The 60,948-nt window shown below is 52.0% G+C and overlaps 2 protein-coding genes across 6 annotated transcripts; one reads left to right on the top strand and one right to left on the bottom strand.

Annotated features, from left to right (window-relative positions):
- Positions 1-728: 728 nt before the first annotated feature.
- On the bottom strand, positions 729-13,246 carry MED1 (mediator complex subunit 1). Its single transcript, XM_069877350.1, has 17 exons — positions 13,149-13,246; positions 11,113-11,219; positions 10,700-10,778; positions 10,445-10,499; positions 10,184-10,316; positions 9,704-9,732; positions 9,254-9,325; positions 8,886-8,960; positions 8,204-8,277; positions 7,778-7,867; positions 7,139-7,250; positions 6,727-6,851; positions 6,391-6,509; positions 5,560-5,761; positions 5,287-5,382; positions 5,075-5,180; positions 729-4,434 (listed from the first exon to the last, which is right to left on the bottom strand). Exons 1-17 carry the CDS (start codon positions 13,174-13,176, stop codon positions 1,185-1,187), a joined length of 4,752 nt encoding a protein of 1,583 aa, XP_069733451.1. The 5' UTR covers positions 13,177-13,246; the 3' UTR covers positions 729-1,184.
- Positions 13,247-13,887: 641 nt separating this feature from the next.
- On the top strand, positions 13,888-44,647 carry CDK12 (cyclin dependent kinase 12). 5 transcript variants are annotated; one of them, XM_069877226.1, is made up of 14 exons: positions 13,888-15,618; positions 21,910-22,788; positions 26,495-26,671; positions 28,457-28,596; positions 29,169-29,339; positions 30,159-30,348; positions 31,242-31,298; positions 31,817-31,918; positions 33,572-33,649; positions 34,133-34,249; positions 35,169-35,300; positions 36,095-36,309; positions 38,363-38,818; positions 40,984-44,647. In XM_069877226.1, exons 1-14 carry the CDS (start codon positions 14,567-14,569, stop codon positions 41,649-41,651), a joined length of 4,434 nt encoding a protein of 1,477 aa, XP_069733327.1. In that variant the 5' UTR covers positions 13,888-14,566; the 3' UTR covers positions 41,652-44,647. The 5 variants fall into 5 exon arrangements, with proteins under 5 accessions (XP_069733327.1, XP_069733324.1, XP_069733326.1 ...); XM_069877223.1 differs by having other exon boundaries at positions 40,957-44,647; XM_069877225.1 differs by having other exon boundaries at positions 38,360-38,818.
- Positions 44,648-60,948: the final 16,301 nt, after the last annotated feature.

Raw genomic sequence — 60,948 nt, 5'->3', positions numbered from 1 at the left:
GCCCAGAACTGACCCCAGGATTCGAGGAGCGGTCTCCACAGTGCCGAGTCCAGAGGGAGAAGAACCTCCCTGGACCTGCTGGTCACACCGTTTCTGATCCAAGCCAAGACGCCATTGGCCTTCTTGGCCACCTGGGCCACTGCTGGCTCACGGTCAGTCACTGTCAACCAACACCCCCAGGTCTTGACTGGAAGCGTCCGCAGCAGGTGAGTTAAACACAGCTTTGAAGCATTCACAGGACCGGGATGCGTGCAGCTCACAGTCCATCACTTCACAACCACCAGCGGATCCTGGGGCTGCCTGGTTTGCCAGGCTTATAAGGAAGTGACGCTCAGGTGACAACCACAGAGCTCCTTTCCTGGTTAGATTCACGCCACCACCTGCCAGAATTTCTCAGACGGCACCAAGGCTACGTGGCTGTACGTGCGCAGAGCTGCCTAAATCCCCAGGCTCAGCCCAAATCCCCAGCTCCCTCTGAGCTCTGCATCACACAATTAAAACAGAGATTGTGTGAAAACAAGGAGCACGAGGCATTCAGACAAATAAGTAGCTAAAAGGAAAGGGACGTTAAACCCAAGACAGAATCCTTCATCGCTGCGACCTGGAACGTGATGCCGCCATCCAGTAGAACCCGGTGCCTGATCCCGCAGAGCAGCTTGGATCGGAGGAAGATGAAGTTGCTCAGCCCTGCACTGAATCAGGCGGCGAATGAAGAAATGCCACAAAAATAAGTTAAAACACTTCTTTTTCTTTCTTCCGACTTTAAAAAGAATAAAACCCAACCCTCAAATACACCTTAAAATTTAGTTTAAAACTTCCAAAAACCGAAAGCAACTTATTCTGGATGGGAAGGGGGGCAGAGGAGCTTGGATTCTCCCAGGACAGCCTGCGCCACACATCCCCAGCTTTATACCCATTAACTCTAATGGGGCATTAATACTTGTTAATTAAGACTGAGTGGGAGTGTCCGCAGGACAAAGGCTCGAGCAGGACCTGGCTTGCTGTAGGAGCTGCTGGCCTCACACTTCCCGTTCAGACTTTGGAGATCCATGGAAATACTTTTTTTTTCCTCTTCAAACACACCCAGTAAAATCAACGTGGCAGGTTTGCGAGCAACGGTTCCTTTCCATCCCCTGAACCCACAGGTCCAACAGGGAGCTCACCTTTTAAAGCCACTCAGAAAATTAATTGCCAATTAAAGCAACATCCATGAGATCATCATCTTCTTCCCCGATCAAAAACTCGGGGCTGGCCCGGGACGGCCGCTCAGCTGAGAGGATGGCGCTGCTCGTCATGGAGAGAGACTGGTCTGCTGAAATGGGGGACTTGGACCAACTCTCTGGCTTCATGCTGTGAGATTTCTTCTTGTCTCTGTCTTTATCTCGATCCCGATCTCTGTCCCGGTCTTTGTCCTTCACTTTTTTCTTCTCTTTTTTGTGCTTTTTGTGTTTTTCCGCGCTGTACTCAGGCAAAGGCCTAATGCCGTCGTCGGAGCTGGGGCTGTTCTGATAGGACTTCTCCGCTATGGAGGAGCCCGACTCGCTCTCGCTGTCTATGTTTTGGGGAGTGTACGCTGGGGACTTGCTGTGGCTGGGGGAGCAGCGTTCATGTTTGGGAGTGGATCCACTGATTAGAGGGGATCCGTAGCTTTTGGAGGAAGCCATCTGGGGCCTTAGGCTCTCTCCACCTCCTTCTCCAGGCTTCTGCAAGGTTACTTTGGCTTTAATGCTAGGGGAACCACCGTCGTGCTTGCTGATGATAATTTTGGCCACTCCAGTGCTTCCAACATTTTTGGAATCTGAGTTCTTCTTGGAAGAGTCAACAGATCCTCCAGAAACAGAGACTTTAGATTTCTCTTTGTCACTCTTATCACGTTTGCCCTGGAACTCACTTCCGGACATGTTGTGTTTGGAGGACATAGTATGGCTTGAGGAATTGGAACTTGGCCCCATCTGTCCATCCATCGGGTCATCTCCACCAGGCCCGCTAGTGACAACCCCATGTTTAAGTTTGTCTATGACTGCAGTCAGGGATGGCTTCTTGTTTCTGCTTGGAGACTTGCCTTTGGAACTTCCATGCTGATTTTGAGATGAAGACATGGAAGACCCACTAGACGAAAAGGAAGATGAAGACGCCGTCGAAGAATTTGATGAAGGAGGTGGTTTCTGTGACATAGACCCAGAGGATCCCATTCCTGAAGATGATTTCATACTCGAGCTTGATCCAGTCCCAGACATATGGGAGCCTCCGGAACCTGAACTGATAGGTGACTTTGCTTTAGATGATGGAGGAGTACCTGGGACAGGCTTCATGGGAGAAGCAAGCTTGTCGGAACCTCCTGAGGGTCTCGAATGAGATGGAGAGATGTTTGGTTTACTCATGGAAGGGTTCATAAGTGATGATGGCTTTCCTTGAGGTTTCATCTTGGTACTTCCAGAACCGCTGCTGAGGCCGTGTTTGGTGATGGGGGAGGATCCAGGCTTTCCCACCGACTGAGTTGAGCTTTTGGACTGACCTGAACTCGAGCTGCCTTGGCTCGAGTAGAGGCTGCTGCTCATCTTCGAGCCAGATGACCCTTCCGATTTGCTGCTTTTAATTTTGCCTGAGGTTGAAGAGGAGGAAGAGGAGGAGGAGGAGGAAGAATGGCTATGATGGCTTTTGCTGCTGGAGGAGGTGACAGAGCCGCTACTGGTATACTGGCCATGCGAAGACGGTTTGCCAACGGTCACTGTTCCTTTGGGGATCTGAATGGTTATTTTTGGGATAGGAGGAGTGGCTACACCCGGAGGAGTCTGAGATCTGCCTGAACTCCCAGGAGATTTGGACCCACCTGTGCTTGCCGGTGGCGTGAAAGGTCTGTTTGATGAACTGTGAGATGGAGATTTCCCATCTGTCTCCTGCTTCTTCCGCTTTGGAAGTTTCTCTTTACTTTTCCCATCGCTGGATGGCGTTCGGCTACGCTTTCCTGGCTTCCCGTCTATTCCGGGACCTGCCATGTTACTTCCAGAACCATTGCCTTCCTTGACCCGTTTCTGCGACTTCTCTTTTCCCAAATCCCCTGTGTTCAGCAGAGGGCTCTGACCCCCGCTGTGATGCTCCATGATGTCAGAGGACCCCAGTGCTTTGCTGGCAGCTGCAATAATACTAAAATCGACCGTGTCAGACTGAGCGCTCCCCTTAAATTTATTTTCCCCCCCATCCGCCCCCAAGACTTGCACTCCCAAAGTGGTTAGAGCCTGGGATGCATAGCCCTTGAAATCATCAGTGTCTCCGCTCTGACTGCTCTCATCAAAGTACTCCTCCCCAAAGCCGCTCTGACTCTGACTGTTGAGCAAGTCAGGATTGAAATCTACTCCGTCTGGAAAGAAATGGTTAGAGGAATCGCTGTTGGGGCTCACAGCGGCATCTGCGATCAGGTCCGCGGGGTCTGTGTATGGGTTCTCACTGCTGTTTGTCTGGAAAACATCTGGGTCAAAGAGGGCGCTCTGGGAATGTCCTGAACTGGAAGAGTCTCTGACTGGAGTACCGATGGGTGGACAGTCCTCGTTAGTGGTGGGCAGCTTGGAAGCCTCCTCCGCTATATCCGACAGGATATCAGTGACGTCCGCTCCAATGCTGTCCGAACTGGAAAGGCGAACCATCCTCTGAATGCTGGGCTGCGAGTGAGGGATAGGCTGTGGGTACGTCGTGGGAGGAGTGCTGCACTGGCTGGGTGCTGGAGTAATGTGAGGGGTGTCCAGGGTATCCGCGGTCATGTTCACATCAAAAATGGGATTCTGGGAGTCCACATCCATTGAAAAGAGCTCCCTCTGGAAATCATCCTCAGTCTGATGCTTGGGTTTGTCGGCTGGCACGCGGGATTTTTTTTTCTTCTGCTTATTCCCTCCAGGGCCCATTTCCATTCTAGGGGAGCCAGAGGAAGAGTTCTGCCTTTCCAGGGGGCTGCTTCCATACAGAGTGGAGAAATCCTGAGGCGGATTCTCCTTGAGAAGGTTCATGAGCATGGGGTGGTTCTTGGTGTTGCTTGCTGGTGAGGACACGGGTGGCGGCGTGTGGTGCGGAGGGGTTGGACTCGAGCCGATGGCAGACCCCACGTTCCCTGTGATCTGCAATAAACTGGTGAGGATCGGGTTCTGAGAGACCTTGCTGAAGTCCTCGCCGTGGCCCACCGAGTCGTGCCTCTCCTTCATGCTTAAGCTCATGTTAAACAGAGTGGTGATGGGGCCCCCAGGAAACGTGTTTGTCGGGGTGGTGGTGCCGCTCATGGGGTTGCTGCCTGTGGTCATCCCGTACCCAGGGCTGCTGGCGGGAGGAAGGTTTTTCTTCACCATGTCTTCTACTGTCTCTGCAATGAGGGACAAGGCTGGTGTGTCTGCTTGGATCGTTTCTGCTTTCCTACGGATCGCTCTCATGGTGACAGGAATGGACATACACCTGCAAGACACAAGACAAGGAGTTCAGCACGCATTTTGCTGCCCTGGAGTGGCGTTCACTGATGACACTTAACAACTGCGTCAGACATAAAGCAAGCAGTGAGCCTCTTGGGCCTTTTCCAACCTAAACAATCCTATGATTCTGAGAGCAACAGGTCCAGGCTCTGCAAAAGCCCTGCTGTCCTGCTTGTATTTACGCTTATCACACCTCACTTATCCAGCCACAAGACAACTGTGCCTTTACGCATTACGTGGTAATCACAAAGGGAGAATTACTCCACTGATTAACTCTAACAACTGATAGACCATAATCTTGTAGTTACAGCACAGGATACAATCTGGGTTGTTACTTCGACTCTGACAGAAAATACCATTGTCCAAGCCTGCAAACCTAATTTCCTGCTGTCCTGTAAAAGTGAATAATGCCACATTCTACTCAAGGACAAAAAGACCACAAAAGCCCCTTCCCAGCTTTCCTGGAGCCCCTTTCACTACTGGAAAGGAAACTTACCTACAAACAGAACTCAAAGTTCACCCACAGACAGAAAAGCTCCCAAACTAGGAGGCAAATATGAGACAGGCACCGAGTTCATCTACACAACCTGTGAGTGTAAAATGGCACAGAAAAAAATCCAGCTTACCTTTGAACAACTTTGGCAATGAAATCATCTGTACAGATAAGAGCATCAGACAGCCCTTTGTACAGCTTACAGTTCACATGAGTAGAGTCTTGCACATCCATTACGACTGGAAGAGAGGAGGCATTTGGAAGAGGTCAACATCCTGATCACAGTGGAGGAAACTCTGTCATCCTTCCAGTGAACACGCTCGTGCTTTTATTGAGCGCACTTACCACACACCAGGGAGTCGTTCACAGGATGCTGGAAGGACACGCTGAAACAGGTGTCGGAGAGAGGACAAACTTCAAACTGCAGGATCCCAGGAGAATCTGAAACACACAGGAACTAGTAAATTAGGGAACACAGGAGATAAACCTGAGGCACCAGCTCAATATCCCCGTAGAGAAGTGGTAGGGAAGGAAAGCAGCATTGGCTTCGTTTCTTATTCCTACACCTGGAAAAATCACCCAGGGTTTCTTATCGTCCACACTTGACGTGGTACTCACCTTCTTTTAAAACTGTTCGCTTGACGCAGCTGCCGATCAGAGTGTTGTACGCCACTTGATGTCTGATCAAATTGAGTATGAGAGGAACCCGCCCAGGGTGCTGGAAGGCGATTTTACTGATCAGAGTTCCTTGAAGGCTTCTTCCATCTGGGAGAGGAGCATCTTTGTTCAGAAAGTAACAGTGCTGCTGTCCTGGAAGGGCCTGACAAATAGTTTCTATTTTAATCCAATTACAGCTGGGTACATGGCAATAACAGATATCTGGGAAGGAAAGAGCAGAGCCAGATCCACGTAACACCGAGCCACTTCTCTGGCTGAAGATGACAAGCAATAAAGGCTTTTTCCCTCCCATCTGGACAAGCAAAACATGAATTTGGCTCCTCAGAAGCAGCACTGCCAAACAGAGTTCACTGTCCCCACTTAAAGTTTCATATGGTGTGGCATCCCTTCTGAGAGAAAAGGGAAACCCTCGGACATTAAACAGACCTGTTATTAACAAATTTAAGAACCAGGTTTTCTCCCAAAGCGATAGAATTCCCTCAGTCACACTTTACAGAGGAAGGGACGGAATCTAGGAAGGCTCAGTCCCACCCCTCTGCTGTCATTCCTGCAGCTCCACTTCAATAGCAATGGATCTTTCGTTACCTAATTTCCCCAATCGCTGTGGTCATGTCAGTATCTGAATTCTAATGCCCGGAGAGCACAGATTTTGCCTATAAATAAATGCTCTATCACTTGTCCTCGACCCACTTGAAAGATCCCCGAAACAGATTAAAAATCCCAAACTGTTCAACTACCAATGCAACGGCTTGGTTGTAACAACATACTTACTGCATAGAAATGCATATTGTGGTTTAAAGGCAGCAGATCAGCCTCCTTGGATAATTCAAACTGGGTGATCAGCTCGTACAAGGGCACAAAGGTTGGAGGTGTGTCGAACAACGGGATACCTGAGGGAAGAGGATGGCATGGAATGATAGCACCTGGGCGCCAGGAAGAGACGGTGGGGCCAGAACTAGGTGTCACCATCCAGTTAAAGGAATCTATCTAGGTTTTACTAGAAACAGCACAAAACCTTGAGCAACTTTCCTGGCACACATTAGAAATGAGCTGTAATTTATTAATAAAAAGCTAGGCGTTGTCTGGTCTGATGGATCTGGAACCCACCTGTGCAGCTCTGAAGTTTCTGAATGAAAGCTCGAGACAGCGGAACGGGACGTGGGAATTTCAGGAAGAAACAAGCAGGGAGGTCCACACTGTTGGCACTGGTGATTGATGAGAAAGACGGAGTTCTGAAATACGGAGTAACACGAGATCTTATTAGGTGCAGGATACGACTCTGCCTGCGAGCACCACAAATCCATCTCAGTGCTCCAACAAAAGCAAGTTGTTATATCGTGATAAAAATTGGGACACCCCTCAGAAGCACATCATACGTCTGAAATGTATATTTCTTGGCTTAAAGACAGCACATAAGCACTTTATAATAATGCTATGACATCACGCAGTCATCTTCCCACTCTGATGTTAACAGAGGACCAAACAGAAGTTGCACCTCATCGAGGTGCCTTGTTCTTACCCTTTGCTGTCAACTGGATGAGAGCCCATAATCAGCGGTGCAATCGGAAGTTTGTACATAGTCATGGTTCCCTCAACTGTTACCGACACGTTCATACCCAAGGACCGAGGAACTGCAAGAAAAAAAACCCAAAAGCATCAGCTGATAAAAAAACCAAAGCAAGCTTTATGAATTAAGTATCGCTCTGGTGGAAATATCTTACTTCCCCCATAAGGCAGAGTTTTCAGCATTCACCTTTATCTCTAAACGGACCACAGCCAAATTAGTTACGCTACCTAATGCTGTTTCTCTCTTGCAACGTAGACCAATTGCATAATTCCGAAAATATATTCCAAATGCACTTGCAAGTTTGTAGCATGCTCTTTACAAAGCAAAGCAAATAATGATTTTGGACAATTTCCCCTTCTTTCCCAAGCCCAGACTCAATTTTAATCAGTGCCTGGTTTTATTTTAGCGAGAACAGACGTCCATGTACACACATAAATAATGCTCTTAACTCATTCTATTAAACTCATGGCCTCTGCAAGCCAACTCAGGATTTTCCTGTAGGGTGTCAGCAGAGGGGAGCCAGAACGCTGGAATTCTGCCTCCTTCCCTCCTCCAAGCAGCAGTCCAGGCCAGGTTCCACAGCTGACCTACCGTTGTTCTCATGTAAAACAACAGGGGCTCCAGTGCCGTCTTCAAAAAGATCATAAGGTGAGACGTAATACTTGAGATTCATCAGAAGACCTGTAAGAGAGAAGCTTTTGAACATCCTGACGATATGAGTTAACCCGATCATTATTGACCCCAGTAACCACATAACGTTTGCACTGTAACAGAGCATACACTGTGCAGAGCTGCTGGTGCCCCTTAGAAGAATTTTCTCTCCTGTCAAAGACACAGATGTGGCTGTCTACGAAATGCCAGCCTTCTGGATCACGTAGGACTTACAAACACTCAATCATCTTGAAGTTTAATTAGCATTTTGCATTGCTGCATCAGTTCTGTGAAACTGATGTCCATAAAGGGGATCTAGAACAGTAACTTGTATTCTTTGCTTCTTTAACAGGTAATCAAAGTTACCTCCGCTCCTGGGGGTGAGATAGCCGACACTGCCGTGAAGAATCTTGTCAAGGGGATTGGCATTGGTGGCTTGCCTGCAAGACAGGCAATCGCAGTCTGTAACAAGCCAGAGTCATACCCAAAGCCAAAATTCATCTGCTGACGGCAGACTAAGAGTCTAGCTCCATGTAACAACTTCTCAGTCACACAGCAATCTTAAACCACACTGTCCTAGGCAAAACAAAAACTACTTTACCCTCTTGGGCAGGGAGAGTTTCTGCTGTGAAACAGTCTATTTCTTACTGCAAAACATGTTAGCACTAACCTACCCAGTTACAAACTTTTTACCTTCCAGACTTTCTTTCAACTGCATTCTGCAGTTAAAAAGGAATTGCTCAGCCAGCTCCAAGCAATTTTTGTATGTATCTATCTATCTATCTATCTATCTATCTATCTATCTATCTATCTATCTATCCATCCATCCATCCATCCATTCACCCACCCATCTCTCACTTCCCTGTTAGTCCACGCCTTCCACAGCCTCAGCATTGCACATCTTAGCAATAACACCAGATCATCCAGGCACCGATGCAACTTCTCCTGCATATACAACACTTGGCATGCCCAGAACCAGTCCACATGATGCAGCGTTAAGTAAAAGCAAACCAATAACAGGAAAAAACAAACCGTGATGTGTCCTTACCAATACATCCCTGCCATTTTTGAGAGATCCAGCTCCAAGGACTGCAGAGCCAAGTACATCTTAGTTTTAAATTTGCTAGGGAAAACAAATAACAAAGCAATATGAGATAAATTGAAAGGAACTGTGCAATGGCACCCAGATCACAAGTTGCAGTACTTGCCATCAGACCAAGTATTTAGAAACCACAACTCTTTGCTCTTCATCCCTCACTTAACACTAAATCCCCCTTACCCACTGTGTGCACACACAAGCTGTGGAGACGAAGTCAGGAGGATCACACACAACGAAGATTTAAGCACAGAACAAAAACCTTGTAGATTTGTTTGATTTTATATATGTGGATGTAACTAAATACGCTCCAGACTTACTTGTCTCCTGGCAACTTATACAGGTTCACAAGCCCCCTCAGATGCTTTGAAAACTCATCAAAATTCTTCTCTCTGAAAAGAAGAGGGAAAAAAGGTTAATGTGTTCAGATCTGTAACAGATAATGTTTTGCTTTAAAGTGTTATATTAATACAGACAGTAAGTCACATAAGAAAAGAGTTTTGCTACATGAAAGCTACAAAATGTTCTTTAAACCATGCAGCTTTAATGATTTCAATGAATGTTGTTCTGTGGCTTAGAAGATACCATGCACAGCAGCCAGAATCAGAAGTGTCTGAACGGAAGCCAGAAAATCCCCTCGAGAAGCAGAGAGACTTCATGGGGAAGGAACAGTTATGAAACAGGCTGCGTTTCCAGCCGTAAAATAGCATCGGATCACTACTGCAAGAGAAGCCTGTCAGAAAATGCAACAAACAGCCCTTATTGCTCACCTCAGATGTTGCACCAATTCTGGACAACTCTGAAAAGCAAAGAACACACAATGCTATCAATGTTGAAGGCAGCAATTTCAGTCCCTGTGCAGAACAGTAACTGTAAAATATCAGGACAGTAAAATTTCTGAGCATCAGCTCTTCACAAGAAGCAACCCAATGCTCACAACTGTGCACCACTATGGTTCTAGTTCTGCCCAGCAACCCCTCTGGGACAAATTCAAGCAGACAAGACTTCTCCGGGCACATTGTTCCAGTGCATCCCCACCCTCGTAGTTAAGAATTTCTTCCTAATCTCTAATCTAAATCCTCCCCCTTCCAATTTAAAGCCATTCCCCCTCATCCTATCACTACAGGCCCTTGTAAGAAGTCCCTCCCCAGCTTTCTTGCAGGCCACTTCCTCTGCTCAGATGAAAGGGAGCCAAACAGGCAGTCCCAAACCACAAAGGTGTTCCCCTCATCCTCGTCAGCGATACGTACCACAGGATTCTCTCCGTGGTGAGCCACCTTGACATCACACAGCAGCCCTGTAGGATCTAACTGGACTTCCACATAGAACATGTCTGAAGTGATGTAACATTCAGTGCCATTGGCACTAAGGTGAGATCCAAGGCTTACATACAAAACAAAACAAAAATTGCTATGAGGTGCACACAAAAACCAATCAAACCAGCAGGGAGGTTATGACGTGTACAGATAAACAGGAAAAACCTTTGCCATACAACAAAGGAGCAGACCTACCCATTTTGCCTCGCTATAGACTCCAAGCGATCTGTCATGGCAGGCAGAGAAGATACTGGATGGAGAGAGTGAAAAACAAGGCTCAGTGAAACAATCCGACATTTTCCCAGGAATAAGATATCAGCATTAACCCCATCGCAGCCAGCCACTCCCACCCATGTCTGCTCGCAGCTTCACGTGTGCTCCAACCTGCAGCGTTTCCGTAGTGGATCACAGCTAAACAGTTTGTAAAGCGCACGTACAGAGCGTACCAACCTTTTAATGCCTTCTGCAGAGTCTCCAAGCAGCTCACCAGATGTTGATGCCCCCCAGAGTTCATCACAACTCGCTTTTCCTTAAGCAGAAAGAAGAAAAATGTCCTTATTGCATTGTCCATATTATTGCATCTCTTGTTCAGTCAAGTGAGGCTTATTTAGGTAATTAAAAGCAGATTACATTTCATCTCAAAAACAGTTGTAGCAACTTTTGAATAGGCTTAAGCTAAGAGCTATACAAGAGACAACAGACAAACAGTGAGACAGACAAACATTTAACACCACAATGCAGGCAGAAGCCTTTGATATAGCTCTCTCCTGCCTCCTGCTTTTCCCTCTCCTCATCTACAGACCAAGATTTCTTTACTAAAGAAACTTCAGAAACCCTCCTGTTCCAATCCTGATGACTCTCACCATGACTTGACGGACCAGCTTCATGGTTTCTGTCCAAGGCCTGTTTTGGTTGTACTTTGCATGAAGTCTCTCTAAGAGGGAGCTCATCTTATTCAGCTTCTCTGTTTCTGTAAGACGGGCATATTCAGAAAAGGGAACAAGACAACATTTGAAGTTTTACAAATCAGCTTGGCAGTTGCAAGGAAAATACTTCCCATCTTTAAGCTAAACGCGATTTCAAAAAACTTATTCACTGCTGATTTATCCCTGTGACCCAGACCTTAAGGTTAAGCAAACGTTAAGGATGGATCACAAGCTACGGAAACCTGAAGGATCATAAAATGCCTGTGGGCCTGTTGGGAAAAGCCCAACTCCTGTTCTGCATAGACTTGGAATGATGTGGCCCCAGCAGGATAAGTTCTGGCACATGGGAATATACTGGGGCACTGGTTGAAGATACAATGGTAAGGTCTGAAAACGAAGCTTCCCTGGGACAGGGAACAGAGAACACAGTGTTAAAGAAGCAAGGTTAAGCTTCATGCCCTGCATCCCCCTTCCCTGTTCTCTTCTCCAGCTCTCTCACTTCTTGTACAGCAAAGATCTTCACAAGACCTTTCTGCCACCAAAAAGCTCAACGAATGATGGGTGCCAGATGGCACAAACACTCCAGTCAGACGCACTCTTACAAATGCTCTGACCAGACGCGCTCTGACCTCAGGCAAGCTTGAAACCTGAGGGCTGGGGTCCCCTCAGAGCCATTCCAGAGTGATCACATGGCTCCATACACCACAAGACAATGCAACACTGGGCGACTGCGGAGGTGGCGTGAACGTTAGAGTTGTCCTATGCAGGGACAGGAGTTGAACTCAATGATCCTTATGGGTCTCTTCCAACTCAGGACATTCCATGATTCTATGATCTCTGCCAATCTGGAACCTACTCGGCCTTTATAAAACACCCCTCACATCCCAGAATCCCATCTACCCTACTCTCTTGCTGGACACAAACAGAAACCAACCATGTCTCAAGAACGCTATGACTCTGTCTTTTTTTGCTAACAGACAACATTTTCTGTGCTTGCATTTGTGAGAAAATCCTGGGAGATATCACTGCCAAAACAAACCCTGCCGTGGGCAGCAGCAGGTCTGGGACAAATACCACATCTACAACATTTTAATGGCCACAGCACACAACCCTGTGAGTCCTCACCTGTAAAATCCCAAGGGTTTGCTTTCATTACTGACGCACGTACAGTTCCCAGAGCTAACGCTAAGCCTGTCAAATGATGTGACCTGGGCCCTCCACGCTCTTCCCTCAAGTATCACCAAATTCTACAACACCCTGAGTTGGAAAGGTCTCATAGGGATCATCAAATCCCAACTCCTGTCCCTGCACAGGACAACCACAACATTCACACCGCGGGACTGAGGTCACTGGGCAAATGCTTCTGGAATATTATCAGGCTCAGCACCGTGACTGCTTCCTTGGGGAGCGGTTCCAGTGCTCCACCGCCCTGTGGGTGAAAAGCCTTCTCCTAACACCCAATCTGAACTTCCTTTAGTATATCAGATCCTACCAAGCGCAAGGCCAGCTTGATCAGTCTGACAAAGCCAGACACTCATGGGTATAACCACCTTTATTCTCCTCACAAGCAGGACCACCCTGCAGCCGGCCCCACCACCCAAAGGCCCAGCGGGGGCAGCGAGACCCCTGCCCTCCCGCTGCTGCTGTCTCTAAGGGCGTACGCCTCGGGGATACCGGGGTCTTCCGTGCTTCAGAACCACCGAGTTCTCCGTTCCTCAGGGCTCCCCGTGCCCCGCCGGTGCCTCAGGGTCCCCCAGTGCCTCAAAGGTGCCGGTGCCTCAGGGTCCCCCAGTGCCTCAAAGGTGCCGGTGCCTCGGGATCCCCCGGTGGCTCAAAGGTGCCGATGCCTCGGAATCGCCGGTGCCTCGGGGCTCCCCACGCCTCGGTGCCAGCGGGTCCCCCGTTCCTCAGGGCTGCCGGTGCCTCGGAGACACCGGTGCCTTCCCTAGGCCGCCACCTCCAGTCATACTCACCCTCGGCGCCCCCCAGCACCGACTTCATGACGCAGGCGGCCCGGGGCGGCCCGTGGGGCCGGGAGCGGGGGGAGAGGAGCGGGGTGCGAGCCGCGGCCGGGCCGCTCCCGCCGGCCTCACACGGCGGTGGCCGCCGCCATCGCTCCCGGCCGCGGCGGCGCCCGCGCTCCCGCGAGAGCGGCCAAATCTCGCGAGAGCGGCCAAATCTCGCGAGAGCGGCCAAATCTCGCGAGGACGCGCAAGTCTCGCGAGAGCGGCGCCCAAACCTCGCGAGAGGACGGGAACGAGAACGCGCGGAGGGAGCGGGCGGGGCCTCTGGCGCCAGGCTCCGCCCCCCCCGGCCTTATTCCCCACGCCGTGGTGGAGCAGCTGAGCCTTCACCTCCCGGTTTACCGGCCGCAGCCTAGCCCCGGCGCGGAGGAGAGCGGCGGGAGGCCGGGTCCGGCGCTGAGAGGCGGAGTTTGGGAGGGGACGGTCATAAAGTTTGACTCGGGAGCCGGCGAGGGCCCTCAGCGGGGCCAAATCTCGCGGCGCAGATCTCGCGAGAAGGCGCGCGCGCCCCGCCGTCTTCGTGAGGTCTCGCGAGAGCGGCGGGCGGGGAGGAGGAAGTATCGCGAGATCTGCGCGGGTCTCGCGAGAGTTGGCGGGTGTCCCCCCCCACCCCCTCCCCCTTGGACGCGGAGCCGTTTCGCTTTGGGAAGTGAGCGGGGGGCGGCCGGGCCGGGGCGGCGGCGGCGGCACCGGGGGCTCCTCCGCCTGAAGGACCCGCGCGAACGGTGCTTTACGGGGTGGGGAGGGAGCGCGGGCCCAGGCCCCGCCTTCCCGGGGCGCCCCCGCGGCGGCGCTGCCCTCCGGGCCTGGGCCCCTCGCAGGAGGTGGTAAGGCCGGGCCCCCCTTCCCGGTTCCCCTTCCTTCTCCCTTCTTATTCAGCCTCCTCTGGGGCCTTGAGACCTCTTCCCCTCCCGGTTCCTGCCCCCTTCCTCCTTGTTCCATCCCCTCCGGGCCCTCGAAGCCCCTTCCCCTCCGGGTTCCTGCTCTCCTCTCTCCGTTCCGCCTTATTTGAGGCCTCGAAGCCCCTTCCCATCCTGGTTCCTGTCTCCTCCCTCCCTGTTCTGCCTTTTCCGGGGCCTTGAGACCCCTTCCCGTCCCAGTTCCTGCTCCCCCTCCCCTCTCCCCATTCCACCTTCTCCAGGGCCTCAGAGCCCCTTTCCCTCCCGGTTCCTTACCCCTCTCCTCATTCCGCCTCCTCCGGGGCCTCGAGGCACAGTGCTCCCTGCCCCACTCCCCGTATAGGAGGGGGTGTTGGTGGCAGGGAGGGCTGGGGTGAATGGTGCCAGGAGCGGGCGCTGAGGAAGCTTAAAGTTTGGGGGTTTTGGAGGAATCCCCCCCACCTCTCTGTCGAGCACAGTGGAGGAGGAATGCCAAATCCGGAGAGACATGGGGGCAAGAAGGATGGGGGTGGCGGGGGGTCCTCGCAGCATACGCCTGGCAGCGGGAGTTCGAACAGCAAGGAGAGGCACCGAGTGGCCTCCAGGCACAAGAGGCATAAGTCCAGGCACTCCAAGGAGTCACCGCTGGCAGCCCAGGAGGCAGCGGCGACCTTGGGCGCGATGATCAAGCCGCTGGTGGAGTACGATGACATCAGTTCGGATTCAGATACCTTCTTGGATGATGTGGCCCTCAAGCTGGACAGGAGGGAGAATGAGGAAAGGAAAGCAGACAGGAGTGAGAGGATCCAGAAGCATCGTCACCACCAGCACAAGCGCATCCGTGAGCTGATGAAGAGCAAACAGGCAGAGAAAGAAAGGAAGTTAGAAAAGAGCCTGGAGGCATCTAGCAGATCTGGGTCCACCAAGGAGAGGGTATCTGGATCCTCCAAGAGACTCCTTGAGAGCGAGGAGCATCCAAAATCCCTGTCCTCAAAGAGTAGCAACAAGGAGTCTCGCTCAGCCAAAGCGCACAAGGAGAAATCTAGGAAGGATCGGGAGCTCAAGTCCAGCCACAAAGAGCGCAGTAAAAGCCATCGGAAAAGGGATGCTCCAAAAAGTTACAAAACTATTGACAGTCCGAAGCGGAAATCCCGAAGTCCACACAGAAAATGGTCTGATAGCCCTAAACTGGACGACAGCCCCTCAGGAGCCTCCTACATCCAGGAGTACGACCTCAGCCCTCCCCGCTCTCACACATCCAGTAACTACGATCCCTACAGGAAGAGTCCTGGTGGCTCCTCGCGCCGGCAATCCATCAGCCCACCCTACAAGGAGCCCGTGGCCTACCAGTCGAACACGCGCTCTCCCAGCCCCTACAGCCGGCGGCAGAGATCCATAAGCCCCTACAACCGGAGACGTTCCTCCAGCTACGAGAGAGGCAGCGGGTCGTACAGCGGGAGGTCACCGAGTCCCTACAGCCGACGGCGCTCCAGTAGCCCTTTCACCACAAAGCGGTCCGTGAGCCGAAGCCCCATTGCCAGGTGGGTGCCCTTGGGAATGAGGATGAGGGCAATGTGGCTCTGGGCAGTGGAGGGGTAACCCCCATCCTCATTTCTTTGAGATCCAGGTCACTGCCTGGCTAATTTGGTCCGTGTGGAGTTGTTTTGGGATGGGGTCTGTGGCAATTCACTTTAAAATGATGTGCATGCTTTGGGAAAGCCCTCCCTGGCTGGCAGTCTGCAGCGTCCATGTTAGCTCTCGGCAGAGAAGCCTGCGGCTGAATGAGCTCCTGGGATTAAGTTACACCTACCTCTGGAGGTGGCCTGGGCATCTGGGCAGGGAGATGGAGCCCTGTAGCTCCTGCTGTGGGATCTGGTGAGAAGTTCAACTGGGGAGAATGTTTTCACCTATTTCTAGAAGCCTTTATCAGTTTCCTATGTGTGGAAACATTATCACACTCTTCAGGAGAGTGCTTTGAGTATGTTTTGCTCTTTCTGAACTGATTTGTCTCTTTTCTCCTCTTAGTCTTGAGATGACCATGTGTAAACTGTCTTTCTACCCTAAACTATCTTTTCTCACTACCGGCTTTTCTTCCTTCCATTCTGAAATCGGGACATTCTGGAAGGAACCAGCTCTATTTTGACCTAACTATCCTTTTCTCTCTTTTTCCCTTCAGTTAGTAACCTTGCTACAGAGGGAAGCGATTATTTGAAGGTAGTTCTGTGTGTGTTATTTCAGATGTTTGTTAACCATCCCGTTACATGCACAAATATGTAGTCTAATGCTGATTCCTAGCCACAGCTTATGCTCAGTGAGTTCCCAGTTGTCACCACGGCTGCTGGGGAGCTTTGGTTGTAGCTCCATGGCAATTAAGATGTGACCTGGAATGCAATAGCTATAGAAATGCTCTGTGCTGCCTTAGCCATGCTGCATCCTCTGGCTCAAATGGGAACTGCGAGTGAGGAAGCTGCCTCAGAGCCGGTTTGTGATCAGCAGTTCCCAAAGAACTCGAGGTTTTTGGAATGCGGCCTTTGTTACTAGAGCTCTGCTCTTAACTTCAGGAATCCTGTCTTCTCTAGTAGTGCTTCTGTCCTTGCTGTGAAAGGTGTTCGGGTTTTAGCATCCTGAAAGCCTCTGCGTAAAATGCTGCGGAGATTTCATATAGTGAAGATTTTTTTCAGGCTGTTTCTCCTCTGTCCTGTTTTCTGTGTCCACCTGAGAGGTCGCAGGGAAGAGTCCTTGATATCATTCTTTCTCCCCTCAATCCTTTTTACACTGGTGGCACGGTTCTAATGTGATTTGCTAATCCTTTTGGAAGAGTAGTTGAAAACATGCATACACTTCATGATATAACTGTGTGTTGTGGCACCTGTTAAGTGTCCATGTTCCATCCTAACCTGGGAGAACCATGTGGAAACTGGACTGGTATGGGAGAAGGCATATTTTCCCCCAGGTCACTCTGCTTCCCGGGCAAGCCTGGAGATTTTTAGATGTCTGGTTACTTCTAACTTGAGAAATCAAGCCTTATCTTTTCCTGATCTTAATTACAGAAGCTGCTTTGAAACACTTTGTGCTGCTTCCCTGAACTTACGAACTCACATAAGGAACTTTTTAAGGGCATCTCTGAGTCACTGACAAAATGCTGGACCCCAAACCAAAAGAGAATCCAAAGGTTATTTGCTGTTTACGCTCAGCTTGGACTGAATTCTTTGAATCTCTGACTTCCATTGATTACTTTCTTCTCTGAGCAGATAACTGTGCCATACAGCACCAAAACCACGGACTATGCCTTCAGAAAGCACCCTCCTGAAGTGGTTCTAGTAAAGGGATAGAGGGAATTCCATGTGTTTTCCATGTGTTAGACCAATTGCAAGTTGTAATTCACTGTTTGCGGTCAAATATCTGCCCTGTGGCTGGCCTGGTTGCAGATCAATCGCTGGTGGCATCGGGGAAACCTGGCAGGAAGTACCAAACTTCCCTACCAGGTATCCCGATGCCACCAGCGATTGATCTGCAAATTAGTTTGGAATTGGAGGCAGCCGCCTTTGCACCTGAGCAGCTGGGGAGCCACTGCCTGTTCTCTTCTGGTGCCTCCTGCAGAGGGGCCAGAGCAATCTGGGAGAGAAAACATCTTTAATTGGCACAGTCACTTAGGTACTGAACATCCTAAACTCCGAGGAGGAGGTAACATGAGCTTTTCTGGGACACTGAACTATTTCCACTGACTGACAGCATGGGTAGGTTGGAGCTTCAGTGAATTCTGTGTTTTCTCTAATGTGTACATCTCAAATAGAGCATTAGGAATCCGAATCCACGTGCAGCGCTGATTGGATACAATACAGAATGTTTGCATTTCAAACGGCTGCGCAAAACCGCTCGCTTTCAATTTGGGAGGAAATGAGGTTGATTTCATCAGTAGGGAAAATACCAGATGTGGCTTTGCCATTCCATGTAGCAACTGTTTTTGCTGCAGCTAAAACTGGAACGAGAAATTCCAGAGCCCTTCAGCTTGCTGCAGGTGGGCTGTGCTCCGGACTAAGTATAGCAGCTGAGTGCGAGTGTCTGCATGTGCTGTAGTAGTAGTCACTTGCACGCAGCAAAAGGTCATTGAGCATTTGGAAATAGAAATTCTGGCCTTCGCTTTGAGTCCGTTTCCTGCGCACTTGGAGCATGGGCCTCACCGTCACGCTTCCCAGATATGCATTTCTACTTCATGCTGTTGTGGCTTGGAGCAGGTAAAGCGTTTTTAAGGTCTGTAAGTGTTCTGTGTAGTGGATAATGTGGAAGTTTGTAGACGTGGGGTTTTGTTCCGCCAACTGATTTGGGGTCACCATTGCCAATGACTGTTAGCAGTGGGCGTTTTCAATATGAGGAGGTCGGGAGTGTTCTAGCATTCCCTCCTCCAAAGACCATTCTCGCCTCCTGATTGTATCAGTTAAATTAATGCAATAATGCTTTTTTTATTTGAACCATTATCTCTGACTTTTTTGTGTTAATTCGCAGTCCGTCATGTTTAGTATCTCCTATTTCTGCTTCCCAGTGCTAGAGAGACCATGAGGTGTGTTTTAATACTGGAAAGGAGCTGTGTGTGAGGCTGAGTCGCCCCTCCCAATGTCCATAATCTCGATGAAGCGAGGTGGATGTCATGTGTTGCCTTCACACCCTTTCAGGGAGAAAGAGGTAGAAGCACTAACCGACTGGCTGCAGGCAGAGCCACGCAAAGGTTGTTATGAAGGACACAAAGAGTATCTTTAAACAGTAAAATCTGCCTGCGCATCTGCTGTCTTACTGTACCTTTTGGGGTGTCTAGCAGTGATAAAAGCAAGCGTTGCTGTGGGAGATGGCTCCTCAGCGAGTGCTCTAGTTGTGGTGAGGCCGCTGGTGGTCTGCTGCCACAGGATAAGGTTTGATCTAGAGCGGGCTGGCACTGGTTGCGTTGGTGTAGCTGGGAAACCGGACAAGCTTGTGGATGCAGAGCCTTTTTCAGGTCTCACAAAGAAACCATAAAGCTGGAAAATGGGCTTAGAAACAACAACTCTTTGTATAATAGCTATAGGTAATTATCATTAGAGGACTGAAGAAAAAGGTGACTGCTGGGAGGGAGTAAGCAGATTTAGTCCTCGAGGAGCAGAGAAGCGTGTGTGTTTGGTGGAAGGTCAGGGAGCTATCCCAGCCCTGGTCAAGTTGGAGGAGCTAGTTCTGTGGTGCAGCTCCTTCTGCAGCAACCCTTGCATGAGGGGGTCCTACCTGGAGCTGCAAACTCTGCGTGCCCTGCATTACCTTTCCTTTGCTTGTGTCTGTGCATGTGTCTTTGGCAGCTGCGTTTCTAACATAGCCCTACTAAAAATAAAGTGAAAATGCGCTTTTGGAGAAGTTTATATCATATCAGGTCTTGTTGAGTATGTTGCTCTGCAGCCAGTTTGGAATGAGCACTGGGGAGGAATCATGGGGGAGGATGGTAGACAGGGAGCAGGAAACTGAGTTTCACAGCGTCTTAAGCAATCTGTCCTGAAAGAATTGCAATAGGGAATGCTAACCCCAGAACTGTTTGTGGTAGCAGTAAACTACATCCTACCTGATTCCTTAGGAATGTTTTCCTTACCCTGCACATGTCTTGGAGTGTAGTGAGAGGTTCTTCTCCCTCTGTACTCGGCACCGGTGAGACCACTCCTCGAATACTGTGTTCAGTTCTGGGCCCCTCACCACAAGAAGGATGTTGAGGCTCTGGAGTGAGTCCAGAGAAGAGCAACCAAGCTGGTGAAGGGTCTGGAGAACAGGCCTTATGAGGAACGGCTGAGAGAGCTGGGTGTGTTTAGCCTGGAGAAGAGGAGGCTGAGGGGAGACCTCATTGCTCTCTCCAACTCCCTGAAAGGAGGTTGTGGAGAGGAGGGAGCTGGGCTTGTCTCCCAAGTGACAGGACAGGACGAGAGGGAGTGGCCTCAAGCTCCACCAGGGGAGGTTTAGGCTGGACATTAGGAAAAAAATTTTCACAGGAAGGGTGATTGGTCCCTGGCAGAGGCTGCCCAGGGAGGGGGTTGAGTCCCCTTCCCTGGAGGGGTTTAAGGGACGGGTGGACGAGGTGCTGAGGGGCATGGTTTAGTGTTTGGTAGGAATGGTTGGACTTGATGATCCAGTGGGTCTCTTCCAGCTTGGTGATTCTATGATTCTATGAAAACACAACGGCTTCTTCAGCTCCCGGCAACTTTGTTCTGGGATGTGGCAGGTGAGCTGCTGCCCAAGTGGTAAACAGTGTCTGAGACTGTTACTTCACTAGGCAGAAACCTTGGAAAAAGAGATGATCCTGGGGCAGCATTCCTGTTACAGAGTGGTGTAGTGAGGAGGGAAATAGTGGAGTGACTTCAGATGACACTTTTTTTATCTTCTTCTGGTTGTACATTTATTGTGTAAGTCTAAAGGTAAGGGCTGCCTACAGTCGTTGTGTTCTTTGACCACCATCAGCACGAGGTCTGGGGTTGAGCTTAAGAGCGAGAAGGCAAAATGCTCATGCTCGGAGCAGCAAGGGAAGAGGATTCTGGTGAACTCCACACCACTCTGCAGGAAGAGCCTTCACCTACCTTATGGTCACAGCTTTGTCCAGCCTTGTGGTGCTGGTAGTGTCCAGGGAGGAACTTTGCATTAGTCTGTCTCTGTTCTCTGGTTTGTTTTCCAAACATCTGTTGTCTCGGGATAGTTTTATGTAGCACTTTAACCAGTCGTTGAAGACATTCCCAGTGTGGTTGTAAGCGAGCCAGCCCCTCCAGTGTTCAAACCTGGGTGCTACTGGGTGTTCTTTGTAACCACTGTGGAACTGTGTTGTGAGAGAATTCTGTGTTTGCAGAGTTTGAGATGTTTTTGGTAATAAAATGGAACACAAGCGATCTTTGGGTGGAGTTTCTATTGTAGCATTGATAGTGTCTGACCTCAGAATTCTTTTTAATGTTGGTTCACCCTATTTCTAATCCCATTAGCCTGCCACGTGTGCAGTTAAAGTGTGCTGTCTTGTGGCCCACAGGGTCCTGGTTCCTCCTGAAGCGGAGGAAACAGCTCTATCTCATCAGTAACTTTGGACACTGGAAGTACCAGTTTCCACTTCCACTTTATTTTTTATCTTATTTCTGCAACACTTTCCTGCGAGTTAGTGGTTTCTGCCATCTCCTAGCCAGCCTGGTTGTGTGTGTCTTGATGGTGTGAGGGTTTTCCTGGCTCACTGGTAGTGCAGTGTGGTTTATTTCTGCATATACACCTAATTTAGAGCCTGTTGATTGCACAGGAAGATAAGACCCTCTGGATGCAAGTCAAACAGAATTAACATTCCTGAGGTTTTTTTCCTTCTCCTGAATCACAATATGCAAATTAGAGCCCTGATGATGGTAAAAGAACCAGGGGGAAAAATTAGCTTGAAGTGCGATGTTTCCTGAGGCGCCATTCCCATGAGGACAATCATATTTTATCCGTTGTTTCCTTCAAAGTTGTACATAATTACTGCAAAAGATTCATAAACTGTCGGCTCATCTCAACTGAAGTCTCCTGTTCAGTGTGCACGTCTGTGATCTCATCTTTACTGATCTCAGTCCTTCAATTCTGTCCTAACGGTGTGATTGCAAGGGTGTTCCTGGTGTTGGGAGGCTGGATGATGCCCTGGAACTTGCACTGCTTTAGTCAATAAACTCCTTTCCGTATTCTTAGTCTCTCCGGCAGGTGTTGTGGACTCTCTGAACTTAGTTGACACATAATGGCATCGCGTTATCTTCCAGGAGAGCTCTTGGTATTGGTGAGTAGCTCAGAGGTTGAGGTGCTTCGTTTCATTTATCTCCTCCCTGTTCTCTCTGCAGGAAATCTGTGAAGTCCCGAAGCCGAAGTCCTGGCTATTCCAGACACTCATCATCTCACAGTAAAAAGCAGAGGTCTGGGTCTCGCAGTCGCCATTCCAGTATATCGCCGACCAGGCTGCCGCTCAACTCCAGTCTGGGGGCTGAACTCAGGAAGAAGAAGGAGCGAGCAGCAGCGGCGGCGGCTGCGGCCAAAGTGGATGGAAAGGAGGCAAAGGGCTCACCTGTTTTCCTGTCTAGGAAGGAGAACAGCTTAGCTGAGCTTAAGGAGTCTGGAACAGAGTCGAAAAAGGTCATCAAAACTGTTAAATCTGAAAAATCGTCTTCAGATACGGAATTAGTTAATTTACTGCATGCAAATGCAGAGACTAAAACCCCTACAGAGACAAAAACCAAGGCGGAGGAGAACTCTGAGAGGAAGCATCCTGTTCCAGTTAGAGATTCGAAACAGTTGGGAACAAAAGACTCTAAGCCTACAGCAGCGGTAGAGGATCTCCTCTCTCCAAAAGAGACAGACACGGCGGAGAAAGAGGTCCCACCCCCGCTACCCTCAATAAAATCACCTCCTCCGCCTCTGCCGACAACCACACCACCACCTCCAACTCCACCGCTGCCGCCTTTGCCTCCATCACCTGTTGTTCCGCCTTTGCCGCCATCCCAACCGACTCCCGTTCAGGTCCCCGCATCAGCCCCGACGTCTTTGTCATCTTCCTCCCACACAAGGACGTCTACTTTATCCTCTCAGGTGAACTCTCAGTCCTCTGTCCCAGTCGTTTCAAAACCACAAGTGTCTGTGACGGCTGCTATCCCGCACCTGAAAACTTCAACGTTGCCTCCGCTTCCGCTCCCCCCTATTTTAGTTGGGGAAGATGACTTGGATAGGTAAGGTCATGCGAGAGCATCCTGTTTGCATTTAAAAGCGAAGCACTGAAAGAAAGATTCTCTTGGTTAGTGTGGCAGTGGGTGGCTTGGCCTGCTGGGCACACTGAAGACTGTGCCAGTGGGATAAATGCACGGCTGTGCCTGGTTTGGGCCTTGTCAGGTTTGTGTGGAGCGTTTTGTGATCCTGTGCAGGTAGTCACTTCATAGATTCTGTTCGTATTTATTACAGTAATGAAGAGTGGATCTGGAATTCTGCACCCGTTTGCATTGCAGCCACCCGTGCAGGTTTTTTAATTCCTCGAAATCCTGTACTTAAGGAACAGGAAAGAGTTCAATAATTCGAGTGGAAAGCCACACAACCCAGAGCTGTTCCTGTTCCAAATTCACTGAACACACAGGCCATGCTGACCTGTAAAATTCCTATTGGTTTAACTTAAGTATCATCTTAATCATTGAATAATTAATACAATCCTTATTGCTTAAGAAGCAGGTATTGTTTGTTTGAAAATGAAAGCGTGAAGCTGTGCCCACTTCAGCTTTCTGTTTCCTATTGTTTCTAATCCAACCATGCAGTCTCTGGTCTGTCCTGCAGCTCTCGCTGCTCTGGGGCTCACCTGGTGGTGGGCTTGGCTTCTGCTTGTCTGACAAACCTTATGATTGAGGGGTTTTGGATGGGGGAAAAGAGAACAGAGTGGAATATCCAAAACGGAGGTGGAGAAGCAGAAAAACAAATGTTTTCCCCTTTTGTAGCTGTCACTGCGATGTAGGGCTGATAACCTGAGGTTTCTCTGCTTGCTCTGCTTAGCCTTGAGTCCCACACAACTCCTGTATCGTTCCAGCCATCGCTGGTGATGTATGAGGTATCCTGTTGGTTAGTGAAGCTGTTTTTTTAGTGAGTGGTGTGTTCCACAATAGTTATGACTTGGCATAATTACTGTGTTCATTTAAAACACAGGGTATGTTACATATTCTGATTAATTTAATTAATTTTTATGGTTTGTCCTGGTATCAGTGTGAATTAGGGTAACGTCACCGCGATCAATGTGAGTTAGGCTTGTGCTTGTTTGCGTGGCTCTCCTGAAGATTTGTGTTGGGCTGAACTGAATCTATGATGATCAGGAGCTGTGACCAGATCTCAGGGTATTCCCAACTCAAATGCCAGTCTAACTGAGATTTTGCTGCTGTGCTTCCAGATTTCCAAGCACAGAATTTGTGCTGCGAAGACCACACTTCACACCTAGAGCTCTGCTTTTACCACCCAAGAGTGGCTCAGTTCTGTAGAAGCACATTTAATCTCTGCCATCGCTCTGAACGTAGGAGTGCGGGGACAACGCAGCCGGTCACTGAGTGCAGTGACTGGAATTACTGTGACTTTTTAGCAATAAGGGCAGGAAATCCCATTTCATTTTGCCACCAGACTCAGCAGTTACGTAGGCACTGGCTGTACAGAAGCTTGCTCTTCATCAGCTGCCTTCATAGTTCTGCACAACACGTCTGTTAGGTAGACTATTGTTCTCCTGGGAGAAGGCTCCAGCTCCAAGACAGTGGTAAGCACAGGATTTGGGAATGTGCAGTGAGGTGTCCACGTACGAAATACCTCAATCAGAGACTTGCTGAGCTCCCATGAGTTGTTGTCTTTCTGTAATTCTTTCAGACTCCACAGCAGTCAGGTGTGCCCTGACCATACGTTCAGATATTCAGAAGCGAGCGGGACCGGCTCTGTCTGCATTCAGTGTTGTGCTTGGAGGTTTCCAAGGTTCCAGGAGCCTCTGGTTGCCTGCTCACAGCGCTGACATAGTTAAAAACACCCTGACGGGTCACATTCCTGCTGTTTTAGGGGATAGAAAGAAGGGAGGTAGCTCCTAGGAGTCTTTGTTAGGCGGTTGGCGTTGCTTGGTCGTTTTTATGCTTGAGCAACTCTGAAGGGTCTCCTTGGCTTTCTCGCTTGAAAAGAAACGTTTGGTGAGACGTCTGAGTGTTCTAGGGTAACTGAGGTTATGGTAACCCTCCAGTAGCACTTGTGTTGATAGGGGAGTGGGTTAACTACCCAGTTGTGGGTAACTAACCATAGATAACTGTCTCAGCAAGGACATGGAAGTGTTTTGGTGAGAGGGAGAGAGGGGACCCAGGGGTTCAGCCTGCAAACACCCCTTCTCCAGAGACTCTGACTAAGAAGTTGGGTTTTGATGTCTGTCTGGGAAAAGGCTGAAGCTTTTTGAAGAGTCAGAGGGCCCAGGCTTAGTGTTTACTGTTAGATTTGTAAATACTATCTGGAACAAATTAATTGCCAATCAGAAGTGGATTAAACATGGTCAGATAAACAACTGCTTTTTGTTACTGTGAATGTTCCATTTGTAAGAACCGGACATAGATCAGTGCTTCAGATACGCCTGTGAAAGCCGTAAAGAAAGCAAAGCTGAGCTGTGTGCTCTGCTGGAACCAAGCTGCTCGCCTCCCACACGCGGTTGAGGCCCTGGCTGTCCTGGTCCCGCACTGGAGAGCCCCTTTGGAGGCTGAGCACTGTCTCTGCTGCAGTGAAGGACCCGAATAGATACCATCCTGCACACTAAGGCTTTGCAGTTAATGAGGGGCAGGCTTCAGCCTGTACAGCACTCCCACTTCTGATATTCCTAGGGTATGTCTTGTTTGTAATCATGCCCACCAGGGAATGTCCCCTCTGGAGGTGAGGCTGGCCAGACCTCGGGTTGCTCCTGCAGCTGCCTGGTGACTTTAGTGGTGGGACAGGATTGTTCCCACATCTTCTACAGGAGATGTTAGAGCTCAGTGCCAGAACAATACACTTCATCTTCCTTGTTCCCCTCACAAGAGATTTTCCTGCAGATTAGGCAGTGTCTAATATAAAATTTGGGAGAATAACCTACTTCCAGCAGTTTATTAAATGCAGAGCTCTTGGTGCTGGAGCGTTAGGCCTGGTGATGCTGACAAACAGCAGACCTGCTGGCTGCCCTGAAAACAAACCTTGGGAGGAGGTTGTTGCTATCTCTTTATCTTTTATTGCTATCTCTTTTATCTTTACTCTTTTCCTGGTGAAGTGGAGATTTGCATGGAGAAGAATTCCTGACTTGTTCAGACCTGGGAATTCTCCCTGCTGCATAGATGAGAGAGAAATGAGGTTCTGCTTATGAGACTCTGGCCAGTCCAAACTAATTTCTGCTGCTGTGGGTCATTGGGTTGTGTTTAAAAAAGGTCAGCTTTTTGTTTCTCAGCAATTTTCACAAGTTTGAGCTCCATTTCAGTCCTTGCTAAGAAGTTAAAAGTTACTTACATAGAGAGAGATTTAATTCTGAGTTCGTATTTATAGTGGTCCTTAACAAGTCACGCATTTAATTTCAATATGATAAATGGTTGAAATAGAGGAAGTGAGGATTGGAACGTGAGTGCTGGTCGATACTCTGACTTGTCTGACAGGAAACGCAGAATAAACACTTATCTGCAAACAGAGCAAATTCTGACAGAGAGCTCTGTGTGTGTTTGAAGACAGTGGTTCCAACGTAACGCTCTTCTCTGCTGATGTGTTATCACTGTAAAAATCAAGACTTGTGGTTTATGCTGCTTTTGGCGCTGTAATTTGGACTCCTAACTTGATGCTCTCGACAGAGAGCTGTTGTCTTACAGTAGGCTATTTTTGTCTGTTAACTGGCTGTGAAATCTGACTTTTGTATTGTATTAACTTTCCGGAGTTTAGTCCAAAAGAGATTCTTCCTCCAAAACCTGTGAAGAAAGATAGAGAGCAGAGACCACGACACTTACTCACGGACCTCCCGCTCCCTCCAGAGCTCCCTGGAGGGGACCCATCTCCTCCCGACTCCCCGGAACCAAAGGCAGCCACACCACCTCAGCAACCCTTCAAAAAGAGACCAAAGTAAGGCTTGCTTTCTTGTTTTCCATTTGAGTTGTTAGGTTTTCTGTTTCCTCACCATGGTTGTCAGTCCAGGCTTCCAGAGCATGAAGTCTTGGTGTGCGCTCCTAGACGAGCTGACTGCATGCCCTGTGCTCTGCGTGGGGATTCTGAAGTTGAATCTGTCTGCTGCTTTCCCAGCTCTCGGCAACCTCCCCATCATGTACCAGATGGGAAAGACACTTAAGGTGCACTTATTTATAAATCTAGCCAAGCTTTGTTCATTGTATTGAAATGAAATCTTTTTGTCTCCAGACTCATTTGAGTGCTGTCTTCATCGAGGCAAGTGAAATGCAAACAAAAAAGAGTTCATATTTCTGTTTCTTTGTCATGGTCTATTAGCTACTTCCTGTGGGTTGTCTCGTATTTGGACCACTTGCAGCTGATGACCATTTTCCCTGTCTGCTTGGGAAAGAAAAGAAGGTTGTGTCAGTCGTTGCACCAAATGGAGACTGGCTCAGGCGTTGTCCTGACGCTCTGACGGATTCTGCTCTCTGCCCCCTTGACCCTTTCAATGTCAGAAATTGCTATAGGGTGTCGTATTCCACCTCCAGCCACATCTACCCTGAAAGCACCCCCATCTCTCCATTCAGCCTCCTGATGAGTATCCCCCTGTAGCAGCCTTCAAGTACCTAACGGGGGCCTACAGGAAAGCTGGGGAGTGGCTCTTGATCAGGAGGGAGTGCAGGGGTAGGATGAGGGGAACGGTGTTTTGATCTGCAGGAGGGGAGATTGAGATGAGATTTTAGGAAGAAATGTTTTGCTGTGAGGGTGGGGAGGCCCTGGCCCAGGTTGCCCAGAGCAGGGGTGGCTGCTGCATCCCTGGAGGGGTTCAAGGCCAGGTTGGATGGGGCTTGAAGCATCCAGATCCAGCGGGAGGTGGCCCTGCCCATGCTAGTGGGATTGGAACTGGCTGGGCTTTGAAGTCCCTTCCAACTCAAGCCATTCCATGATTCTATATGAAGCTCATAGTGCTTCTAGGAATCAGTTTTTCTGAATAGGAGATGTCCGGCATTTCTTCATGTGCGATGGAAGCATCTATCCTCTTGCATAGTGTACACCACTTCCCCGATAACAAAACCTGTATGCTTGTGCACAGAGAGTGAGCTCACTGCAAATAAAAATCCACTGTTCAATGTTTCTGTGAAAGACTCTAAACTCTGATTTTTGTCCTGCTGTAGCCTAATGCTTTGGTATTTTTATATAAAGATACTGGTTTAGTTCTCCTTTGAGCTTCTCTCAGTTAAAAGCGCGTAATGAGATCTCTGTAAAAATCTGCATAGCTGACTACATGCCCCAGGCAGGCAGAGTAGCAAAATGCTTCTGCCACTTCAATGCCTCTGAAAACGAGGTGGCATAATCCGCGTTTTGCTTGCCTTCCCTGCTCTTTGCACTACTTATTTCCCCAGGAGCAGTGATGTATTCCTCATTAGCCGCATGTAGCTGATAAATGCACAACTGGAGTGAAAAGATCTGATAGCGAGAGCATCCTGGCTGAAGCGTTTTAGTATCTGAAGGAAATGGGAGGATAATATTCCTGTACAGCAGTGCTTGTATCCGGAGTAGTTGAGATGAGATAGTGCAATTCATTAAACTCTACTGAACACCCTGTTGCTGGCTGTGTAAAGATGGGGTGCCTGAACTTTTGAGGTACAAAACAGGCTCAAAACGGTTGAGTGAGTGTGTGTTTGTGGGACACCAGGCAAAGAGGAGCACTCGGGTGTCTAACAGCCCCTCTCTTTCTTTCAGAATCTGTTGTCCTCGATATGGGGAAAGGAGACAGACGGAAAGCGACTGGGGGAAGCGTTGTGTGGACAAGTTTGATATCATTGGGATTATCGGAGAAGGGACATACGGGCAGGTGTACAAAGCCAAGGACAAGGATACAGGTAAGGATGCTGAGTGGCTTCAGATGGACTCCGTTCTTTAAGCGCTTTCACAGGAACAAGGCCTTAAAACTCATTCCAGTAGCGGTGGTGCCAGCTAATTATGAGCGCCGGAAGGGCTGAAAGGGCTTTAGCTATGGGAGGAACATTTGCATCAGGTATTGTCTGAAGGGGCAAAAGAAGCCCTGCTAACTGTGAGGTGGTGCCCTTTCTGCTGTGAAATCATATGCCCTGTGTCTACAACACCATAGGTGCTGGCTGAACCCTTGCTTTTCAAATTCTTTGTCAGAATTTATCACAGCAGAGCTTGGGAAGGGGCCTGGGGTTGTTTCCAGGGTGGATTTAAGTTCACCTTTGTGACTTTCCTCTGAGGCAGATCAGGAGGGTTTCTTCGTGTGATAACTTCTGACAGAGTGAGGTAACAAAACTCAGCAGGGTGATGGGCTAAAGCTGCCTCTGCTCATTCTCAGTGCACGTTGACGGTGCTTAGAGCTGCTTTCAACTTCCCCTTGGAAACCCACAGAGTTGTCAGCAGTGATGTGTGGGGAGGCTTTGACGCTGCCTTGTTCCGGCAGGTGAACTGGTAGCTCTCAAGAAGGTGCGGCTGGACAATGAAAAGGAAGGTTTCCCCATCACGGCCATCCGCGAGATCAAAATCCTCCGGCAACTCATCCACCGCAGTGTTGTTAACATGAAGGAAATTGTCACGGACAAACAAGATGCACTGGATTTCAAGAAGGACAAAGGTAATGTTTGTGGCAGGGTGTGGTTTTGATCAGCCAAAGAAGTGATGCAACGCCAGTCGTTTATTCTTAGTGTAAAACTAAAAATCTAAATCCTGGTGTAGATTTTCTTTCTTGCTGGAGCTGTGCATCAAGGAGGAATGCAAATCTGGCATCAGGATTTGGCCTTACATCAAAGGAGAGATTCCCGTTCAAAGGAGTTGTCGCACTGCAGAGTGGAGGCAGGCGCGGGCTTAAAGCAATGCATTGCATTTGTTCCGTAGAGTCAGGAAAGAGCCGTCTTAGGAGAAAGCCTTTTGCAGGGTCAGTCAGCACTGAATAATGCCGACAGACTCACTGATAGCATGGAAAACCTTCTGTCCTCTACCCCTGTGGAAGAAGGGCATTATAGCAGCCCACTGGCTTTTGTTTGGGGCCTTCCCTTCTGTTAGAGAAGGGGAGAATGCAAACGTCAGCTCAGGCCGTGCATAGCAGTGATCTATGAAACAGACTGGCTTGAAAGAAAAACCAGACTGAATGAGTCAGTCTGATAAGGATTTCACAGGAGTTTGTTTAGGAGGTATATTTTGATCCCAGATGTTCAGCTCGATGCATTAGAGGGGCTGCTTAGGTTTTTGGCTCTATTCTCCTCTTGAGGACAAGTTTCTTGTGGGACACCCAGGAAGCCTGAAATATCACAGGGCTCCATTAAAGAAAACATCAGCAGAATACGCTCAACAGTGCACAGAAAAAAATATTTCAGCACTTGAATCTACTTTTGTTCTTTCTTTTCCTTGGTCTCGCCTCTCTTGTCTTACATCACTTCTCTCCTTGTTACCCCAGGTGCCTTTTACCTTGTGTTTGAGTACATGGACCATGACCTAATGGGGCTGCTAGAATCTGGCTTGGTACACTTCTCAGAGGACCATATCAAGTCTTTCATGAAACAGTTAATGGAGGGGCTGGATTACTGTCACAAGAAGAACTTCCTCCATCGAGATATTAAGTGCTCCAACATCTTATTGAACAACAGGTAACCTGGGAGCAGATGCGGCTCTGTCCAAGCTCTCCCTCTGCTCTCCCTGGGCTCAGCTGAGCGCACACAGTTGTCCTCATCATGAGTGTGCTAAGGAATAGGAAATGTTGCTCTGAGGTAGGAATACAGCCCTGCTCGTTTTCCCCAGTGGTGTGACAAAGAGTGATGATTAAGTGTGTTTTTTTTCTGGATGCTGCTGTTGGCTGAGGACACAGCTCCTGCTGGAAGGGTAACCAACCCTAAAAATCTTAACTTGTTTGTCCCTCTACATGAGGCCCGATGCTTACTGGTTTGCACCTCCTTACAGCTAACTTTCTTTCGCGTTGACTTGAAGTAAATGGATCTCTGTGTACACTTGGTCTCCATGGCATTTTGGCAAAAGTAGTGTTTACTGAAAGTGCTTGAATGCAGAGAAACCGCTGAGGGTTAAGGTAGGGAGCAGCAGTTCTCCATGAACGCAATTCTCTGGGTAGCAGTGTTTGGCAGTAATGTAGTTCGTCACAGAATACATGACAATTACCCATTTGCTGTTAATTCTCAAGTCTTTATCTGGATACCCATAAGAAAACTCGGAGCCTGTGAGAACAATACTGCGCATAATTGCATCCATGTATCTGCCTATCCATCTAAAAAATTCCTCTGGGACACTGGTCTGTTGGGAAGGGTTCATGCTAGAGATAAAACTGAATATTAGTTTTTTTTTTCTCCTCATTCATTCGAAGCATTGAGTAGGGACTGAAAAAATTAAGAGTGGCGTATCCAGAAGTAATCGTGGCAAACATCGCTTTGTTAGGGCTTTCTGCTACGTGGGGGGATTTCCTTACCTCTCACTGCTCGCAGTGTGTGAGCCCGACTGTGATTCCAACAAGTGATTGTTCTTTGTCTTTCAGTGGGCAAATCAAACTTGCAGATTTTGGACTTGCCCGACTCTACAGTTCAGAGGAGAGGTGAGGCACAGTGGGGTGGAGGAAGGGAAAGGGGCTTCTGTGGGTGGGATGGGCTCCTTTCTTCTTAACGTCCATGTAGTCCCTTCACTTGGAAGTCCTGGAGTAGCATCATAAATGATTTTCAGTGTGGTGTGAGTGGCATAAAGCAGCTCCAGCTGTCAGAAAAAAATTATATTAATCACTTTTCCTTAGACAAACCAGCTAATAAGGAACCAAAACGCCTTCTCTGCTTGCCACAGATCATGTTTAGCCCTGCGATTGGTCACTACTGAGTCACAGCAGCCTGGTACTGCCTGTCTCGGGTCAGGATTTTTGTCTTGACACTGACACTACAACTTCGAGTCTTGTGCACACAGGCAGAGCTGTAAAATCTGGGATAGCTCATCAGCTTTATTTAACTTGAGCGGTTGCCGTGGAAGTCTGGGTACTGGAAAGCTTCTCCTTACATACCTGACTCTGCTGTTTGGAAGGGTTTTGTGGTTCTTGTCATCCGTTTATATTTGTACTTTGCTTTCCAGCCGTCCGTACACGAATAAAGTCATTACGTTATGGTATCGACCTCCAGAATTGCTGCTAGGTGAGGAGCGCTACACACCAGCCATAGATGTGTGGAGTTGTGGGTAAGTTCCTGGGTCGTGTCTTCTCCTGTTTGGGCTGTGAATGTCAGCAACACGTTCTAGTGGAAGGAGGTCTTTGTTTCCTGCCAATTTCTGCACTTGTGCTTGTTCCATCTGGGCAAGGAGTGTTGTGATAGGGTAGGGATACTTCAGGAGTCTGTGCTTTGAGGAAATAGGTGTGTCACCTATCTAAAGCCAGACTATCTAGTAAAAACAACTGGTGTTGACATGTGGGAGAATAAAAGGTATCTCTTCTCACTATTTAAAAGCCAAATCAACTAGCCTTTGATTGTGCTTGCAGCACAGAAAGCCAGCTGTATCCTGGGCTGCATCCAAAGCAGTGGGACCACCAGACTGAGGGAGAGGATTCTGCCTCTCTGCTCTGCTCTGATGAGACCCCACCTTGACCCCTGAGTCCAGTTCTGGAGTCTTCAGCATGGGAAGGACATGGAGCTGTTGGAGAGAGTCCAGAAGAGGAGGGGGCAGAGTTTTGAGCTGAAAGAGGAGAGTCTGAGATGAGATCTTAGGGAGAAATATTTTCTTGTGAGGGTGGGGACGCCCTGGCCCAGGTTGCCCAGAGCAGTGGTGGCTGCCCCATCCCTGGAGGGGTTCAAGGCCAGGTTGGATGGGGCCTGGAGCAACCGGATCCAGCAGGAGGTGTCCCTGCCCACGTTAGCAGGGTTGGAACTGGCTGGGCTTTGAGGCCCCTTCCAACCCAACCCATTCCACAATTCCATGATTCCAATGACATACACTGAGATCCGAAGGGGCGAGAAGCTTGCTGTGTGCTGGTCATAACCTAGGGAGCCTCATGAACAGGACGTGTCTGGGCAGTTCAGCCACATAGATGGAACATTTTCCAAGTGATTCAGATCCAGTCTCAAGGATTCAGTATTCAGAAGTGGGGCTAGACGTCCCAAATTCCCACTTACCACTGTGATATTCACAGATAAACTTTCGGTAAAGCTTAATACGCAAGCAACAAAGGTTTGTGAAAGTCAGACCCTGCTAATTACTTCTGGAAACTCCCAGTGTGAGGTCCAGTTGCTGTTGGGTGTCGTGTGCCAACCTGGGGTTAGCCCAGTTCCAGACAGGTGCCTCTGTTGGACCACAGCTATATTCGGTACTGATCATCGTTCCTGTCTTAAGGGGAGATGTTAAGGACTGGATGAGTCAGAGCTGTCCCCTCCCTCCTTCTCTTCTTTCCCTTCGAGCTGTACAAATGTTGTGTAGTTACACAAACATTGTGCATATGGGGCTGTATCCTATGCTTGGTGGTGACAAGCAGTGAGCTGCTGGCAGGTGAGGGCAATTCAAGCCAGTAGGTCTCCTCCAGTAAAGCTGAATAGATAAATGGGCTGAATGCAGAGGAAAATGAGGTGCCTGGCTTTTCTTGTCACGCTATTGACACATCCTCCTTTCCCTGCAAAGAGTTAAAGCCTGTGACGTGTTCACCGTCCCGCTACTTAATGCTATTTCCCAGCTGCCTGGGACGGGTGACTCTGTACACGCAGGTTAGTTTGTCAGTTCTCAACTACAAGCCCTGATGCAAATAACTCTCCTCAGGCAAACCGGCTCCTGAACAGAAACGCTGCAGTGTTCAAACGATCATCCCAAGGGTTTGCTGTCGTGACCTCTTGCTTTTCTTCTTTCCAGCTGTATCCTTGGGGAACTGTTTACAAAGAAGCCTATTTTTCAAGCCAATCTGGAACTGGCTCAGCTTGAATTAATCAGGTAAAGCATTGCACATGCATGCCTATGAGAAGAGGTGCTGCAGGAACTGCTCATGCACACAGTCTCTCTGTTATAAGAGCCCTCTCTCCCTAATCTGTAAAATAGGACCCACAAACGGCTGTAACTGCAGATGTGAATAGTTAAGCATCCCTGGGTCCATGCCTGCCATCAAATATGTGGTTGCTAATGTGTGCACCCTCAGTAAACTTTGCTGTTAGTACAGTGTGAAAATCATGAATCTAAATTGCATCTCACGCTGAAAATCCATTGTGTTGGGTGGTTTATGAATTGAGGTAAGCATTTTTCCTGTTCCTGGTGCCTCCTTTTTAACCTGAGGATTGTCTCATCTTTGAAGTGTGCCCAGTCCTATGTTACTAGTACACCAAGTTGTTTAGAAAGGAAATGTTTTCACTCAGCTTGGTGACTTCTCTCCTCCTGGCTGAATTTCACCTGCTGACCATACTCTGCTTTTCTGGTTCTTAGCCGGCTCTGTGGGAGCCCCTGTCCAGCGGTGTGGCCGGATGTCATCAAGTTGCCCTACTTCAACACTATGAAACCGAAGAAGCAATACCGAAGGCGCCTGCGGGAGGAGTTCTCCTTGTGAGTGTTGTTAGAAGAGTGGCTCAGTGGCCGTGTGGGCCTTATGGCCTTCTGTTACGTTGTGTGACTCGTTGTGTGACTGTCTGCTGTCCTTGGCTGTAGTCTGCCTGACAGGATAAAGCAGTGCTTCCCTGCTTACCTTCTGCCCTCAGGCAGCCCTCTCCAGGAGAGCTTTTCCCACCTGGGGAAAGCTGGAAATGGGGTCACTGTCCCCTTTGATTATCTGATGTGCCACAAGGGCCTTCTGGAGGGGTTCCTGGCTCTGCACACTCCTAACTCTTCTAGCCAAGCTCCGCACCTGGAAAGCACACTGAGCTGCATAGCATTCCCAGGGGCCTGCGGCTGTCTTGACTTCATAGACTCATGGAATGGGTTGGGTTGGAAGGGACCTCAAAGCCCAAACTGCTGCCATGTGCAGGGACACCTCCCGCTGGATCTAGGTGCTCCAAGCCCCATCCAACCTGGCCTTGAACCCCTCCAGGGATGGGGCAGCCACCACTGCTCTGGGCAACCCGGGCCAGGGCCTCCCCACCCTCACAGGAAAACATTTCTCCCTAAGATCTCATCTCAACCTGCCCTCTTGCAGCTGAAAACCATCCCCCCTCATCCTGTCCTTGCCCTCCCTGATCAAGAGCCCCTCCCCAGCTCTCTTGGAGCCCTTTTCCATGCTTCAGGGATGCACTCTCGTGGGAGGAGTATGATTGTGTGATAATCCCATGGGGTTTGTAGCAGAGCTGCTCTTTATCAGTGGCAAAAATGGCATATCAGGTGCCAGTTCTGATGATATCTTTGAGCTGCTGCCTCACTTAGTGATACATTTTGACTGCACGGATTTCCCTGAAGCCTGAGGTGTCCCTAAATGCAAGCTTCTCCTCCTATTCAGCCCTTAACTCAGCCCTATTTCCACCTCTCCACGCAGCATTCCTTCATCTGCGCTCGACCTGCTGGACCACATGCTGACGCTGGACCCCGGCAAGCGCTGCACGGCAGAACAGGCCCTGCAGAGCGACTTCCTTAAGGATGTTGACCTCAGCAAAATGGCACCTCCAGAGTAAGTTCCAGCTGGCATCCCCCACCACAGTGGACTCTCTGCTAATGAGCTTTGGGAAGGAGCCACCGGTTTGGCCCTGTTTTTTTTCCAGTCAGAATTAAGCTGTTATTTTTGGGTTCCTGTCTCGACTCTGCCCTTGCATTTTGTCATATGGCTGAGCAAACAGCTCTTCCTCTGCTGTTGGTTTTCTGCCTGAGAAGAGACTGGGTTTATGAAGCTCAGTTTATTGCTTGTAAGATGCTCTAAAACGCTGTTGGAAGGAGCACAAAAATAGCATGTAGCATATCCCTTTCCTTTGTGCTGGGGAGGACGGGCCAGGCCTCGTTTATGCTGCTCATTAATTGACTAGAAGAGTGGCTGTTGAGCAGCATTGCACTGTTTTCAGCTCTTTTCTCCCCCTCCAGTCAAACAGAATATAAAACTTTGCTGTAGCTGCTTTGTGTGCAAGTATGGCAGTGGCTGTTGAGATTCCTGTTCCCATCCCAGAGTTCCTATAGGCAGCTGCTTTCTTACAGCCACCAGACTCAAAGCTGGGTGGACTTGTCTTCACAGGGGTTTGTGTGCGCTGTAGCTAACAGTCCATTCGTGGGTGAGATCCCAGTGCAAATTAAATGATTCGCAAGCAATTATGCTGCCTTTCCTGGCTGCAGGACTTGTCCCTTCTCAGTTTAATAGTGTGGCTGCAGCCAGGAACATCTGTGCTCTTCTTACAGCACTAATAACTTTGTGGTCTTTGAGGATTAAATGGGCTTTCTTGTCATGTTTCTTAACTGCTCAGTGTTGTTCCCTTCCAGCCTTCCCCACTGGCAGGATTGCCACGAGCTGTGGAGCAAGAAACGCCGGCGGCAGCGGCAAAGCGGGATTGCAGTGGAGGAGCCGCCGTTATCAAAAGTTTCTCGGAAAGAAACTACCTCTGTTACAAGCACAGATCCTGTCAAAAACCACAGCAGTCCTGTGCCCCCCCAGCCTGCCCAGCAGAAAACAGAATCTGGCACTGGAGACGCAATAGGTCAGTGCCCAGGCTGGGCTGTAAAGGCTCCTGAGGTCTGGGTGTGGGAGGCTTATCTCTATTTTCAAGCTAATCTGGTTCTTTCACCCCTATTTCTACAGAAAGAGCATTCCAGAATCTTCCTATTCTCGTTTTCTATTCTTTTCTCTGCCATAAAAACTTGGCTGCAGAGCATTCTGGCTGCTCTTCAGGAGTCACTCACTGATGAGCTGACTGTGAATTTGCTGTGAGTTATATTTTTGGTTCTGAAGGGTGCTATGACAGAGAATCATGAAAGGAGTCATTGAGTCAGGCCAGCAAAGTAACAGATAATAAGCTGGAAGGTACAGGAGTTAAAGGGTGTGAAAGTGAGCTCAAGCTCGATGTGGTTGATCAAATTGCATAAAGGATTAGGCATGGGATGGAGTAGACTGGTGGGTGCGGGCAGGAGTCTACATTATTGCACTCTGCTTGTTGTAGAAAAGATCGCTTGATCATAAAGACCTGCGAGACCAGGGCTTGAGCACGGGTTTCAAAGCTGTGACCAGCCTTCCATTGTCTAGAAAATAGTTGGAGAGGAGGTCACAGACATGATGTGGGAGCTGGAGCACCTCCTGTATGAGGACAGGCTGAGAGAGTTGGGGTTGTTCAGCCTGGAGAAGAGAAGGCTTGAAGGAGACCTTAGAGCACTGTCCCAGTACAGAAAGAGGCTCTAGGAAAGCTGGGGAGGGGCTTTTGATCAAGGAGTGCTGGGGTAGGATGAGGAGGAGAGGTTTTAAGCTGCATGACAGGAGATTGAGATGAGATCTTAGGAAGAAATGTTTTCCTGTGAGGGTGCCAGCTTTTCCCAGGTTGCCCAGAGCAGTGGTGGCTGCTCCATCCCTGGAGGGGTTCAAGGCCAGGTTGGATGGGGCTTGGAGCAACCGGATCCAGTGGGAAGTGTCCCTGCCCATGGCAGGGGTGGGACTGGATGGGCTTTGAGGTCCCTTCCAACCCAAACCATTCTACGATTCTATTTTGATTTCTAGGCATGCAGAGGTGCACAAAGCTGCCCAGGTGGTGCTGATCGTTGTGTAGATGCCTTATAAAAACCCAGATAGGGGCTAAAGCTTCCTTTGTGTCAAATGTTGTGCTGACAAGTAACAAGGAAGACAGTTCTTGCTCCAGGGAATGCACAGTCCATGTGTTCATTGAAACGTGGCAGATGGACAAAGGGTGGTGGTTGGATTAACAAACAGCTGTGAAATGCGAGTGTCACGTTCTAAGTTTCCTACCAGCAAAAGGACCGAAATTTTAAGCTTCTAAACCCAAACCTTTGCACCCCTCTTCCCAAAGAGCTTGCCTTACAAAGTCAGTGTCAGTGTAAAGAGCCAGACCTGTAATTTGTCGCTCACTGACTCTGCTCTAGTGTGGTGCGAAGGGTGGCGATGCTGCTCACCAATTGTGATTTAGGCTAACCTGGGTACGTGCAGGTCAGGACAGTCTGCTGTGATCCTAGGCTGTCTTTCAGCAAGGAATTGCCTTCTGCTTGACCTGATTTCTTTCACTGCGTCAGCGGAACACACCCTTCTCCATCCTGAGAAACCCACCTTCCAGTGCGGGAGGGATCCACGGAGACCTTGGAGGGACTGAGCTGCGTTCAGACTCAGCTCTGATCACCACTGAAGAGGGCTAAGGTGTTCCAGCCCTCATCACACGCCCTCAGACTTGCTGCCCTAACTGGTGGGATACTTCCTCACGAATTGGATTCTTGGGATGCCCTTCCTTAGCTGGTTGGGGAGTGGGGAGGTTTGGCTCAGCCGAGGGGCAGCAGACAGAGCCGTTCCCAGCCTTGGGTGTGTGCAGTGTGTGCACGGTACCACGCGGTGCTGCTGCAGTGCCGCGCAGAGCCGATCGCAGTCTGGAGGGGGCAAGCTGGTGGTGGAAATAAGAGCAAACTGTCCTGGAATCCTCCTGCAGCCTCCTTGTTGGGGGACACAGAAAGAGGTGTTCATTGCTATGTGCAGCATCACGATTACAAACCATGAGGTAGCTTCGCCTAACGTTCCTGTGGTGCTTCCCGTTTTTCCAGCAGGCCTTGGAGACATCACCCAGCAGCTGAACCAGAGCGAACTGGCTGTTTTACTGAACTTGCTGCAGAGCCAGACGGATCTGAGTGTCCCGCAGATGGCTCAGCTGTTGAATGTGCACTCTAACCCAGAGATGCAGCAGCAGCTGGAGGCTCTCAACCAGTCCATCAACGCTCTGACGGAGGCCACTGCGCAGCAGCAGCAGCAGGAATCTCAGGCGGTGGCAGCAGCAGAGGAAGCCATAGAAGAGCCACCTGCGGAGGCCCAGCTACCGGAGGAGCAGGTGACTCCAGAAACAGCCAGCGCTCAGGGAGATATGCAGAACGTGCTGGCTGTTCTGCTGAGTCAACTGATGAAGACCCAGGAGCCTGTGTTACCCCTGGAGGAGAGCAACGGGGAGAAGAGCAATGAGCAACGGGGGCCACGAAAAACCCCGACAGTGCATCCGGAGGAAAGTACAGGTAAATAATCATGACTGTTGCTTGTGCCTCTGGCTGAGAGAGTTGGGGTTGTTCAGCCTGAAGGAAAAGAGGAGCTTCCGGGGGGGACCTTAGAGCACCCTTTCAATACTGAAAGGGGCTCCAGGAAAGCTGGGGAGGGACTCTGGATCAGGGAGTGCAGGTATAGGGTGAGGGGGAACTATTTTGAACTGAAAGAGGGGAGATGGAGATGAGATCTTGGAAAGAAGTCTCTGTGGATTTTCCCATCTTATTGTTTGCCCCAACTCTTTCACCGTTCCCTTCCTGCCCTCTCAAAAAAAACCCCAAACCTTGTGTAGAGATGATTTTAAAAACCATGAGAACTGAAATTCTGGTGAGCAGTGAAGGGAGGGACTGTGGGAGTTGTATACAGAAGGAACTCATGCAGCCGGCTTTGGTGCACCTGGTTGTACCCAGCGTTGACTTTTGTGAGTCCTGAAGCTGAGTTAAAGGGCTCATTCATGTAGGGTAAGAGTTGTGTGTAAAAGAGCTGATTGTATCGGTTGAATTCTGGTTTCCTTCTCAAAGGTGAGTGTAAATATCTCCGTGTCTTCTGTTTCTGTTAATTTTTTGACTTATTAGCTACGTCCTGTGATGACCTCACCCAATTCTAGAAGCGCCTCCTGAGTTTGTCTCAGACTCTCCGGGGAGCCTCTTTTGGCCCGATACACAACTCCTCTGCAATGTAGCTGAACGTGCTGTGTTCTCGTGCCTTCAACACACCCGCCCACCACAAACCAGTTGTGATTGTGCTTTTTTTTCTTCCCCCAGTACTTGAAGATAACTAGGTTACTCTAGAGCAGACTCAATTAAATATAATTGTTCTCTGTTTATAATTATTTTAAATGATTTGCTGCCCCCAAATCAGCTTGGCTTTTAAATTCCCTGAAGATTGTTTTCTGGATTCAAAAACAATCTAGCTTTCAAGTGACGGGTATGGGTGGAGGGGGGAGCCTGGAAGACTACTGGTTTTCACAATAAAGTTTGACCTTTTTAATAACCAGTTTTGCAAATGACTTGAGGATCTGATTCAACCAGGGTGTTCGTGGCCTCGTGTGTCATCACCAGTCATGACTTTAATCACTGCGTAGCCGATCTTTTTGTTGATGAACGAGTCAGTTCAGTTGTGCTCTGTAGGAGTCAGGACTGGGTTTGTGAACGAAGGTGGCACGTGAGACACCAGGAGCGGATGTGTCCTCCAGGAAGCTGCATCCTCCCCTCTGCCCTGTCACTTCTAGCCCTGGCAGGGGGAGGACCAGAGCTCTCTCCTTGCCTTTCCCACCACCTAACCGGACTGCTTTGTCCTTCCTGCTGCCTTGAAAGCAGCAACACAAAGTAGTGAGAGCGAGTGGTAATGCTGGGGGTGTCCTACGAGGGGGCTCTTTGACTTTGAAAGCCTTGTGACTTTAGGTCTGATGAGGTGGGGGGAGAAGGGCACAGTGGAGGGGACAAAAAGGTGTTTTCTCCTTCTCCAGGACAGTCTCTATGTTACATGCCAATATTTGTGGGTTTGGGCCATGTGCTGGAAATGGATGTTGTAGAAAGATCAAAAACCAGACGAAAGCAGGGCTGGCTCTGGTGAGAAGCAAAGAGGGGGAAGACGAGACGGGGCACCCACTCCCTGCAGTCTGGGGTGCAGGCAGGGCCTGGTACCTATGGGTTTGGGGTTGGCTTTGTGTTTTTTCTAAACCAATACATCAGGCCCACGCTCTATCAGGGCGCAGCCAGTGAGCAGTGAGGCCCGACGTCCCTCTGCAGCGGGAGAGCTCGCTTTCGGGGAACACGTGCTGTCATGTGGCTCCACATCTGTCTCCCGCTCCGTGTTAGCCTTTGATCCGAGAGCAGGAATTCCCTCCACGGGTGCCCATGTGTTAGGACAGCTGTTGCCAACTAGTTGGGAGCGTGGGGGACGGGATGAGTACCGGGAAATGTTAATGAACGTGTGCATTGATCTTGCAAGGAATGCCAGCTTTTAAACCTCTCCGCCTCTTTTCCAGCGCATCCTAGAAAGCGGACTGTCTCGGTAGGCTGTTTGGTTCTTTTATTTTCCATAGAAATGTCTTTATTTCTGATCATGTCATGTTTTAAGATGGTGTTTAAAAGAAGTAACCCTTCCACAGCATGTCCTCCTCGCATTCTCCCACCAGAGAAGAGACCCCCTGAGCCCCCCGGACCGCCGCCGCCGCCACCACCTCCTCTGCCTGAGGGCGATCTCTCCAGCGCAGCCCAAGAGTTGAACCCGGCCGTGACGGCTGCGCTCCTGCAGCTCTTTTCCCAGCAAGAAGCCGAGTCGCTCAGCCACACAACACATGAACACCAAGCCTCGAGAGCCACGGACTACGGCAGGTCCCACTCCTCCAGGACTTACAGCGCCGAGGGCTCAGAGGGGGGATTTGGTGCTGAGGAACTGAATTCAGGCCAGACGCTTCTAGAACCCTCTGCCCAGCCTCTGGGGAAAAGCAGGACCTTCTTGGGCTCCGTGAGCCACCTCGGGGAGACGAGCAATTACCAGGGCACAGGATCTGTCCAGTTTCCAGGGGACCAGGACCTCCGCTTTGCCAGAGTCCCCGCTGCCGTCCACTCGGTTGGGCAATCTTTTACGAAAGCCGAGGGAAGCAACAACGCGCTGGGACATCCAGAGGCCAAAATCCAAAACTACGGCGAGCTGGGAGCAGGAAGCGCCGGTTCCAGCGGGGCAGGAACAGCTCACAGCTGGGGTGCCCCAAGCCAGGCGACTTCTTCCTACGGGAAGGCGTTCCGTGGGCCCGGCAGAGTGCCTCCGCGCGGGGGACGGGGACGAGGAGTTCCCTACTGAGAGCTGCGCCTTTCGCGTGCAGGTCCTCCCTTCCCTCGCCTCTCCACCCTTAGCGACATGACTTCTTTTGTTGCCAGAGCAAGGTCTCATCCGCATTTCAGCTGCTGCAAAGCTCTCCCTGTTGTATTCCTTGCTAGGCTGCCGGCGGGCATCCCGGGACTCGCCGTGGCGTTCCCGCTCGCGTCTCTCGCCGGCTGAAACCTCCCGCGCTTGGTTAGTGACAAAACCAAACCCTCCCGCAAACGGCGGGGGGAGCTTTCTGCCCTGAGCCAGAGGGGAAGGGGGGATCGTTTAAAAATAGGAGGAATGAAACAAAAACCCGTGTGGGAAGAAGGAAATAACTTCTTGGTGAGGGAAGCATGGGCTGGTGTTCAGGTAGGGCTGGGAGAATGTGGTTCCCAAAGCAATTCTCTTTTTTTTTTTTTTTTGGTTTCTTTTTCCCAATCCCCTTTTGACAAATAAAAATAGAGGAGAAAAGAAAAAGAAATAAATGGGAATAGATGGATGCAGAGGCGCCTGTGTATGTTCCCCTGGCTGGGGAGACCCAGGAGGTGGCACTGGCTTGTGCTCTATTTATCCAACAGTGCTTTCTTTCCATAAAGCATCCGTCTGTCCCTCTCCTCCGGCTCCACGCCGGGGCTGGGTGGATCCAGATCCCATCTCATCTGATGGCAGCCTTAGTAAATTGGCTTTTGTGAAGGGTCTCTTTGGGTTTTGTCTCTCTCCTGCCATAACTTTGTGGTGGGAATGGTCTTATTTTTCTTCTTCTTTTTGTTTTAAGAGCTGAAGAGAACGTGTCACTGAAATCTCTGTTTCTTTGTAACTCCAAAACTAAAGAAAACCCGGCTTCTGAGGAGAAGCAGCACCAGGCAGGAGCATCTTTTGCACCCGGCATCCCTTGGAACCGGTGTGCTTGTCCCAGCAGAGCCAAACGCACTCCCCGAGCAGCATCCCAGTACTTTGAGCCTTCCCAGGCGTTGCTGTATCCTCCCTATCAGCATCTATTTTTGTTGTTGTCAAGGCCCTATTTACAATGAATTTTCTTCTCCGAAGCCCATTGCGATGTTGTCCATTTCAATGAGACTTAAACAAAAGAGATGAATAAAACAAAGGTACATATTTATGAGCTTTTTTTTGTTCTGAGTAGGCCTTTCCTATGGAAAACATGATGGTTTGTAGGTTAATTTTAGAGATGGGAGTGTTCTGAGGTCTTAAACTCGGGGGGGATGAGACCTTCTTGCTACTAACAGGATTGGATTTTGTTTCTTTTTTTATACAGAGAGATAAATTTCAAACTAAAAAAGCACCGGAATAGGTGGTGCTTCTCTAACAGAGGGTAAAACCTGCCTTACAGAGCCCCCCATGCGCTGGAGGAAGGAGAGGAGGGAGAGAGAAATACCTATATATACATCCGCACTGCATGTGCAGGGACCAGCACCCAGGAGCAGCACAGTTTGCAAATTTCCAAGTATCAATTTGTTGGGGTCTGGGATTTGGTGGGTTGTTTTTTCATGCAGGCAAAAAAAAAAAAAAAAAGAAAAGAAAATAACAAAGGAGTTCTGTAAGGTGCAGAGTGCACTGAATAAACCAGTCGCCTAGTCAGGGAGGTAATTTGTATATTCTTCTCTCTGCTGCGCAGCCGCCGGCTTGGGTCCATGGTGGAGCTTTGGTGATTGTTTTTCAGGCTTTTCTTCCCAAGCCCATCCAATTTGGAAGGGAAAAGTCATGTTCCAGCGCTGAATCCTCTCTCAGGAAGCTGGTGCCTATTTATTGTCTTTCCAAATTGGCAGGTTCCCAGGGAAGCCTGCTGAGGAGCCTCTTCTTAGACTGACACCGTGAGCCTGACCTTCCCGCAGGCTCTGCACGCTCCTCGCTGCTAAAGCTCCTCCAGCCTTGGGGTTCTGGTTGGAAGCTCAGCTTAAGGGCCTGGTTTTGCAAAGGCAGAGCAGGTGCTGGTGTCCGTCAACAGGGTCTTGGTGATGCTGGTGTCCACTGCTGTGGTGCCAGCGTTCATTGGTGTGGTGCCGGTACTGCCAGTATCTCTTAGCGTGATGCCAGTATCCATCGCTGCGGTGCTGGTGGAGCCAGTATCCATTTCCGTGGCACTGGTGGTGCCAGTAGCTGTTGATGTGATGCCAGTAGCTGTCGGCGTGGTGCCGGTGACACCAGGACCCCACCAGCCCCTCGGTGGCCCCGGTTCTTTTTGCTGCAGGGGCTGCGAATGTGCTGATGCCCTCGGTAATGCCGGTGCCTGCGAGGTGGGCTCCTGCCCCTCTGTCCCACCCGGAGCAAAGGACAAGCACCCAGACCTCCATCCCTTGCTCCAGGTGGCCGATGGCATTTGCCGTTGTCCCCATGGGACCAGGCCAGCCTGAGCTCCTGCCGAACGAGGGTTTCACCATTCCCTCCTCCGAGCACCAGTTTTGGGCTGAGCTGTGGTGCTGGGGGGGACCCTGCTCCATCCCCGGTGGCTTTTTCATAACTGGTCGCAGCAAGAGGAGGTTTTCAGTCCTGGCGAGGGCGAAGGGTGGACGTGGGGGCCAGGACGTGGCCCCTGCTCCCCGATCTGGGCTGTGGGGGCTGCTTGCGCCTTCCCAGCCCCTCTTCTAGTTTGTCTTTATTTCCCTTTTTTTTAAAGGGTCTCTGTATGAAGCAGACAAAAGGATTTACCAGGGAGGGGGAATGTGTGTTTTAAAAGGGTTTAGAACGCGGTGCGGGTTACGGAGTTGGGAATTCACCCCTCCTCTCCTCCTCCACACGCATCGGGTCCGGGTTCCATGCCGATGCCTAACGCTGCAGCCGGTTACCCAGCAGAGAAGCGTCAGGGGAGGCTCTCGCTGTACCTCTCCCGAGTTTCGGTTTGAGACTGAGCGCACCTTTTTTTGGTTGTACCTTTGTCTCTGTACAGATATTTTGTAATATATTAAATTTTTTTCTTTTCAGTTTATAAAAATGGAAAGTGGAGATTGGAAAATTAAATATTTCCTGTTACTGTATCGCCTTTTGCTCCGTTGCACTGAATTATCACACTGCTTCCTCTAGCCTTTACAAATAATACCTTAACTGTGTTTTCCTTAAAGTCTTTTTTCCTCTCCTGGTGCCCAGGGAAGTGAGCTCAGCCCTGGTGCTGGCCCCGAGAGGGCAACTGGGATGTGGCATCGCCGCCCCTCACCCTGCAAGGCTGGATCGGAGATATCCAAGCTGGAGCACGGAGGCTGCTTCATTTCTGGTGGGAGTGGGAAGGAGGACTCGTGGTGCTGAAGCGAAGCTGGGAGAGGAGATGGTGCTGAGGGAGCAGAAGGGGAAGCAGCGCGGATAAGGTTTGTCTCCAAAGCTTTCCTGAGCTCCTGGCAGCCTCTGGAGAGGACACCAGGGTGCTGTGGGGGGTGGATTCTGCTCTGGTGCTGATGGCACAGGGTGGGATCTGTGTCTTCGTCCATCCATCCCTCAGTCCATCCATCTCCCTTCCTCTGGTGCTTCTCCACACCTCTCCCCGCTCCAGCCTGGCTCCTGGAATAGCTGGAGGAGGCTTTTCCCTACTCCTTTGGCAGGGGAAGGAGAAGGGGCAGGATCTAGGATGGCAGAAGACATGGAGGGTGCAGGCAGTGCCTGGTCCTGCTCCTGAGCTTCCATTTGCTTCTCAGCAGCGGCTTCTTTCTGCTCAGCCAGACCCTTGCTTCCCTTTTCCAGTGACCCAGTCGCAGAGCAAGGACGAGGCAAGGGGTGATGCTGGGGTGCTGCTGTGCCTCGTCTCCCTCTCTCCCCGGCCTGGCCATCATCTCCAGTTCCAGCCCCGGCTTTCTCGCTCTCCTTTCGCCTGATTTAGCATCCCTGCCACTGACATGTCTTAAAATATATCCCTGTGCAGATGGCAAGGGGGGGGCGGAGGCGGCAGAGGCGCCGGGTGCTTCCCTTGCCTCCCAAAGCGAGGAGCGAGCCTGCGAGCAGCCCAACCCGGCCGCCCTCCTCCTGATTTATTAGCGGGGCAGCTGGGAGCCGTGCAGTCGGCTGGGTCGCTAATCCAGCCTCCTGGTCCCTGCCGCGGGCAGGGCACGGCCGGGCTGCTCCGTTCGGCTGCGGGCATCGCCCTGGCACGGCAGAAGGGACCCAGTCCGAGCACGATACCGGCCTGGCTTCCATCGCATCCCACCATCCTGCCACGCGCAGACAAAGCCATCGCCGCGTGCTCCCGTGGCATCCCGCTCGCCGTCCCAAGGTGACCAGGGAATTTTATCCTATTTAATTTCTTTTTCGCATTGAATTCCCTGGCAGCAGCTGCTGAGCCAAATGGCTGGGGGCTGCGCGGTGCTGGCCGAGGCGGCGCTGTAAATCTCCGGCGCTCACCTCTTCCCCGTTGGGTTGCGCTCGGCAGAGCCACAGCTCTCCTGACTGCTTGGTCTCACCGCTCCTGGCTTCTCACGGTGCTGTCGGAGGGGCCAAATTGTGGGATCTGGCACAGCCCTCCTTGTTCCCATGGACCTCGGTGGGGCAGTTCTCCTCATCCTAGGTTGCTTCCATCCTCATGTAGGCAGTTCTCCTCATCCCAGCTTGCTCCCATCCTCACGTAGGCAGTTCTCCTCATCCCAGCTTGCTCCCATCCTCATGTAGGCAGTTGTCCTCATCCCAGCTTGCTCCCATCCTCATGTAGGCAGTTGTCCTCATCCCAGCTTGCTCCCATCCTCATGTAGGCAGTTCTCCTCATCCCAGCTTGCTCCCATCCTCATGTAGGCAGTTGTCCTCATCCTAGCTTGCTCCCATCCTCATGTAGGCAGTTCTCCTCATCCCAGCTTGCTCCCATCCTCATGTAGGCAGTTGTCCTCATCCTAGCTTGCTCCCATCTTCATGTAGGCAGTTGTCCTCATCCCAGCTTGCTCACATGCTCATGTAGGCAGTTGTCCTCATCCCAGCTTGTTCCCATGGTCTTCAACTGGGCAGTTCTCCCACTCATTCCAACTTGCTCCTGTGGTCCTTGACTGAGCAGCTATCCCACTCATCCCAGTTTGCTCCCATGGTCCTTGACTGAGCAGCTCTCCTTCCTGGAGAAGCTCAGCACCATGGATCCCACCATGCTTTCACGCATGTGCACGCGCCCCAGGTGTGCGCACACGCGTGTCCACGCGTGTGCGCACACCTGGGGCACGTGCACATGCGTGTTCACGCGTGTCCAGGTCTGCCAGTCACCAGGTGTCGCTCTCAGCACGGCCACCGCTTCCCACCGCGTTCCCCATCCTCCTTCCCAGCTATATTTGTCCTTCCAGCTGCTCTGGCTGTCGCTATTTCTCTTGCAATTTAGACGTTGCCTTCCAAAAAGCCGTTAACACCTTTCCTTGGCATTTGCAAGGACGGGAATGGGGGGGGAAATAAAAGGATTGGAAAGGAACCGGGGAGAAAATCAGCAAGAAAATGCGGAGGTGTTGGAGGACGCGCTGTGCCGAGGAGGAAGAGAGGAGGCAAGCATTGGGGTTGGGGTTCGGGGGGGAAAGATGGGTGCGTGAGCTGAAGCATCCCATGGGATCCAGTGCTTTCTTTCCCATGGGATCCAACACTTTATGTCCTGAGAGATCCAGCGTTTTCCATCCCACAGGACCCAGATCTTTCCATCCCATGGGATCCAGTGCTTTCCACCTGATGAGATCCAGCATTTTCCATCCCACAGGACCCAGATCTTTCCATCCCATGGGATCCAGTGCTTTCCACCTGATGAGGTCCAGCATTTTCCATCCCATGGGACCTAGTGATTTCCATCCCATTGGACCCAGTATTTTGGATCCCGTGGGATCCAGTGCTTTCCATCCCACAGAACCCAGTGCTTTCCATCCCATGGGATCCAAAGCTTTCCTTCCCATGGGATCCAGTGCTTTCCATCCCATGGGATCCAGTGCTTTCCTTCCCACGGGATCCAACACTTTCTGTCCCCAGGATCTAGTGTTTTCCATCCCACAGGGCCCAGGTCTTTCCACCCCATAAGTCCAAGCGCTTTCCATCCCATGGAATCTATCATTTTCCATCCCGTGGGACCTGGCACTTGCTACCCCATGAGATCCAAAGCTTTCCGTCCTATGGGATCCACTGCTTTCCATCCAACAGGATCTATCATGAGCAGCCTGATCCAGTGGGAGGTGTCCCTGCCCGTGGCAGGAGGGCTGGAATCAGATGATCTTTGAGGTCCCTTCCAACTGAAACTATTCTGATTCTTTGATTTTCCATCCCGCAGGACCCAGCTCATTCCACCCCATAAATCCCAGCACTTCCCATCCCATGGGAACCAGTGTTTTCCATCCCACGGTGCCGCACTCGGAACGTGTTTCAGGACAGTGGTGGCAGTTCAGATGGCATCACCGGGCCGTGCCCGCCATCCCTTTGCAGTGGCACATTGGGAAGGGTCCTGCCTGGTCCCTGCTACGAGGGGGACAGCAGCGGGGTGACGGTCCCTGTGCCGTGGGGCTGCTCGGCCCCGTGAGCCCCCGCGCTCCCGCTCTGCCGCATCGGCAGCTTGATTAAAAAGGTGGCACAGCTGGTGCCTCCTGCCAGCACCCCAAGCGGAAAGGCGCCCGAGATTAGCATCTCCAATTAGTGGGAAAGAGAAGCCGCCACAGCCCGGGGGGTTCCCCAGCCCCGGTGTCCCCCCCAGAGCCACTGGCTGGGGCTGCGGCCACTGGCATTGTCCCCATGTCCCCACACCGAGGTGGCACCTGTGCATCATATGAATCATGGAATGGTTTGGGTTTGAAAGGACCTCAAAGCCCATCCAGTCCCACCCCTGCCATGGCAGGGACACCTCCCACTGGATCAGGGGCTCCAAGCCCCATCCAACCTGGCCTTGAACCCCTCCAGGGATGGGGCAGCCACCCCTGCTCTGGGCAACCTGGGCCAGGGCCTCCCCACCCTCACAGCAAAACATCTCTCCGTAAGATCTCATCTCAGTCTCTCCTCTTTCAGCTCAAAACCATTCCTCCCCATCCTATCCCTGCAAACCCTGACAAAGAGCCCCTCCCCAGCTTTCCTGGAGCCCCTTTCCATCCTGGAAGCTGCTCTAAGGTCTCCTTCTCTTCTCCAGGCTGAACAACTCAACTCTCTCAGCCTGTCCTCCTAGCAGAGGTTCTCCAGCTCTCGGATTATCTCCATGGCCTCCTCTGGGCTCCAACAGCTCCATCTCCTTCTTATTTTGGGGACTCCAGAACTGGACTCGGGGCTCACCAGAGCAGGGGGGCAGGATCCCCTCCCTCGCTTTGCTGCCCCCACGGCTTTAGACATGGAATGTGGTTGGTTTCTGGGCTGCGTTGGGTCAAGCCAAGACCGAGCCCATCTCCTCTTGGGGGACTTTCTCCTTCCATCTCTCATCCCCACCACCCCCGGTGCCCTCTGGCCTGTGGGAGGGGGACAGAGGCAGGGTGACCCCCCAAAACCCCGCGGCCACCACTCACCGATGGCCACTCAAGGCCCCCAACCCAACGCCCTCCCCGCCGCCGCAGCTGAGCCACGGCGAGGGGGGAACCCGGAGCCTTGCGCCTGCACGCTTTCACCTGCCATTTAATTGGATGTATTTTTAATTAATGGCGCCTCTGGGACCACCATGAGACAACACGATCTCTGAATAGGGGCAGGGGAGGAATTGGGGAAGGTGGGAGGATTGGGCCGCGGGGTGCGCTTAGCCGCAACCGCCACCATCAATCACCCCCTACTTTTCGGCTCGAGGCTTTTGGCTGGGGCTCAAAGTGCTCGGTGGGGACACACGTGTGACGAGCAGCACGGCCTCAGCCTGGAGGGGGGGGGGGGGGGTTGGTGGTGGCAGGGGGAGCGTGCGGGCACCGAGTCCCTCGCCGCGGGGTTCACCAACAAACCCCCTCCCGCTTTGCCACCTGGATGCTCTTGCAGGGGTCTTGGGGAGCTCCTGGACCCCCAGATCCAGATGGGGTCTTGTGGGGGCTCTTGGAACCCCTGATCGGGATGGGGTCTCTGAGAACCTCAGGTCATACTGGGGGTCTAAGGAGCTCCCAGACCCCTAGATGGGGTTGGGGTCTTGGGGATCTCCTGGATCCTCAGATCAGGATGGGGTCTTGGGGATCTCCTGGACCCCCAGATGGGGTTGGGGTCTTGGGGGGCTCCTGGACCCCCAAATCCAGATGGGGTCTTGGGGAGTTCCTGGACCCCTAGATTGGGTTGGGGTCTTGGGGAGCTCCTGGACCCCCAGATCAGGATGGAGACTCTGGGAACCTCAGCTCAAGTTGGGGGTCTAGGGGGCTCCCAGACCCCCAGACTGGGGAGGGGTCTTGGGGTCTCCTGAACCACTGGATTAGAATTGGGTCCTGGGGGGCTTACGATGGGGACTGGGGGGGGGGGGGATCCCGGACCCCCAGGGAAGCCCCCAGCCCCTCTGTCCCCACCATCCCCACTTTGGGGGGGCTCTCACCCTGCTGCCCCCCCATTCCCATGCCCCCCCCCGCTTTGTTCCTCCTGCCCAGCCCTGGGTTGGGGGGGGTGGGGGGCACAGCTGGTTCATTTCCACATCTCCCCCCCCCCCCCCCCAAACACCTTCTGGCAGAGCCCCGGGGGGGTCGGGCATCTGCCCAGCCCTGCGAGGGAGCCGGGGGGCTCTGGGGGGGCTCGCCGGCTGCAGGTGCCGCGATGTAGGGCAGGCATTAATATTTAGTGGCTCGGGGGCCTGGGGGGGGGTCACAGCTGCCTCCTGCGCTGGAATGCGAGCTGCAGCCTGCGGGGACGCGGGGAGAAGTGGGGGGCACGGGGGGAGAGGAGCAGGACCCCCAGCATGGGGGGAAAGTGGGGGGCAGGAGGTGTGAAACGTGGCCAAGCCCTGGCCTCTCGAAGCCACCGGCCACTGGTGGGAGGGGACAGGGGGGTCCTGGGGTCCCAGTCTGTGGGCTGTGGCACTGGGCTAGTTTTCTGGTGCTTTGGCCACTGAGCCACTGAGCTAGTTACCTGGTGCTTTGGCCACTAAGCTGTTGGACTAGTTACCTGGTGCTTGAGCCACTGGGCCACTGGGCTAGTTTCCTGGTGCTTTGGCCACTGAGCCACTGAGCCACTGGGCTAGTTTCCTAGTGCTTTGGCCACTAAGCTACTGGGCTAGTTCCCTGGTGCTTTGGCCACCAAGCCACTGGGCCACTGGGCTAGTTTCCTGGTGCTTTGGCCACTGAGCCACTGGGCTAGTTCCTTGGTGTTTTGGCCACTGAGCCACTGGGCCATGGCTGTGCCAGGCGATGGGGACAGCTGGGTCCCAGCACCTGTGGGGGCAGCTGCCAAGGGACCCCAGCCCTACAGCCCTGGCCCCATAGCCAGATCCTGACCCCGTAGCCCCAGCCTCACAGCCGGACCCCAGCCCCACAGCAGGACCCCAGCCCCACAGCCAGACCCCAGCCCCACAGCAGGACCCCAGCCCCAGCTTTACGAGCGAGCAGCATTGTGATGCAGAGGGAGTCGGAGGCAGCTGCTCCTGCCCGGGTGTTTATTGTCACCCAGAGACAGCGCTGGCTGCCGCCCAGGCCCCCCCAACCTCCCCCCCAAACCCCCCTAAACCCCCCCCCCAACCACCGGAGCGGGGACATTAACCCTCTGCCTGCCGGACCGGGGTGGGGGGCGGGCGACATGGCATGCTGAGCTGTGCTGGGCTATCCCTGACCTTGCCAAACCATGCCATGCCATCCCATTCCATCCCATCTCCTCAGTTCAACCCATCCCATCCCATCCCATCGCATCGCATCCCATCGCATCCCATCGCATCCCATCCCATCCCATCCCATCCCATCCCCTCAGTTCAACCCATCGCATCCCATCGCATCCCATCGCATCCCATCGCATCGCATCGCATCCCATCCCATCCCATCCCATCCCATCCCATCCCATCCCATCCCATCCCATCCCATCCCCTTAGTTCAACCCATTGCATCCCATCCCATCCCATCCCATCCCATCCCATCCCATCCCATCCCATCCCATCCCATCCCATCCCATCCCCTCTGTTCAACCCATCCCATCCCATGCCATCCCATCCCATGCTGAGCCGTGCCAGGCTATTACTAACCTCGCTGAGCCGTGCCGTGCCGTTCCGTGCCATCCCTGACCTTGTTAAACCATTGCATCCCATGCCATGAAGTGCCGTGCCAGCCCTGATCTTGTCAAACCATGCCATCCTGTGCCCTACCGAGCCGTGCCGTGCCTTTCCTTACCTTGCCAAGCCACGCCGTGCCGTGCTGTGCCGTATCGTGCCACCCAGACCTCCAGCCCGGCATCACAGCAGCCACACTTCACCGTGCCGTGCAATGCCAAGCTATTCCTTACCGTGCCAGGCCATGCCGTGCTGTACCGCATTGCACCGTACCGTAGCGTCACTCGCTGATCCTGTGGGTCTTTTCCAACCTAGCCATTCGGTGATTCTGTGCCACGCTGAGCCGTGCCGTGATTCTGTGACACGCTATGCCTTCCCGTGCCAGGCCAGGCCACCCCGAGCCCCAGCCCGGCATCACGGCCGCCCCCGGGGAGTCGGTATCCATGGCACGGCTAATCCCGGGCGCGGGCAGCCTGCCAGCCCATCCCGGTGCCCACCTGCCGCCCACCCCGGCTGCCAGAGGGGATGCCAACCCCAGCTCCCCCTCGCCAAGAGGTGCCAACCCAGCATCGGGGGATCTCGAGGACACCCTGGCCCTGCTGGAACACCGGCGCGGGGGTCCCTCTCGTGCCCCCGCGGATTTGGTGGGCAGAGGCATCGCGGTGATGCTGGGCACTGAGGGGCCAAGCAGCGTGGGGAGGGGACGCTCCCCTTGGGCCACATGTCCCCCCGCTTCATCCTGCTGTGGCAGCACAGCCTGGCACAGCTCAGCAGGGCACAGCGTGGCACAGGGCGGCGTGGAATGGCGTGGCACGGTGTGGGGCAGCGTGGCATGGCTCAGCTCAGCTGGTTCTGCATGGCACAGCACGGAATGGCATGGCGTGGTGCAGCACGGCACAGCTCAGCATGGAATGGCACAGCTCAGCATGGCTCTGCACAGCGTGGTACAGCTCAGCGTGGATTGGCACAGCTCAGCACAGCGTGGCACAGCACAGCACGGCGTGGCTCGGTTCGGCTCTGCGTGGCACAGCAAGGAATGTCACGGCGTGGCGCAGCACGGCACGGCTCTGCACAGCATGGCACAGGTCAGTGTGGAATGGCACAACTCCGAACGGCACAGCGTGGCACAGCTCGGCGTGGCACGGCGCAGCTCAGCACGGCTCTGCGTGGCGTGGCACGGCACAGCTTGGCACGGCTCAGCGTGGCACAGCGTGGCACAGCTCAGCACGGCTCTACACAGCGTGGAATGGCACAGCTTGGCACAGCGTGGCACGGCACAGCACGGCGCGGCACACGGGGGTCTCAGCCCCTCGTGCCCTTCGCCGCGGCCAACCCCTCCTCGTCCCTTCCCGCTGAGACCCTGCCAGCGCTGGGGACACCGGTGTCACCACCAGGTGCCACGGCGCTGCCCCGGCCACGCGCCCCCTCCCCGAGCTCCCTGCTCCCCCCCAGCTCCCTCCACCTCTCAGCAAGTTTTTTATGTGATTACAGGCACTGCATGGTAATTAGTGCTAAACTCATTTGCACAACTACAGTTAATTGGCTACAACAATTAATTAATGTGTTGGAAATTTGGCAAGGAAAAGGAAAAAAAAAAAAACAAAACCCAAAAGTTTGTCATCAGAGAGAAAAAAAAAAGGGGGGGAGGTTGAAGGGAAGGGGGGGGCCGGCACCCACCTGCACCCACCTGCAGCCCAGGTTCATTCTGAAAGTTTCCCCCTCCCTCCCGTGATGTTCCTGCTTTGTTTTTCCTTTTCTTCTCCCCCCTCCTTTTATTTTTTTCTTTTTGTTTTCCCTTCGTTTTCCTTTTCCTTTCTTTCTTTCTCGCCTTTTATTTTGTTACAACTTAAAGCAAACTCATTTCCCTGATAAAATATAGCATGACTAATGACTGAAGCATGTAAAAATCATTGGGAAAATGTCCTTGGAAGACGAATGCATTTTCAGCAGAATAATTAACTTAATTAACAAATTCACATGCATATTCATCAGGCTATTAATGTCTTCTCAGCTCAGCTTGACGAACATTGCGGTAATAACCATCTCATTTGCATATTGCATTCTACCGCTCTCTCTTAAAAAAAAAAAAAATAAAATAAAGAAAAAATAGAGAAGAAAAGAAAGGGGATGCGGGAGCTCCCGCGGGATCTCGGCTGGGTGCCACGCGCCCCGGTGAGGTTCGAGGGCTTCGTGTGGTGATGTCCATGTGCCGAGACCGAGCGGCGGGAGGTGCGAGGCGGGCGACGCCTGTCGCAGATGCCGAGGCCGGGAGCGGCGGTACCCGCCGCTCCCGGCCTCGGCATCTGCGGCAGGCGTCGCGGTGCGGGCATCACGGAGGGGGAGAGGACCCGTAGCAGCTGTCGGCCTAATTCTGCTCGTGGGCGGCTTAGAAAAACAGATTAGGCGGCGGCGACAGGCACTGATTCCTGACATACGCTCGGGGTCTGCGTCTTCATCGCCCGCGCCCGGCGGAAATCAAAAAAAAAAGGGGGGGATAAGGATGGGGAGGATGGAGGTGAAGGGGGGGAAAAAGGGGGAAAGGGGAGGATGGGGGGGGATGGGGGCGAAGAAAGAGATGGGGATGAAGAGGGCAAAGGGGGTAAAGGGGATGATGGGGATGAAGGGGATGATGGGGGTGAAAGGGATGAAGAGGGAGATGGGGACGAAGAGGGAGATGGGGACGAAGAGGGCGATGGGGACGAAGAGGGAGATGGGGATGAAGAGGGTGATGGGGATGAAGAGAGAGATGGGGATGAAGAGGGAGATGGGGACAAAGAGGGCAATGGGGATGAAGAGGGCGATGGGGATGAAGAGGGCGATGGGGATGAAGAGGGAGATGGGGATGAAGAGGGAGATGGGGATGAAGAGGGCGATGGGGACGAAGAGGGCAATGGAGATGAAGAGGGCGATGGGGATGAAGAGGGCGATGGGGACGAAGAGGGAGATGGGGATGAAGAGGGTGAAGGGGATGACGGGGATGATGGAGGTGAAGAAGATGAAGAGTGTGATGGGGATGATAGGGGTGATGATGGAGATGAAGAGGGCGATGAGGTTGATATGGATGAAGGGGTAAAGGGGATGATGGGGATGAAGGGGATGATGGGGTTGGAAGGGGTGAAGGGGATGAAGAGTGTGAAGGGGTGATGGGGATGAAGGGGGTGAAGAAGATGAAGGGAGGATGGGGATGACGGGGTGATGATGGAGATGAAGAGGGTGATGAGGATGATATGGATGAAGGGACAAAGGGGATGATGGGGATGAAAGGGGTGAAGAGGATGGTGGGGGTGAAGAGGGTGAAGGGAATGGTGGGGATGATGGGGATGATGGGGATGATGGGGTGATGATGGAGATGAAGAGGGTGATGAGGATGATATGGATGAAGGGGTAAAGGGGATGATGGGGCTGAAGGGGATGATGGGGTTGGAGAGGTTGAAGGGGTGAAGGGGATGAAGAGTGTGAAGGGATAAAGGGGATGATGGGGATGAAGGGGATGATGGGGTTGAAGAGGGTGAAGAAGATGAAGGGAGGATGGGGATGATGGGGTGATGATGGAGATGAAGAGGGTGATGAGGATGATATGGATGAAGGGACAAAGGGGATGATGGGGCTGAAGGGGATGATGGGGTTGAAGAGGTTGAAGGGGATGAAGGGGATGAAGAGTGTGAAGGGGTGGTGGGGATGAAGGGGGTGAAGAAGATGAAGGGGGGATGGGGATGATAGGGGTGATGATGGAGATGAAGAGGGTGATGAGGATGATATGGATGAAGGGATAAAGGGGATGATGGGGATGAAGGGGATGATGGGGTTGAAGGGGATGAAGAGTGTGAAGGGGTGGTGGGGATGAAGGGGGTGAAGAAGATGAAGGGGGGATGGGGATGATGGGGTGATGATGGAGATGAAGAGGGTGATGAGGATGATATGGATGAAGGGACAAAGGGGATGATGGGGATGGATGGATGGATGGATGGATGGATGGATGGATGGATGGATGGACGAACAGATGGATGTGTAGGTAGATGAGCATGTGGGTGGTAGGATGGACAGAAAAACAGATGCAAGGATGGATGGACAGATATGTGGATGGGTAGATGCAGAGACCCACACATGGATGAGAGGATGGATGGACAGGTGATGTGTAGAGGGACGGACAGAGAGAAGCATGGCTGGGTAGGCAGGTGGACAGTTAGACAGGCGGACACACACGTGGGTGTGCAGACAGATGGGCTTGTAGGCAGGGTTGATGTTCCTCTGCTAGGATTCACAAGAACAGGCTGGTGAGTCCTCTGCCCCAGGAGGGACTGGGCCCACTGTGATCCCTCTGTGGGGTCCTACTGACGCCGGTGCCACTGGGGACCCGCTGGGGGACGCAGGGCTGTGACCCTGGGCTGTGGCCGTGCACCCTGGGGACAGGGATGAAGGACAGGGTCCCGTGGGACAAGAGGGATGAGGGCAATGGGTCCCCTGGGACGCCAAGGTCCCCAGCAGCAGGTGACCCATCACGGAGTGGCCACCAGGGACCACACTGACCCCGAGGGATGAGGACTCACCTCAGCCAATCCCCTTCCAGGGCTTGTCCTGCTGGCCAATCGCAGCGCTCCCCGCCCCTGGCCCCTCCCACCCCCAGGTATATAAGGCACCACCAGGGATGCTCAAGGCGTTCGTGGACCTTCTGGGTTCTTCTTTTCTTCGTGGCAGGAGGTGGAGATGCCCCCAGGCACCCTAATCCATGCTCGAGGGTCCCCGCGTAGGGGACTGGACAACCTCGGGGGGAGGACACACGCCCAGAAGATGGAGCCACCCTTCCTTCGCTCCTGGCTGTGAGGAGCCACCAGCCCCTCCACTTGCCCTGGGGACCCGCCTGTCCCTGTGACCACCCAGGCAGGAAAAGTAGAGCCCTTCCTCAAGGAGCAATGGGGAAACTGAGGCACTGCTTACCTGGGGCCACTGCAGGGCCAGGGAGAAAAGCCACCCCACCACGGTCCCTCCTGTGTCCCTACAAGCATCCCTGGATTCTCACCCCCACTTAGGTCCACTCTTTGTCCCTATGGGCATCCCTGGATGCTCACCCTCATCGTGGTCCCTTGTTTGTCCCCACAGGCATCCCCAGATCCTCACCCCCATCATGGTCTGCTCTTCATCCCCCTGGATGTCCCAGGATGCTCATCACCATTAAGGTCCCCCCTTTGTCTCCATAGTCATCTCTGGATGCTTGTCCCCACTGAGGTCCCTTCTTTGTCCCTACAAGCATCCCTGGATGCTCATCACCCTCGGGGTCCCCTCTTCATCCCCACGGTCATCGCTGGATGCTCACCCCCACTGAGGTCCCCTCTTTGTCCCCTTGGGTGTCCCAGGATGCTCACCACCACTGAGGTCCCCCCTTTGTCCCCACGACCACCCCTGAACGCTCATCCTCCTCGTGGTGCCTTCTTTATCCCCACGACCGTCCCTGGACGCTCACCCCAACCACCCCGCGATGCCCAGACTGGGGAACCCCCATGGCACGGGGTGGATCCGGACCCCACAGCAGGAGGAGGTCGTGGGGTGAAGGTCAGGTGAAGGGCGGTGGCACGAGGAGGTGGGGGGGATGCTGCCGCCGCGCATCGTGCCAGCTGTATCCGGAGAAAGGCAAATAATTCAACGGCACCAACCGGAGAGGAACCAGCCCGCCGAGCCACGTGCCAAAATACCAGCAGTAAAGTAGTTAAATGAATCCAGCGCGGGAGCGAGGAGCCTTTGGGCCCCTATCCAAAGGAGTTAATGTCCCACAGTATGATCGATTAGTTGTCAGATGTGATTTCAAACCAATACAAGATGAATGGCATCATTTTCCTTCTCTCATTTTAGGCAGAATTAAGAAGCCATTAGCTAACACAAATTTTTGGCAACTTTAATAAAAAAAAGCTCCCATGTACATTTGTAGCAAACGTTCCCCAAGGAAGGCAAATAACCTCCCCGCATCCCCGCCCGGTGCCCGCCGGCACCGAGAGGAGACGCCGAGGAGATACCCGGGCGCCGGCGCTGAGCCGCCGCGGCGTCGGCATCACCCGTGGCATGAGCTGGGGGGTCTCGGCTGCGTGGGGGCTTTGTGCCGGGGCGGCCGCCGAGGGACCAGTCAAGGACAAACCGCACACAAGCTGCTCCTGCCCGCGTGCCCACAGGCGCGGGGTTGGCGTGCCAGCCCAGCCGTGGCCATTACGGCTGCGCGCGCCAGCTGCGGCCGCTCGATCCACCCCCCCCGTCCCCGGGGAGGAGGTGGAGGGGGCCTGGGCACCGTGCCCACCGGCCAGGATGAGCCACCGAGCACGGCAGCGCCCAGCAAGGGGTCAGGCAGGGTGATGGGGATGGGGATGAAAGGGATGATGGGGTTGATGAGGATGGAGAGGGTGACGAGGATGAGCGGGGGTGATGGGGATCGGGGAGATGATCGGGATGAAGGGGAGGATTGAGGGTGGTGAGGGTGAGGAGGGTTATAGGGTGATGGGGATGAAGGGAGCGTTGAGGGTGATGAGGATGATGGAGGCTGAGGATGAAGAGGGTGGTGCGGGTGAAGGGGATGATGGGGGTCATAGAAGTAAAAGGGATGAAGAGCAGTCATGGGGTTGATGGGGATGAAGGGGATGATGGGAGTGATGAGGATGATGGGGGTGAGGATGAAGAGGGTGGTGGGGATGAAGGGGATGATGGGGGTCATAGAAGTAAAGGGGATGAAGAGCTGTCATGGGGATGATGATGAAGAGGGTAATAGGGACGAAGGGGATGAAGGGACTGTTGAGGGTGATTAGGATGATGGGGAGTGAGGATGAAGAGGGTGATGGGGATGAAGGGGATGATGGGGGTCATAGAAGTAAAGGGGATGAAGAGCACTCATGAGGGTGATGAGGATGAAGAGGGTTATAGGGTGATAGGGATGAAGGGGATGAAGGGAGTGAGGTGGGTGAAGGGAGCATTGATGGTGATGAGGATGATGAGGGGTGAGGATGAAGAGGGTAGTGGGGATGATTGGGATGAAGGGAGTGATGAGGATGATGGGGTTGATGAGGATGAAGAGGGTGATGGGGATGAAGGGGGAGTGATGGCGATCAAGGAGATGATCAGGATAAAGGGGAGGATTGAGGGTGGTGAGGATGAGGAGGGTAATAGGGTGATAGGGATGAAGGGAGCATTGAGGTTTATTAGGACAATGGGGAGTGAGGATGAAGAGAGTGGTGGGGATGAAGGGTATGATGGGGGTCATAGGAGTAAAGGGAATGAAGAGCAGTCATGGGGTTGATGGGGATGAAGGGGATGGTGAGGATGAAGGAGAAGATGGAGAGGATGGGGATGAAGAGGATGAAGGGGATGATGGGAATCATAGAAGTAAAAGGGATGAAGAGCAGTCCTGGGGGTGATGAGGATGAGGAGGGTAATAGGGTGATAGGGATGAAAGGAGTGAGGTGGATGAAAGGAGTGAGGTGGATGAAGGGAGCATCAATGGTGATGAGGATGATGGGGGCTAAGGATGAAGAGGGTGGTGGGAACGAAGGGGATGATGGGGGTCATAGAAGTAAAGGGGATGAAGAGCAGTCATGAGGGTGAAGGGGACGGTGAGGGTGAAGGAAAAGATGGGGAGGATGATGATGAAGAGAGTGATGGAGATGAAGTGGATGATGGGGTTGAAGAGGTTGAAGGGGGTGAAGGGGATGAAGAGAGTGATGGCGATGAAGGGGATGAAGAGGGTGATGGGGATGAAGGCAAGGATTCCCTGCCCTGAGGGACCCCTCGGGGACCCTCCGGGCTCTGGGACAACTGCTGCTGTGGGGGACGAGCTGGAGGGCAGCGATGGGCCACTCCCACCCCAGCTTTCACTGCCGGATCACCGGATTTTAGGCACCAAATGGGGTTGAATTAGGATTATTATCACAGCTGCTCTAAATGTAATTAGTTTTTGCTCTGAACTTGTTTGCTTTGCTGGGATTACGGCACAATCCGGCCGATCCGCCCGGCGCTAACTTGAGAAAGGTTTTAATTACTCTAATAAAGCAGACGCCGGGTTAATGTGATGATTCCAAAGGTGGGATTTTTTTTTTCAATTACATTTAACAGAAAAAAAACCAAAGATTAATAATTGGGTACAATTTAATTAGAAGCGCGTGGGAGGGCTGGGACAGCCAGGACACCGCTCACCGCCGGCAGCCACTGGGCTGGGACCTTGGCTTGGGTCTTGGTGCTGCCCCACACATCGATGGGGTCTGTCTGGGTGTGGGGTCTGTCTGTCCGGATGGAGGGATGGATGGATGGATGGATGGATGGATGGATGGATGGATGGATGGATGGATGGATGGAGAATGCATGCATGGAAGGAAGGATGGATGGATGGATGGATTGAGGATGGATGGATGGATGGAAGGATAGATGGATTTAGGATGTACACATGGATGGATTTAGGATGCATGGGTGGATGAATGGATGGATGGATTGAGGATGCATGGATTGAGGATGCATGGATGGATGCATGGATGAATGGATAGAAGAATGGGTGGATTGAGGATGCATGGATGGATGGATGGATGGATGGATTGAGGATGCGTGGATGGATATATGGATTGAGGATGCATGGATGGATGGGTGGATGGATGGATGGATGGATGGGTGGATGGATGGATGGGTGGATGGATGGATGGATGGATTGAGGATGCATGGATGGATGGGTGGATGGATGGATGGATGGATGGATGGGTGGATGGATGGATGGGTGGATGGATGGATGGATTGAGGATGCATGGATGGATATATGGATTGAGGATGCATGGATGGATGGGTGGATGGATGGATGGATGGATGCATGGATGGATGGATGGATGGATTGAGGATGCATGGATGGATATATGGATTGAGGATGCATGGATGGATGGGTGGGTGGGTGGATGGATGAATGGATGGATGGATGGATGGATGGATGGATGGAAGGAAGGAAGGATGATGCATGGATGGATGGATGGACCCCATAAGCTCCATCCCCAGGCAGAGATGGATGAAGAGAGGGGTCTTGGCTGTGCCAGGGTGATGGAAATCCACCCCCTCACTTTCCCCTCCATCCCCACAGCCCCAGGAGGGTGTTTCGGGGCTGTTTTAGGGTGTTGGATCCCCCGACTTCCACCAGCAGATGCGGGCGGCATCGCCCGGGTGATGCTGTCAGGGTGCGCTGGGAGCAGATGGGATCCAGCTGTGAGCAGCTGCACGAGGCCCAGGCTGCCGGGG

The sequence above is a fragment of the Phaenicophaeus curvirostris genome, chromosome 26 (genome assembly GCF_032191515.1).
Source record: "Phaenicophaeus curvirostris isolate KB17595 chromosome 26, BPBGC_Pcur_1.0, whole genome shotgun sequence".
Lineage (NCBI taxonomy): Eukaryota > Metazoa > Chordata > Aves > Cuculiformes > Cuculidae > Phaenicophaeus > Phaenicophaeus curvirostris.
This window is presented reverse-complemented; position numbering and strand designations above follow the sequence as displayed.

What these genes read in the sequence shown, in the direction of transcription:
- MED1 (XM_069877350.1), bottom strand. Translation starts at nt 13,176, where the DNA reads ATGAAGTCGGTGCTGGGGGGCGCCGAGG. An exon ending in ACAATATGCATTTCTATGCA is followed by an intron (nt 5,762 to 6,390) that starts GTAAGTATGTTG and finishes ACTATTTGTCAG; the next exon opens with GCCCTTCCAGGACAGCAGCA. An exon ending in ATTGCCAAAGTTGTTCAAAG is followed by an intron (nt 4,435 to 5,074) that starts GTAAGCTGGATT and finishes TGTGTCTTGCAG; the next exon opens with GTGTATGTCCATTCCTGTCA.
- CDK12 (XM_069877222.1), top strand. Translation starts at nt 14,567, where the DNA reads ATGCCAAATCCGGAGAGACATGGGGGCAAGAAGGATGGGGGTGGCGGG. An exon ending in CCCTTCAAAAAGAGACCAAA is followed by an intron (nt 26,672 to 28,456) that starts GTAAGGCTTGCT and finishes TCTTTCTTTCAG; the next exon opens with AATCTGTTGTCCTCGATATG. An exon ending in GCTCAGCTTGAATTAATCAG is followed by an intron (nt 33,650 to 34,132) that starts GTAAAGCATTGC and finishes TCTGGTTCTTAG; the next exon opens with CCGGCTCTGTGGGAGCCCCT.